This window comes from Mustela nigripes, chromosome 1, assembly GCF_022355385.1.
Source record: "Mustela nigripes isolate SB6536 chromosome 1, MUSNIG.SB6536, whole genome shotgun sequence".
Classification (NCBI taxonomy): domain Eukaryota; kingdom Metazoa; phylum Chordata; class Mammalia; order Carnivora; family Mustelidae; genus Mustela; species Mustela nigripes.
The window spans coordinates 11,177,861-11,249,166 of NC_081557.1; the positions used below are offsets into that span (position 1 = coordinate 11,177,861).

A 71,306-nucleotide genomic window follows, 5' to 3' on the forward strand; every position below is an offset into this window, starting at 1 on the left:
GTTATAGTAATTAAAATTCAGAAAGGTCAAGATACCCTGGAAAATTTGGACGGACTTGGAAATACCTTTTTATAGTCACTGGATTTCCTCACGGGACTAGATTGTCCTGGTTCAAATTGGAGTAATGACAATGCCACACCAATGTACTTATACTTTGTCCTGTGGAGGTAAATCAGATGCAGGAAGACATGTAATTGTAAAGAGAGAACTAAAGCAGGAAAACATGATCATCAAAGGTTTTTATATCAGAATAAGAACTCATGTTATCTATGGCAAGACTCACACAGGGCCATTAGTACAACTTTTCAAAGATCAGTTATGGCAATAGCTAGCCTGGAATGACACCACCACCAGATGCTGTATAAATCACTTTATAGTCATTCTTTCATTGAATGCTTACAACAACTTTGTGGGATAGATGTTGATATTATCTGCATTTTGAAGATGAGGAAGTGAAGTGCAGAGAGAGAAACTTTCCAAGGTCACACAGATGGTAAATAGCAGAGACAGGGGATGGTCCCAGGTCTTCTCAACTCCAGTCCTCAGATTCTTAACTCTGCTAGGCTTTCCTGCCAGTTCTGTGGACCAATCAGTATGACTGTGTTTTTAGGAACCAGGGACTTGATGCTTTTGGTGCCGGTAAACACTGCTTTGATTCTAAGATGATCTGACCTCCTTTGAAGCTAAGCCAAGTCTGATCAATTCACTTGAATTAGTAGTATTTTTCTAATTTCACTTGAATTAGTAGTATTTTTAGAGTAGCCCCAACTGTATAAGCCTTGTAGATTCATGGAATTAGCTAGAAATTCTGAATAGAAATCTCTTTATCTTTTCCTATAGCATCATTAAGAACATTCTTCTATAAACATTAAGAGCCTTACCCTGAGAAAAGCCATTTGCTGGCTTGTTCTGAGTTCCCTGGGAGTGTCAGCGACAAGATCATAGCTGGCTCATAGTCCTGCGACAAGAATCAAGCTAAGATTTAAGTAATCATTGATAAGTACAAGGAGATCTAAATGCTAATCTCTCTTCCACCTCTAAACCCCTGAATGATAATGGGTCAGTTAATCACCTTTTCTGTGCCTTAGTCTCAAGATGGAGGTCTTAATAGCTACCTTCCTACCTGCTGGATATTTTAAGGCAATCAAATGAGATAGTGGAACAGAAATACATTGAAAAAGCATAGAATAGTCTATAAGAAATTGTCCCTAAGTTGCTATAAGACATCTAGTCATTCAAGGTTTATATCCAGGTTATGTCACTTTTTCCTCCCCTATGCACAGTGCTCTAAAATGTTCCCCTTTTAAGGGTGCGTAGGTGGCTCAGTTAGTTAAGAGTCTGACTTTTGATCTCAGCTCAGGTCTTGATCTCAGAGTTGTGAATTCAAGCCCGGTGTTGGTCATCATACTGGCGGTAGAGCATACTTAAAAAAAAAAAAAAAAAAAGGCTTTAAATTAAAAAAAATTAAATGTTTCCTCTTTCCAGGTCCTGAAAGAGAAGTTGAGTTGATTCTGGCAAATAAAATCAGGTAAGGCGCTGTTGACAGGTAAAATGGCATTATAACTGACTCTCTTCATTTACACTCACACCCCCATGCATCTTAGCTCACATTTTCATTTTAGCTGGGTACATATTTCATTTTACCAGGAAAAAAAAATAATTTTATGAATGAGAGTCTTTACAACGCCTTTCAACTCCTATCCCTATGGTAAATGTCTAATCTTTCTACCTGGGGGGAGGGGGCTGACCCAGATCCAAGCAGTAATTAACAAAACCATGGGAGTTTGGATGACTTCCTATGGGATGACTATTGGGTAGAGGGTGTGTTTATGGGTGTGGCAGTAACTACAAAGAAGGTGAAACAAGGCCTCCCTGTTTTAAATCCTTTACCCTCCTTCTGAAAGTCTATTCTAGCCCAATCTACTGCCAGTAGTCTAGAGAAACTCTACATTTGGTGCTTGGTCCCCTTCGGTGGGGAGGCCCAGAGCAGGGCAAGGTCCAGACCAAAAATGTTCATCAGTCTAACCCTCAAACAGAGATTCAGGATTATCTAGAGATAATGGAGAGAGAGGATTATCTTCTATACATAGGAAAACAGTTTGAGATTTGAGCACTGAATTTATTTGAAGTCAAACTAGTAAGAACTAATAAGATGCACAAATTTTCAGTGATATTTTCTAATAAAGGAACTATGCTGCACCCAGCTTGTTAGAGGAGTGTTTTCTTTCCATGAACTCTTAAGTCATACTTTATAAGACTATGTGCTCTGCCTAAATGAAAATCTACCGAGGTTGTGAAAAACGTATTTATTTATTTATTCATTCTACAAATGTTTATTGGTCACCATAGTAGGCATTAGAGGGGGAGGAGTAAGATACAGTGCTTATCCTGCAGAAGTTCATATATCTATGATAAATAAGACATAACATACATAAAACAAATTATCACAAAAAATAGAATAAAAGAAAAAAATTAAAAGTTTGTTTTAGAAAGGTGTACAGGATATCATACTTGATACTTTCTCTACCATATGCAAGAATGTGGACATTGTCCAATTGTCATAATGGGAAGAATTTTCTAAATGTTTATATGGATGCTGTTTCTAAAACGGCTGTAACTTCTCTTGACTCTTGGTTAAAAACACAGGGAAAGTCTGTAAAAGGTATGGGGTGCTTATAGTTAAGGGCCAATGTACTAGAAGGCTCAGTTTTTTCTGCAATCACAAAGCAGTAATGGGGCCATCATGCTCAGTGCCGCTGCACTGGCCCGTTGACCTCTTTTTTTCTGTCTAGGAACCTAACCCTCAGAGAACAATGGAGCATCATTTATATGGGACAATATGATCCCAATGTATATTATAGGACTTGGACTCAGGATCATTACGAGTCCATATTTGATAGCCAGTATATTACTGCTAGGTAACACATGTGTTTAGAAGCTCAGGGGTTATTAGTTCAGCTGGTTCTTGCAAAACAAAAGTGAAGTCAAAGTCCTGAGCTCCATTGCCACATGGGGCAAATTAACTTGGCTCTTACTCAAAGTGACAGGCTTTCCAGTTAACCTGAGCCAACTCTCTTGAAAATGTGAGCTGGCAAACACAAGCAAGATTAGAGAGTGACATGCCCGGTATAAACTCGGCTTCGAGATTATTAAAGCTAGAGGTGCTAATACAGTATCATCACTTCATCCTAAAGCTCAAAGCACTTTCTTTCCAAACATAATTTTTCTTTTGTCCTAGAAAACCTGATGTGCCACTTTTATGGGGGATGAAAACCAAACCACAGACATCCAGTTCCACTTTCACCCATTTTCGCCCATCCTGGAGATACAAATACTTATTTTTGTGGCCTTCCTGCTGATGTATATCGGCAGTCTCCTTGGTAATGCCACAATCTTCCTCACTGTCTGGGCAGAGCGTTCACTCCACACTCCCATGTATTTCTTTCTGGCCAACTTGGCAGTTCTGGAGATCTTTTACTCTTCCACTGTGGCTCCTCTCGCTTTGGTCAACCTCCTGACCATGGGGAGAATACCCATCTCTTTCACTGGCTGTGGCACACAGATGTTCTTCTTTGTCTTTCTGGGCAGTGCTGATTGTATCCTCTTGGGGATCATGGCTTACGATCGGTTTGTAGCCATTCGGGATCCCCTGCGTTACACCCTCATCATGAGATGGCAGCTGTGTGCCCAGCTGGCAGCGGGAGCCCTGGTCCTTGGCTTCATTCTAGCCTTACAACTCACAGCTCTGATTTTCCACCTGCCATTTTGTGGCCACAACAGGATCACACACTTCTATTGTGACGTACTCCCGATCTTGCGGTTGGCCTGTGGAGATACTTGAATGCAAGAAGCCATGATCTTCATTGTCAGTGTTATCATCCTTACCATTCCCTTTTCCCTGATCTCCATCTCCTACATCTTCATTGTGGCTGCCATTTTGAAGATCCGCTCTGCAGAGGGGCGGCACAAGGCCTTCTCCACCTGCTCTTCTCATTTGACTGTGGTTCTCCTCCAATATGGCTGCTGTAGCCTCATCTATTTACGCCCCAGCTCTAGCTACAATCCAGAAATGGGTCGTGTGGTGTCTGTTGTCTACACCTTTGTCACCCCTGTCTTGAACCCCTTGATCTACAGCATGAGGAACAAGGAGCTGAAAGACGCACTAAATAAGGTAACGAAAAGACATTTGCTGTGCTAGAAAATGTGGACTCACATGAATGATAAACTCGGAAAATGATAAACTCAGGGGAACTAATTTACTACTTCCTCAGGCCCCAGTTCCTATTTCTAGCTCCTGAAAGTTAGATATTAACATTTAAAATAAGAGAAAGTAAATTCTTGATGGGCAGGTATTTTGTTTTGTTCTCTAAATCCATACCCAGTGCCTAAAAGAGCTAAAGCTGTCAATACCTGTTTATTGAATTGATGAATTCCTTCGAGTGATGTCAAAGGACATTCTATTTCTTTGTTATCTCCCCTTCAAGGTTATATACTGAGATTTGCTGCTGGCATTCCATAAATACTCACAGAGTAACTACAAGAGGTTCCCTTTAAGAGCACTAATAATTCTTCAAGTTTCTACTCATAAAGCTTTACTTTTCTCCTTTCCATTGACTGAGTCTTGGGAAATGTTTATTGGGAGATCTATTATTGTTGCAAAGTTATAAAAATAGTATCTGGAATGTGATAAATATCTGGAACGTATCATCATTTTGAAAGTGTAATTGGTGATGCTTTAAAATCATAAACAATATCTTCACCCCACTCAGAATGGGAAATTTCAAGAAGGGGTCAGGAACTAATGGTTATTTGGCAGAACCAGTATGAGAACTTCTTTCCTCTGTTCTTGCCAATCTGTCTTGCTATGGTTCTTCTTTTAAAATAACATTTTTCCTAGGTGCCTGGGTGGCTCAGTTGGCTAAGCAACTGCCTTCAGCTCAGGTCATGATCTTGAAGTCCCAGGTTTGAGTCCCACATCAGGCTCCCTGCTCAGCGTGGGGAGTCTGCTTCTCCCTCTGATCCTCCTCCCTCTGGTGCTCTCCCTCTTTCTCTCTGAAAATAAAATCTTCTTAAAAAAAATAAATAAATAAAATTTTTCCATTTTTAAGTATATTACATATCAATTTTAGAAAAATTGGGAAACATATAAAAGTAGGCAGGAGTTAAAAATCATTTCTAACCCCACCAATTAAAATAAACCTCAGATAATGTTTGGGTACTTTATACATTATGCATATTATATTTGGAGCTTTAGTACCCTGCTTCATTCTCTTAACTTATAAACACCTGCCTTGCTCAAGTAGCCTTTTAAAACATGGTTGTCATAACATTTCCATTTATTCTTATTGGCATTTAAACGGCTACCTATCTTTCACTATTACAAGTATCACTGTGGGTGATCTTTACATATGATTTTGTGTTAACTCTAATTACTTCCCCAGTGTTAAAATACTTTAAACCCCTATTTACACACACACATTGCCAGATTGCATTCCTGAGACTACAAATTTATACTCCCACCAACTATTTACAAAGGTATTTGTTTTATAAATTCAGTCAACACTGGGTCGGCTTCCTTCCATTCCTCCCTCCCTCACACTCCCCCTTCTTCCTTTTTTTTCTGTCCTTAGTTTTTTCTTATCTACCAATTTGATGGCTTCACAATGGCAACTGTTAATCTTGTCTACATTGACTAAATTGATCTTTTTATATATTCCATAGCTACTTAAAAATTTTTGTGGCCTTTACTAAGATGCTTAAAGAATTTTAAAATCTATTTTTAAGTTTTTGTACTTTATTCAACACTTTCCCTATGTGCTGAAAATATTTTGAAAGTTTATCTTATACATATACTACATCTTATATGTACTATTTACATATATTATATGTGTATATGTTATAAAATTCAGCGTTCAAATTTTTTTTTGTGATTTTCATTTTTATAGTAAATAAATTCTGAAAATTTATCCTGAAATCATACAAATATTCATCCATATTTTGTTCTTGCTGCTTTATGTTTAAAATTTACATGGAATGTATTTATCATTTTGGAATTTACTGTGTTGTATGCTGTGCTGTAAGGCTTTAACTTTTACTTCAAAATAAATTACCAATTGCTTCAATATAATTTTCAAATCGTATTTCTTTTATCCATTGAATTGAGGCATCATCTTTATCACATAGTAAATCCACATTTCTGTCAAGTTCTACTTCTTGGGTGCTTACTCTGCTCCATAAATCAGTCTGTATATTTCTGTACCAACACCACCTTATTTGTACCAGTGGTATTTTATGATCATCATCATATTAGAATCTATTTATCTCTCCAGAAATTTGTCCTAATTAAAAGGTTTGGAGTCTGCCTTCAAACAGGTTGTGGTGGTTTCAAAAACTCCTTTGATATCCCTCCCTTTACAGGGTTAAGCCTGATACCCCTCCCTTTGAGTGTGGGCTATACTTAGTTAACTTATTTCTAGCAAATAGTACGTGGCAGAACTGATATATGACTTCTCAGACTGGGTCATTAAAAATACTGTGGCTGCAGCCTCTCCCTTATTACTCTGGGAAGAAACTGCCACGTTCTGAGAACAGCCAAGAAGCTCCATGGAGAGGTCCATGTGGAGAGAAACTGAGGGGTCTTGCCAACAGCCATGTGAGTAAACCATCTTGGGCACACACCTGCCTTCAGATGACAGGGCCCTAGCTGACGTTTTTGACTGCCCTTCCTGAAACACTAGGAGCCAGAACCACCCTGCTGAGCTGCTCCTCCTAGAATCCTGACCCTCCAAAGCTTTGTAAGATGAGAAGTGATTTTAGTTTTCCGCTGCTACGTTTTAAAGTAATTTTTTGTGCAGCAATAGAGAACATAGCCCCCATTATTGGAATGAACTGACGAGCTGCATTTTAGGGGGGATCTGCATGCACATGGCCTACGTTCCACCACGGAAATCAGGGCATGTCCTTACCAAAGATTTTATAAGCTCCAAAACCGCAAAAATTTCCCAGATGTCCTTTGATTCTGTGCCAACCTCACACGCCATCCTATAAACCCAGGTAGTGGTGGTGGTGATGGCGACTTTTTAAAGAGAGAAAAATACCTACCTTGTAAGATTTGACTTTTGTTTCAAGAGATTTCTTGGCCTCTCTTAACCAAAAAGCCTTGTCTCCTAACCCTTAGCCCCCATTTTCCAAAACGACCACAATGACATATCCCTTCCCACATGTTCTCCTCCCACTGTGACACTGACTCTTTCCATCCAGAGGTGAGGTCCATCTTTCTTTGCCCTTGAATCTAGCAGCAGTGATGCTATGCCACTTTCGAGACTAGGTCATGACAGGGATATGCTTCCAACTGGCCCTTACAGAACACTTGTTCTTAGAACCCAGACACCAGGTGGTGAAGAAAGTAAGAAACCACGTAGAAAGTCCACATGTTAAGCACTGAAAACCCCTCTGAGGTCTCAGCTGCCAGGTAGTAAATGAAACTTCAGACGGTTCCACCAACCAACCAGAGTCATTCCCAGATGCAAGCAGTACAGTGTGATGCCACCTGGAGCAGAGATGAGCTGCTCCCCTTGTGTCCCCCTCAAACGGAGATTCATTGGCAAAATAAATCATTGTTGTTTTAACCACTGAATTCAGATGGTCCATTATGTGTATCAAATAACTACAACATTCCAAGTTAACCATCAAAGTCCAAAATATCACGGGTTTTACATTATAAGTTTCCTATCTCGCTAATGGGGGGCGGGGGGGGGGGGGGGAGAATACCAGAATCCAAGCATCTCTTCAATCAAAAGTGTCCTGACTTCAGTTGTTAGCGAATGGGTGAGGGAAACAAGTGTGCCTGAATTCTTAAACAACATTGTATATTTTACATCAGGCTTCTGTGTATGTAATAGAATGCCTCAAGACTGTTAATGGTGTTCATGGAACTTTGACTAATTTTCACACTTTGTTGAACAAAACTTTTTCTTTTGCAAGCTCTGCCCAAAGGAAGAGAGAGAGCCAAGTTCCCTCCAGTATAGCAGTCTCCACAGAGAGCCTGAAATCTCTCTCTTTCCCCAACTGTCTCAGGAAAAGGCCAGAAACGAGAAGCTTACCTGCCTCCTCTCATTTAGACACGGGGAAATACAGAAGACCAGCTAATGCCAGAAACAGATCACCACTGAGCCCATGGCACAGGGAACACCAAGGGAGTTAAGCTTTGGATGGGGAGTTAAGCTTTTCAGCTTTCACAGGATTTCCTCCCTTACTCCCTACTCTTCAGCTACCTTGCCCCCCATTTCCTTAGCACCAGCTGTTGCCAGTAAAACGGGCAAGGATGTATTCTGAATGGGATGCTGCCACCTGACCCTGTTCCAGTGATTCTATAGGAACTGTTAAGAAACCAAGGCAAAGAATCAAAAAATCGAAATCCTGCCACTTGCAACAACGTGAATGCAACTAGAGGGTATTATGCTAAGTGAAATAAGTCAATGAGAGAAAGACAATTATCAAGTAATCTCTCTGTTATGAGGAATTTGAGAGGCACGGTGGGGGTTGTGGGGGTTAGGGAGGGAGAAAATGAAACAAAATGGGACCGGGAAGGCAGACACACCATAAGAGACTCTTCATCTCTGGAAACATACTGAGGGTTGCTGAGGGGTGGAGGGGAGGGAAAGAGTGGCTGGATTATGGACATTGGGGAGGGTATGTGCTATGGTGTCTGCTGTGAAATGTGTAAGCCTGATGATTCACAGACCTGTACCCCTGAAACAAGCAATACATTATATGTTAACTAAAAATAATAAATAAATAAATAAATGAAATAGTCTCACAAGAAAATGGATTGTTTTACCTCAATTTTTAAAAAAAAAATTATAGAGCCTATAAATACCACAAGGGATTATTTGTAGCTTTTGGGGAAAGGACAGACAGCGTTAAAGAAAACTCAGTGGTTTTATCTAACCGATGTCCTCTTCCATCTATCAAAGCCTCTTCTACCTACCTGGCATGCAAGAGACTTTTCTTTCACCCACTCACTGGACACTCTCCAGAGACATCATACCTTATCTCTAAAGAATCACTTGTCAAAAAAAACTTGTATCCTCCCCAACTTAATAAAGGATTACATTACACAACTTTTTTTTAAAAATGCATTATTTTCTTTAGAAAACCCTCAATCTCCTTCATGAACAGGTATTAGGTGAGGAAAAAAAGGATAATTTTGTTAATCCAGTGACACCTTGACTTCTGCTGAATTACTGCTTATTCTTTCTTTCTTTCCCAAGTTCACCCATTTCACTTATATTCAGCTTTCCTATTTTCCTTTATAAACGTCTTTAGCTATATCCTGAATCTCTTGATATCTTTTATCACTCAGTTCTAAATAGTTTCTGCTTGCCATTGTATTTTCTTAAGTAGTCCATGACTTAAAGATGTGTTTCTTTTTAACATCTGATTTCTAACAGTGATGAGAAAACATGGTTTGTAAACATTTTCCATAAAGAGCCAGTGAGTAACTATTTTAGCCTTTGCTTGCAAAATGGTCTCCAGTCTAAGTACTCATCTCTGCCTTCCTTGCCCTAAAGCAAAGACAATTTATAAATAAATGAGAGTGACTGTATTCCAACAAAGCTTTACTTAAAAAGGCAGGCAACTTTGTCTGATTCAGCCAAGAGTCATAGTTTCCAACCCCTGGTCTATAGCACCAATGCTTTGGTCATTGTTAAGACTTGCTGTTACCTAATACTGTTTTGTAATGTTCAGTGCATGCCTGAAACCCAACAATCACCTTATTCTCCGGCTGCTACTCTTCTTCAAGGTTCAGGCCTGGCCCACGCAAGCACTTGCTTTTGTGAAAGGATCACAGTGCTTCAGATACTAGGTTTTGGAATGAGAGAGTCCCCAGCTGACAGCATTGCCACTTGCCATTGGGTGGTTTGGGGCAAATTACCTAACATCTCTAATCCTTTGGTTCCTCACGCACAAAAGAGAGAAAATAATAGTACCTACCTCGTGGGGTTGGCATAAGGAAGGATAGAATGACAGCACCTAGCAGAGTGCCAGGTTAGACCTCAATCGCCCTTATACCATTGAACCACTACTGTGAGGCAGGTACCATTAAACCCATTTCACAAAAAAATTAAGGCTCAGAGATGTTTTGGTAACTTGCCCAAATCTGATGGCCAGTGACAAAGCACGGATTCCCACCCAGAACTTCTATTTCCAAATCCAGAGTGTCCAGACTTGGGGTCTGATTAGTATGTGAGGAATTTACTGTATGCCATTCCTAGGCCAGGCAGCATTTTCAGACACGCGGAGAAAAGGAGTTGCGAAATGCACAGGAATTAATTCTTCGCGGTTGAAGTTTAGTCCTTAGGGGAAAAGAGAGAGTTCCATGAGCTCTAAGGGGCCGAAGGGGCCCGGGCGGTGCCCGCACGGAGGACGAACCACCAGAACCCAGACAAACTCTCTCCTGGGCTCGGTCCGCTCCGGAGGCGGTGTCCCCCAGCGGCGCAGCCGGGGTGGGGCTCGGCGGCCTCGCTGACCTTGCTGCCCACGGCCGCGCTGCCCTTTCTGGCTCCCCCGCGCCACGTGCCCGGAGCGCCTGGCGCCTAAAAATATCACCCCGGTTGAGCCTCCCGGAACGAGCCTCCGCTTTTTAAAAACCGGGCGCCGTCAGCACCTCGAGACACATAAATCACAGCCCCGACCTGCTGTGGACTCAGCGGGTGGCGTGCCGCTCTCAGCGGTGACTTCAGCCCCTCTCGAGGACCTGCACCCGTCGGGCTTTGCCCCCTCCACTCCGCGCACAGGGTGTCTCGCCAGGACCACCGAGCCCCCCGAAGACCGCGCTGGTCGCTGGAAAAACAGCCCAGGAACCTCCATTTCTCCGAGCCCAGGATCGGCCTGGGACTCTCTAAAGCCATACCCTGTGACAATCACAGGGGTTTTCTCCGCCCCGTCGGTGACGGAAAACTCGTGACTCGGACCTGAGCGCTGGGCGGGCGCAGAGAAGCCGGGGGCGGAGCCGCGAGTCGGGCTCGCGAGGAAGCCCCCGACGGGCGGCGCGTGCGCAGTCTCTCTCCACGGGACCTCCTTCCCGCCGCTGAGACTAGGAAGCGGGACGCCAAATCTGTCCCCGCGCAGCCGCCGCGCCGGGCGCCGAGCGGGGCGGCCGCCCTCCCCGAGGCGCGCCTGTGCACGTTCCCACGCACGCTCCGGCGTACGGCGGCGGCCAGGGGTCGCGAGCCGGTGGAGGACCCGCGCGCGGAGGAGCCGGGGAGTCAGCGCTTCTTCCCTCCCTCCCCCACTCCCCTCCCCGCTCCCTCCCCCCTCCCCAAGAATGTTCCGCTACGAGGTGAGCTCTTGCGACCGGAAGTGACCCCTCCCTCCCTCCCGCGCCCCCTTTCCTCTCTCACCCCCCGCGCGTCGGTCCCGCGCCCCTGGGGAAGGAGGGGGCTAGCGGCGGGACCCAGGGGACCGAGTAGAACGCTTGGGGCCTGGGGTCGCGGGTTTAATCCGTGGGCGCTGAGCCGGCTCCAGGGGGCGGGACTGTCCTATCAGTTGCCGCTGGGGAGAGTTGGCCTCTGTTTGGGGGTGGGGAGGGCCCGTTAAGTACTGTAACCAGGCCATCCCCCACCCACACCCCGGCAGGAGCCGCGGAGGGGAAAGCGGTGCCCCCATCCTTGAGGGAGAGTCTCCCGGGAAAGCCTAGAGACGCGTTTCCCGCCCTGGACCCGGAACCCCCCCCCCCCAATTACACACACACCCGTGCGCACGGGCACCCAGCGGGTCAGGGGGGCCTGGACTTGCCCTTTACTGGGGCCCGAGATGGTTTACCGAAGAGGGCTCCGAGTTGGGAGGGGGCGTGTCCCGTAGAAGTTCCGGGCGAGGGGAACGAGACCTGTGTTTGGTGACCATCCCGGGAATGTAGCAATAGTAGAGAGTCCTGCCCCTGCCACTAACTCGCTGTATGACCTTGAGCTGCTCCTAGTCTCTGGACAGAAAGTTTCTAGACTTGTAGACTGAAAGGGCTGCTCTGGGTGATCCCGAAGAGTCTTTCTAATTTAAAAAAGCAGTGATTTGGTTAAGTTGATCTGTGCTGTGGAAGCTGCTGCATGCCTGCCTCGTGGAAGTTTGGAAGGGTTTAAGACGGGTAGAATGGCCTTTTGGCCTAACCTTGCCTTTGGGAAAGTCTGTTTAAGGAGGTTGTCTGGCAAGGTGTATCACAGACCTGCTATTGATGTGTGGTATTGTGATTCTGAGTCTTTGAAAATTGGGGCCACAGGTTACTTATACTTGATAGGAATGGTTCAAGACCAAACTGACTTGATGTAAACGTGGGAGAGAGGATGAGGTGCGGTGGGCAGAGTGTCCAAAAGAAGAGAACTTGGAAAATAAATCAGTTGAAAACTGAAAAGGGGGGGTTGGTATTTAAAATAGAACTGAGCTTGGGCGCCTGGGTGGCTCAGTGGGTTAAGCCACTGCCTTCAGCTCAGGCTCAGGTCATGATCTCAGGGTCCTGGTATCGAGTCCCGCATCGGGCTCTCTGCTCAGCAGGGAGTCTGCTTCCTCCTCTCTCTCTCTCTCTCTGCCTGCCTCTCTGCCTACCTATGATCTCTCTCTGTCAAATAAATAAATAAAATCTTTAAAAAAAAATAAAATAAAATAGAACTGAGCTAAATTGTTGTGATAACTAGCATTGTTTAGCAAATTTACAATCTTTGCTTCATTTAATCCTTACAACCCTCTAAGGTATTGTCCTTTTGTTGCCACTCTGAGTAAATGTAGATAGAGCTGGAGACACACTAGGTACTTAGACGTGTTTAATGAGTTAACCAGAATATGACTTAGCCAAGTTTACACATACTTGTAAGAAGGGGACCACAACTTGAACTCACCATATCATAGCTTTTCCAGAGTTCACTTAATTGGGTTTGAGATTTTAGCTTTCTGTTTCATCAACAGATGAAAACAGAAGAGGGGAAATGAAGAGAAAGCTTTAAGAGGACATAATAGTTGAAATTTTGGCATGAAACTAAGGAACATGATACTTTTGTTGAAAGATACACATAAAACTCAAAGTAATGATAAAGTTTGCATTTTGAGTTGTCATTACTATTCTAACCAGTGATGTCAGGAAAGTTGGGGGCCTAATTTCTTGGTTGCATGAAGAGATAGTTATTAAATTCTTGATAGAGAAATGGAGTGTTTCGGAAAAGAGAAACTGAAAGAAGATACTGCCATTTTTCAATGTCAGGGAAATTGGAGGTAGAAAAAATGATGTGTTTACAAGAGATCATATTCTAAGCTATCCTGATGATTGGTAAGACAAAATGAACTTTTTTTTTTTTTTAAGATTTTATTTATTTGAGAGAGAGAGAGAGAATGAGAGAGAAAGAGAGCATGAGAGGGAAGAGGTAGAGGAAGAAGCAGACTCCTCGCCAAATAGGGAGCCGGATGTGGGACTTTATCTGGGGACTCCAGGATCGGGACCTGAGTGGAAGGCAGTCACTTAACCAACTGAGCCACTCAGGGGCCCCAAAATGGACATTTTTTAAATGAAGGTGTGAACTTCATCAATAGCTAATCTCTTTTCTCTTTTTTTAGTCTTTAGAGGATTGTCCTCTGGATGAAGATGAAGATGCATTTCAGGGCTTGGGAGAAGAAGATGAAGAGATTGATCAATTCAATGATGATACATTTGGGTCAGGTGCTGTTGGTAAGTGACATCTTTCTCTTTTAATGTCATCTAGGTCTCTTGTTCTTCCAGTGTTCTCTTTTGTAAGTGCTTTGTCTTAGTAGGAGTAACTACATTCACAAATTTAGCAAAATATTCTATTCTTGGTCTCAGAATAGTCTTCACTGGAAGCATCTACCTCAATGCCCTGGGCCCCTCTTTTGCCTCATTTATATATAAAACCAGATGCTTTCTGAGCCCTGTGCCTTCTGGCTATATTATCTATAGCTCTAGGTTGATGCTGTAAGGTATGCTAGTCATTAGACAAGTAGACATTGTTTAAAGATTTAATATAATCCTAGAAGAAGGAAATTTTTATTTTTGGAACATGTAAGTTTTGGAAAATTAGTAGAGTACAAGAAAACTTGGCCTTGGGTGTGTATGTTTTAAAACTCAGGTAACCATTGGTGTATTGCATGACCCCGCTATTGCCTTACATAGTATCTTCAATAAAATAAAAAACATTTTATTCTAAGAATTGTGGTGATGGGAAGTCTTCATAAGTTAGAAAAGTGCTCGCACAGATGAACGTTTCCCATCCCTAGATACAGATAAATATTTTAGGAGTTAGAAAGGGTAAACAATTAAAGGTTCAGGCTAAACTTAACATGGCTCAGAGTTATAGTAATCTAAAATGGGAAACTTAGGCAACAGATTTATATGATAAAGTTTGAGAATTAGAGATCCTTAACCAAATATACTAATAAAATGTATTTTAAAAAAGAAGTAGGTAAGAGTTAATGTAAATATTTTTGCTTTAACCATTGGTGTAGAAAAGTAGCAATAAGAATGTTTCTGTTGGGATGTGTAAATCTGTGTGATTTCTCTGAAATCAGCATTCTGTCTGTGCAACAAATATTCAAAGTTAAGTAGCAAGAGGATATTTCACAATAGTGACTGATCTTAAGATGTTTAATATAAAAAACAAAAGGTTTTAAAGGTGTGAAAGTGGCTCCTCGTTTTGGAGTGATGTGGCCCACTTGAATTTATTAAAACTTAGACCAAGTTGAATTAACTGGGAAAAATGAGAAAGCATAGTATTTTTAGTCAAAGTTTACAAAATTCGGTAGAGAGTAAAACTGCCACTCTCAGGAGCAGCAGGAGAACCACTTAAGGTAGAAGTGAGACTGATTACAGAAGGAAACCAAAGACCTTCTGGATCATAGCCATAGTTTAGGAGATGAGATCCTACAAGAGGATGACATGATCTAAGATGCTGTTCTCTCTCCATGGAGATCACTGGGGAAGAGATGTTGACTAGAATTGCAAATACAAGGAACTGATGTGAATTGCAAATTGTATTTGGAAGTTAGTTTAGTAATAACCTATAGGATACAATAGAGTTAACAGACATTGTGTGCATGTTTCTAGAACTTCTTTTAAAGTATTGTACTGAATGTTATTTTTTTAAGCAAATTCCTCAGGTTTAAATAAAGTTGGTGGGATTGATTTATAGATACTGTATTAAAATGAGACAGCATACTAAAATGTCCTCAGTTTTGAACCTGGACAGAAGAGTAATAGTTTCATCTCTTCTCATTGACTTCCAGCGTGCTGTGGACAGTCTTTTTCTGCTTCTGTGTTCCCCACAAGTTAGGGAAAATATTGTCTTAAAAGGACATTAGAGTGTACAGAATTCTATATGATATGATGGGAAAAAAGAAAAGTGCACACACATTGAAAAAGCCCCTAGGGTTATACTTTAAAAGAACAGGTAGCAAAAAGTAAAGGCAGTGAAATAGCATATGGTTAGCCCACTTTGTACCCCAGGGCATAAGTGATAAAGAAAGACTTTTCTTGGTCAACAAAGTTTGTAATGGGGAAAAGATGTCCAAATATGAATCTTTATAATATACACTAAAATACAAAGTTAAAATCTTAGGGAGAGAGAGAGCACATGTGTGCATATGAGTTGGGGGGGAGGGGCAGAGGGAGGGACAATCTTAAGTAGTCTCGGTGCTCAACAGGGACGCCAGTACAGGGCTCGATCTCAGGACCTGAGCCGAAATCAAGAGCTGGACACTTAACTGACTGAGCCTCCCACATGTCCCTCATGTTAAAATCTTAATTCTTCAGGGGGCACTGGGGTGGCTCAGTTGGTTGAGTGTCTGACTTTGGCACAGGTTGTGATCTCAGGGTCCTGGGACCAAGCCCTGTGGCTGGCTCCCTGCTCAGTGGAGAGTCTGCTTGGTCTACGTGTCCCTCTTCCTCTACCCCCAAACTCCCCCCACCCCCCGACACTCATGCTCTCACATGCTTGTGCATGCTCCCTCTCAAATAAAATCTTTTTTTTTTTAAACTAACTTCTTCATAATATCTTGATACAAATACCGTACAGATTTATTTATTTGTTTATTTTTAAAGATTTTATTTATTTATTTGACACACAGAGAGAGAAATCACAAGTAGGCAGAGGGGGGGTGGGGAAGCAGGCTCTCTGCTCAGCAGAGATGTGGGACTCAATCCCAGGACCCTGAGATCATGACCTGAGCCGAAGGCAGAGACTTAACCCACTGAGCCACCCAGGCGCCCCCAGATTTATTTATTGAAAAAATTGCTAAGTCAGCCTGTGATTTGTTTAATGCACCGTACAGGTAGATACATAGCTGGTGTGAAGAATTTAAATCAGGAGGTAAAATGTCCCACCTTGGACATAATGTTATGGTTTGATAGTTTTTAACTCAAAGAGTGAGTGTCTTGAATGATACTTGTTAGTTATTTGAAGTCACTGGCTGCTAATGCTCTGATGTCATCTTTCCTTAAGAAACTAGTCCTTGTCTTCTGCATGGAAAAATGTTTACATCATCTTTAGAGCAGTAAATAGCCACAGTAATCTCAGCTCATTCTCTAAAAATAAAGTTCCCACTTGCAGAGTGCTTATTATCTGCTAGGCACCATTATGAATGTTTTATATTTATTATTAATACTCACAAGAACCCTGCGAGGTAGGTACTGTTATTATCCTCATTTTAACAAATGAGATAGAAGACTATGAGAGAGGTGCAATCAGGGTAGACTACCAGTTATGCTTGAACAGTCCTTGGGGAATCTCTGGGACTCTCCTGCCTTTGCTTGGAAGAGCCCCCCATTGTTTCCACTTCCCTTCAACAGAAGCTGCTATGATCTTTAGGGACTAAGGCTGTCTTAAAATTAAATCACCTGTACTTTTCATGTGGTATTTATTCAGAATTATTCCTGAGATAGGCAGTGGGGGGCGGGATGGGGGGAGTTGGGTTGGGCGTTGCTAGCCGTGGGTGGATTCAGTAACCGGTCACATCAGGGTAGAGATTAATTAGTTGAAAACAAAAACTTCTTTTTCTTCATTTTTCTGGTATACCTTTGCCTACCCTTTATTATTTTGACCATTGTGGATCAGGGTCAAGCTTTGTTATATCTGAGTAACTTTATTTTTAGGTCATTTGAAAAAGATACGAGTGAAGTATCCTCTAAAAGTAGGGGCTTGTGATCTTTTGATATTGCTTCACATGAGTTTTCACAAGAGCAAGGAAAACCTAAAATGATAATGATGGGATTCTGTGGCTTAGATTCCTTTGCTTACATCGTTCAGACGGTAATAGTTAATTCGCAACAGAGCCCTTCTCGCAGAATAGGGCTATTTAACGAGTGTTTTTTTAAATTAAGGACAAACTGTTCATCTTTGGCAGCTCTAACAAACTCAGTAAGCGTGAGCATGGGAGGTAGTGAATGAAAACAACACAAGTTTAGGAATCCCGCATCAGAGTAATCCACTAACAAATTAACTTCTTTTTTTTTTAAGATTTTTTTTATTTATTTGACAGAAAGATCACAAGTAGGCAGAGAGGCAGGCAGAGAGAGAGGAGGAAGCAGGCTCCTTGCCAAGCAGAGAGCCCAATGCAGGACCCTGAGATCATGACCGGAGCTGAAGGCAGAGGCTCAACCCACTGAGCCACTCAGGCACCCACAAATTAACTTCTTAAATTGGGGAAATAAATGTTTTTAAAAAATCCCCTCATTCAGTATTATAGGGTCCCCATTTTTTGGCATCACTGAATTAGTAAAATTACAAAAAACAATCTGTCCTTTAAAACGTACTCAGCTTACTCTTCCTTAGCAAAGATGACACAAATATTAATGTCAGCAGTGATTTTTTTTTAAATTTACATTTAATTAGCCAACATAGAGTACATCATTAGTTTTTGATGTAATGGTCAGTGATTCATTAGTTGCATGTAATACCCAGTACAATTGATTTTTTTTTTTAAAGATTTTATTTATTTGACAGAGAGATCACAAGTAGGCAGAAAGGGAAGCAGAGAGAGAAGGAAGCAGACTCCCTGCTGAGCAGAGAGCCCGATGCAGGGCTCGATCCCACGACCCGGGGATCATGACCTGAGCCCAAGGCAGAAGCTTTAACCCATTGAGCCACCCAGGTGCCCCCACTTGATTTTTAATAATACTAATCTTTAAGAATATTTTTCCAGATAACTGATAATTTAAATTAATGTTGTAGTTTTCCTCTAAAGTGAATTTTTTTCTTTACCACGAGTGGTACATTGAAATATACCACAGTGCCCAAAGACTAGACAGTGATTCCGATCTTAAGCTACTTAATAAATATTTGCATAAGTTGTTAAGACATATTACAGTATTAATCATTACATTGAAAATTTGCAAATAATCCAAGTTTCCATCAGTAAGGGATAAGTTAAATTAGTATATCAAAAGATCAGAATCTTAAACAGCATTAAAAAGAATGAGGTAATGTTATCAGTAGTTACATGCAAGTGTATATACATGAAAAGTATCCAAGAAGTATTGCTTAAATAAAAAGAAACAAGTTGAACTTTATAGTTTGCATTTTGAAAAACTTAACATACCTGTAGAATTCTGGGGAACTTTCTAAGTTATATATTTGTGTGATGTTTAAATTTTTAATTAATAGGATTTTCTTTGTAAGCAGGAAAAAAGTTAATATTAACAAGTTGTACATGAGCCCCTCAGAAAATTGTCAATAAATCTAAAGAATCTCTCTCTCTTTTTTTTTTTTTTTTTTTTTGAGTGGCTACCATTTATTATAACCTTGTTGTATACCAGACATCTTTCTTTTTTCTTGTTATGGTGCCTCCAGTTCTTCTTTCCTCTTTTCTCTTTTAATGAGGTACATAGAAAAATTATATGAGAAGGATTGTCATTGAGGACACTTGCAGAAAGAATTCAGTGTTTTTATGTTAGTTATAAAGAGAATTATCAGGGCACCTGGGTGGCACAGTCGGTTAAGGGTCTGCCTTCGGCTCAGGTCATGATCTTGAGGTCCAAACCATCCAGTCCTGCCTTGGGCTCCTTGGTCAGTGGGAAGTCTCCTTCTCCCTCTGCCTCAGCCCCTGCTTATGCATGCTGCTTGAGCACTTGCTGTTTCTCTGACAAATAAAATCTTTAAAAAGAGAGAGAGAGAAAAAAAAAAATTTAAAAATTGAGAGAAGAATGATCTGTTACCATTTTCTGTTGAATTTTATAGGGCGTAAAGAACAAACTAAGAATAAAATATATACAGATACATTGGGTTTTTGTGGAGTTTGAAAGTCTTGCATGTTTAGATGAGGTGAAGGTAGCATTAAAATGAAAAGGCTATTTAGGGAATGTTTCCATGAGGAGGAAAAGGTATCTGAATTTGAATGCCAGAAGGGGAAAAACATGGAGTCAAACTTTGGCAGTGAAAGCAGAATGGAGGAATGAGATAGAGGAGCACTGGAATGATAGCGCAAGGGAAATAAGGTCTAGTTCTAGAGAAGCTGATGGAGGGTTGTGAAGATTTTTACCTGTGCTGTAGCAGGACTCCAAAATAATGCTGCGTTGGCATACAGAGTGAGAAAACAAGCTAGTGCTGGAGCTACAGACCGTCCAGGAGTGTGCAGGAATAGCAAGGGCATTGTCAACATGGAAAAGGACTGGACCCAGCTGCGGGTCGCCCCCCGCAGTAGCCCTGGTGTTGCTGCAGTAGCCACCCGGCAGGCCTCCATGCCTCCGGTGTTGCTTCTCCTTTTCCCGCCCACCCCTCACATCCAGAATCTGTTCTCAGTACAGCAGCCTGACTGTTTGTTTCAGAAAGGCCACATCAAAACCTCCAGCGGCCCCCCCATTTCAAGCAGTGTGACCCAAAAGGCCCAGAAGGAGCTCCCTCCTACTACCTACTTGGCCTCACGCTTTTTTCCTGCTCTTCCTCTTTGATCGTTCCAATCCAGACACAGTCCTACTTGACTCTCAAAATCATCCCTTGTCTTTAAGTCCTTTCTACGGACTGGCCCTCTATGTGGAACACTCTTCTCCCAGATAATCCACACGGCTAACTATCTTACCCTTGAATCTTTGCTCAGATGTCACCCTCGCAATGAGGTGTACCTCTCTCTGTCCCATTTAAAGTTTTCAACCTGCTTTTCCTCCATATATCTATATAGTATTTCATCTCATACAGTATCTAAGTTATTTGTTATATTTATTATCTATTTCTGTCTCTTCCCTGCTTGAAGGAAAGTTGCAAGAGACCAGGGATCTTTTTGTCTTTTGTACACTGATCTATCCCATGTGCCTAAAACATTAACATATAATAGGTGCTCAACAAATACTAATTGAATGAAATGAGTAGATTTGAGAGCTCATAAAGATGTCAGGCATAATCTAAAAGGATATGTATGCTAACGCAGTGGGTTTTAACTTCCCTTTTTTGCCTGATCTGTCATAGAATCTCAAAACTAGGGATGCCTAGGTGACTCATCAGTTAAGTGTTTGCCTTTGGTTCAAGTCATGGTCCCAGGGCCCTGGGATCAGAGTCCTTCCTTGCTTCCTTGCTCAGTGGGGAGTTTGCTTCTCCCTCTGCCTGCCACTCCCCCTGCTTGTGCACTCCCATGTGTGGGGTCTCTCTGATAAATAAATAAAAATCTTTAAAAAAAAAAAAAAAAAGAATCTCAAAACCAGTGAGTTGTGGACATACCTATCACTGGCTTAGAAACTGTTTTCAGAATACAGTTTGAATGCCGTTGGTAATGTATTAAGCAGTCCCTCTAAGTGCTTCAATTATATTCCTGGTAGGATGTTGTTTGTCCTTAATAGTGAAAAGCTCACTTTCCTATGACCCTTAGTTTAAATCTTACTTTGTTTCTCTCAAGTGGAAATATACTGTCTTCTGAAGTTAGAATTGTTCATCTGGTTAACAGAAGAATTTCATCCAACTTTTAGTCTCAGTATAAACTATGTTTCTTGTGATGTTCTTACAGATGATGACTGGCAAGAAGCGCATGAGCGCCTGGCTGAATTGGAAGAGAAGCTGCCGGTGGCAGTTAATGAACAAACAGGCAATGGAGAAAGGGATGAGATGGACTTGTTGGGTGACCATGAGGAGAATCTGGCAGAAAGGCTCAGTAAGATGGTGATTGAAAATGAGCTAGAAGATCCAGCTATCATGAGGGCAGTGCAGACCAGGCCAGTTCTGCAAGTGAGTAAGTTACTCTGATCTGAGAACTATAGCCGACTAGTAATTAAGGTGAAGTACTGAGCTTTGCTGTTTTGTTTCTTCTGCTACCCTAAGAAACATGCATATACCATAGAAAATTGTTGATATACTTCCTGATCGTAGCAGGTGAAGAGGGGAGTCAGGTGTCGTCTGGAGCACTGTAATTTCATCTTCTCAAGCAGTTGAGACTCTCTCGAAGCCTTGTTCACCGAAAGCAGTTAAAGCGTCCAGAAACCTCTCTCTACTCCAGACTTTGTGTATGTGTTTCCTTTTTTGTAGCCCCAACCAGGAAGTCTGAATTCCAGCATCTGGGATGGGTCTGAAGTTCTGAGGCGAATCCGAGGGCCACTGCTTGCTCAGGTATGAAACATTTTCTCCTTATACAAATTCCTAGTATCCGAAAACTCCTGTCTTGACCCTTTCCTTACTAAAGCAATGTGTTGATGTATGTCATTTGCTGTTATGTTGATTACTTAACCTCCTCATACCTGTACCTGTTGATTGTACAATTTATTTACTCAGCCTTCATGCAATGCTCATTTGTGCTTTATTTTGAAAGGTTGAAAGGGAGCCTTTAGAATTTGAATTTGTTAGCTTATAATTCAAATTGCTTAAGTCATTTCTAGGCAGAACCATAGGAATGAAGAACAGGTCAGTGTCTACCAATGGTTATAGGAGGGGTTGTCTGCTAAGGGACACTACAACAGGAGTTTGGGGAGTGACAGAACTGCTCTGTTCTTGATCGTGGCAGTAGATCCATGATATGTATTTATCAAAATTCAGAGGGCACCAAAGAGAGGGAATGTTACTGGATATGAAATAAAATTTAAAAATAATTTCTCAAGATGCTTTTGGCATCTGTACAGATTATTAAACATTTGTTACGGACTAATTTTCTTTCTTTCTTTCTTTCTTTCTTTCTTTCTTTCTTTCTTTCTTTTTTTTTTTTTAACTATTTCGTCAATTAGGAAATGCCTACAGTATCTGTATTAGAATATGCCCTGCCTCAGAGGCCCCCGCAGGGTCCAGAAGACGAGCGAGACCTTTCTGAGCGCGCATTACCACGGCGGTCAACGTCACCTATCATTGGGAGTCCTCCTGTTAGAGCCGTCCCCATAGGCACCCCACCTAAGCAGATGGCTGTACCCAGCTTCAACCAACAGGTACCTCTCATTAACAGGCACTCAGCCCAGGATATTGGGAATCTGGGCAAAATTATTTGGGAAGTTGGCGATGCTGGGAGGAGGGTGGAAGTTTTGGGTAGGCGTTAGATTAGAAAGAGAAATAGCCAATTAGAGGAGAAGTGAGTACAAATAAGAGACACATTCCCTAATGCCCTTTTCTGGTGCTGTTCCTGTTGCTGCTGCCTTTTAATTGGGGGAGAAAAAGGGTAGTTAACCACATTTAGTGTATATATCCTTTTCAAAGTGTTTTGCTGGCTGCCCACAACATTGGCAGAGAGGTAACTGAAAGCTGGGGGGAGTGGGAACACACAGCATTGTCCACATCCCTTTTTACCTTTAAGATATCCCTGCTTTCCCTAGAGCCTGTGCAGTCCTGTTCCATAGACTTTCCTCCACCTGAAACCAGCAGCTGAAAAGGAAGGCCAATTTGGAAGGTATGGGGGGAGGGTGGTGTTGGTATGGCCCTAGTTAGGCTCAGTATTCTATAAAACGGTGGAGTCCCGATGTATCACAAAAGAGCTGAGCATGGCGGCCATATCACAGGGGCTTCAGAATAGGACTTAGTTAATCCTCCAGCTTTCTTATCATTCCTTCTCCCTCGCTGCTACCAAAATAATATCCTCTTGCAGAGAATTTGCAAGTCAGAATATCTGTTGGTACCTCCCTCAGATAGCATGGAAGGGTGGGGATAACTGGAGAATTAGCTAAATCTTCTTCAGTTACAAGTGGCACATTGCTTGGTGTTTACGAGAGGAAGTGACCAAAGGTTCTTAGGTGAACCCATAGTCGTAGCAATTTGCTTAGAAGTAGGGCTTTGCATTGAGTTCTGTGTCTCTACCAGTACTCGAGGGGAGGGAGAGTAGGTGGAGGAAAAACTGACTTCATTGAGTGTAGTTGTGTATATGTTTGTCCTGATAGATCCTGTGTCCGAAGCCTGTCCATGTCCGGCCCCCGATGCCACCACGTTACCCTGCTCCCTATGGTGAGAGGATGTCTCCAAACCAGCTCTGCAGTGTCCCGGTATGTGTCTTCACGTCCTGATGAAAACGTGCTGCATATGGTTTCACCATTAGTATATAGAGGTCTCCTAAATTAGGTGCGCTTATTATAGTCTCCATACTTGAATTTCTGGATGTTATGGTCCCCAGGTCAGAAAACATGGTTCATCATGTTCAGTTGTTTCATACCTGAGCTTTTTTTTTTTTTTTTTTAATCTTTAATGGGGCACCTGGGTGGCTCAGTGGGTTAAGCCTCTGTCTTCAGCTCTTGTCGTGATCTCAGGGTCCTGGGATCGAGCCCTGCATGGGGCTCTCTGCTCAGCAGAGAGCCTATTTCCCCCCTCTCTCTGCCTACTTGTGATCTCTATCTCTCTGTCAAGTAAATAAATAAAATTAAAAAAAAAAAAAAGAAAAGAATTCACACCCTGCGTGGTCATCTGGTTTCCTGCTATTTCAGTCCCTTATCCTACTGCCTCCTTCTTCGGGTTACATGATCATAGTGCTTCCTGATGTCTAGCATTGCTCTCTTTCATATTCCTTCCATAGACAGCTTTTTTATATCCAAGATTTTTATATCCAAGTTTATTCTGCATTCCTACTAAATTCCTTTATATCAATTTACAAATTTCACAGAATGTGTGTAATTTTTTGTCTTTTTTTTTTTTTTTCCCTAGAATTCTTCCCTGCTTGGTCACCCTTTCCCTCCTAGTGTTCCTCCTGTTCTCAGCCCCCTCCAGAGAGCACAGCTTCTTGGAGGAGCACAGGTAAGCCTGTGATGAGCCCAACCCATGAAGAGCTCTCTTGCTTTCCTAACATTCATAGGTAATACCTCTCTTTGCTGTTAATCAATCTCTAATGCCTCTTATTTTATTCCTTCACTTTTTCAAACAAAGTTATTGATGGAAATAGTATTCACTTTTTTGTGGATAAAAGCAAGAGGCTTGCTGATTCACTAAATCTGAGATCTTGTCCCTCTTTCTAGCTACCGCCTGGACGGATGTCTCCCAGCCAGTTTGCACGGGTCCCTGGATTTGTTGGTAGTCCGCTTGCTGCCATGAATCCCAAGTTGCTGCAAGGGCGAGTAGGGCAGGTGCTTCCCCCAGCACCTGGCTTCCGTGCCTTCTTTAGTGCTGCGCCCCCTGCCGCTCCGCCGCCTCCGCAGCAGCACTCCCCTGGCCCAGGGCCTCACCTGCAAAACCTAAGGTGTGCAAACTAATGCCACTCTTTACTCATCAGTCGCCCAAGGCTCTTTATCAGTGAGGCTTCCATGTCTGCAAGGGATGTGTTTTGAGATGTTACTGGATCTTCTTCTTGTCAGACACAAAAGTGTTTGACAGTCTCCAGGCATTCTTATGAATTAACATTTTCCTAAAGTCACATGCTTCCTGTGTAATTTGCATATTGCTAATCACCCCTTTATTTCTTCTAACCTTTCTTAGGTCTCACTTTATATCCATTTTATAAACATCCGCATGCACAAAGTACTTATTATGTAACAAGAATTACCAAATGCTAAGGACCAGAGATGTAGATGCTGAGATGTCAGCTCATCTTGGTGGTAGCCAAGTTGCTCACTTCTAATCTGGTTTTATAATAGGGGTTCAAGTTTCTGCTTCTAGTGAGATTGTATTTTATTACATGTCATATAGTATCAGGATTCCTCAGAGAAACAGAACCAATGAAGTATTTGTATATATACACATGTACATATGTATATATGCACATACATTTTTCTTTATATAATGAAAAGATTTATTTTAAGAAATGGCTAAGGAAATCCATAAAGCAGGCCAGGAAAGTGCAAGTTCAGATAACAGTTGAACTTGCATTCTTGAGTCTGAAATTTGTAGGTTAGGTTGGCAGGTTGGAAGCTCAGGCAGCACTTCTGTGTTTCAGGCTTGAGACAGAATTGCTTTGTGTCTGGGAAATAGCAGGTTTTTGTTCTTAGTGCCTTCAACTGGTTGGGTGAGGCCCACCCACATTTTCAAAAGTCCTCTTTTTCCTTATTTCTTAATAACAATATTATTGTTAGACCGGTGTTTGACCAAACAACTGGGCACTACAGCCTATGGCCAAATTGACATAAAGTGACTATCACACATAGATTTTCAGTGTGATTCCCAAATAGTTGAAACTAAACACATTAAATCTTTTGAGACTTCTGTTTATAGTTAGGAGGAAGAAGAAAATAGTTACACTGCTTCCCTGCGAATTCACTCAAATTTTATGGTCCTCTTCTTAGGAGTTGTGAATTAGTCTTGGTAGAATACATGTAAAAGTACTACAGTCTTTTCCTTCTGAAAGATCTGAGGATAGACTTGTGTATTCCCTTCAGTGCGCTGTGTGAGGTTAGCCTGTATTGACAACATTCTCTAAAACTTCAGATCACAGAACAACAGAATTAAAAACTTTTCCCTTTTTTTTATTAGATCTCAGGCCCCAATGTTTAGACCAGACACAACTCACCTCCATCCACAGCACCGTCGGCTCTTGCATCAGAGACAGCAGCAGAGCAGAAAGTAAGGACTCATCCTGCTCCTTGGTGGTTTCTTAATTCAAATTTTCCTTTTTTACAGTGTAACAAGGTGCTACTTATTTAGTTTACTCTTTAAGTAAATTTAATTAGTACTAAGTTTATTTTACTGGTAAAGAAGATCTTATGTGCTGTCATTTTATGCTTTTGTTACACTAGCTTGCTTTATTTATTTATTTATTTATTTTCATTTTTGGTCGGGGGAGAAGAGAATCTTAAGCAGGATCCACACCCAGGACAGAGCCCCACAAAAAGCTCGCTCACAACTCTGAGATCATGACATGAGCCAAAATAAAGAGTCAGACGCTTAAACAGTTGAGCCACCCAAGTGCCTTGATACACTGGGTTTAAATGACAAGATTTTTTTATCAACTAATTTCTAAGATTCTATAAATCTGTTTATCGTACATCAGAAATATAATATAGATATGATTTTTTAAGTCATTTTTATACTCTTAACTACCTTTGTTTATCACCTCAGCTCAGAGGTGACCTTGAAATAAATGGCTAGGTTTGTATTTCGGTCTTACGTAAAGCCAGCAGTCACTCTGTTTTTGCCTGTAATCTAATGTTTATTTAACAGATGCAAATATGTACTTACGTGTGCAGCCCAGCTGCATATCGGGCACTGTGGTAGGTTTGGGGGACTGAAAGAAGAACGAGGTATGTCAAAGTCCTGCCTTCATGGGGTTGAGGTTCTATAATCGCTCATAAACCAAAAATAGAAAATTAAACGTAACTTTGAGGTTTCTTTAACCTTCAGTTTTATGGTTCTCTGTGTGTAATTCCTTCTCACTTTCGAAGAAGCTCTAGAATATTTTTTGCAGGGGAAGAACAACATAGGCTCTTAAAATAAGACACAAAAAGTGCTAACCGTAAAGGAAAAGATTAATACATTTGACTCTTTTAAAATATGAAACTTCTAGTGCCTGAAGTTAATAGTACAGTTTTATATATTTGAAAATTTCTGAAGAGGGGGGGTTCTCATTTATATAAAGTGTTATTACCACCAAAAAAACCAATGGGAGATACAGAAATTCTAGTGGGTGTTGAATATATCTATTATCTTATGTGTGGTGATGGTAAGGCAAGTGTTTGCATGTCCAGACTTACAAAATTGTACACATTAAATATGCACAGTTCTTTGTATGTCAGTTACACCTCAGTAAAGCTGATATGACTTTGCTTATATGTGGAATTTAAGAAGCAAAACAAAAGAACAAAGGAAAAAAGAGACAAAAACTCTTAACTATAGAGAACAAACAGATGGTGACCAGAGAGCAGGGTGGGTGGGGGATGGGTGAAATAGATGATGGGGATTAAGAGTACAATTATCATGGTAAGCACCAAGTAACATTTAAAACCATTGAACCATTATATTGTACACCTTAAACTCAGAGGAAAAAAAAATTTTAAGCTTGCTTATAATCAGGAAAATACAGATTAAAATTAGATAGCTATTTTACTTCATCAGACAAGTAAAATTTGAAATGTCTCAATACTCATTATTGGCAAGAATATTCGTTAGTCTCAGCCTCGTGTAAAGGAATTAGGCAGTAAATAATAAGGTTGAAAACATGGATACACCACATGCTGGCGGTTCTTTTTGGTGTATGCTTGGCTATGCTGTCAACACAGATAAATGTGAGGAGTGTAACATTGAATAAGAAGCAAGGGGCAGACTTAACATGTCCAGTAGCATTTATGTAAAAGTTAAAGGCACACAGAATAATACCGTATAATATTTAAAGATGGATACATGAGTCATGAGTCTTAAAAATATTGCAAGGAGGGGTGCCTGAGCGGCTCAGAGGGTTAAGCTTCTGACTCTTGGTTTTGGCTCAGGTCATGGTCCCCAATTGTGAGATCAAGCCCCACATCAGTATCCATACTCAGTGTGGAAACTGCTTGAGTTTCTCTCTCTCCCTCCCCCTCTTCCCCTCTTCGTGCTCCCTCCTATACACACATGGGCACAGAATGTCTCTCTTTCTCTCAAATAAATAAAATCTTTTTAGAAAAAAAAAACATTTCAGGGGGAGTTCATACAAAGTCAGGATAGTGGTTCCTCTGGGAAGGAAGGGAGGCGGGAACCCAGGATCCAGACAGGGTACAAAAGGGCCTTAACTAAATACAACAGTATGTTGCTTTAATACTGCTCTTTAAAACCCTGAGGCAAATTGGGGCAACTAAATTTTTTTCTTTTTTTTCCACTAAGTCTAGGTGGTGGATAAATGAATGTTTATTGTGGGCTTTTCTCTATATTTGAAGTACTTCATAATTTTTCTGCAAGTTAAAAAAAAATGTATAGACTGTGAGTCAATTGGCCTGCGTTCACATCTCTTTGGCCTCGGTTTGTTGTCTTCAGTGGAGAAAATCAAACCGCCTACCTCTTAGGGTTGTTGCAGGCCTAAACAGAAGTCCGTGGGTGAGAGTACGCAGCACAAGTGATGAGGCACTCAGGTCTCCGGGTTATTTCTTTCAGTGTGTATCGCATAGCTCTTTGTTCTCCGACACGATTAAGATTCAGTTCTTTTCACTTTGTTAACGAAAGCAAAGTGGAATCTTTTTTTAACCGGCGGGGCTTGTTCCTGTGTTGTTACAAGGCCTAATGAATACTGTGACTTGGAGTGAATGCGCCCCTGTGTTTGTTTTCAGTCAGCATCGCAGTCTCAATGGTGCTGGAGACAGAGGAAGTCACCGGAGCAGTCATCAAGACCATCTCCGAAAGGATCCCTATGCCAATCTCATGCTGCAGCGAGAGAAGGATTGGGTCTCTAAAATCCAGATGATGCAGCTGCAAAGCACTGATCCCTACCTGGACGATTTCTATTACCAGGTAGACAACCATTCAGTCCCTTACTCTGGGGAGGCGCTCAGAGAGATACTGGTAGACCTACATACTGACAGAATCTGCTTTTGATGTAGTTTTCAATTGGGTAAGAATTGACTAAGCAAATTCTGTCCTCTTCTGAAGCTGGAGAGCCTCTCAGTGTTCACTAGAAGGTTTCTATGTTTGCCTCTTATTCTTTACAGAGGCTCTCGGGCCAATGTTTTGAAATCTCTTTGGCATCAATAATCTGGTTTTCTCAGTTAAACATATTGGCAGTCTAACTTTAAAGGTATTTCCATTGATGTTGGGCTTTTCTGTAGGCTGGGATTTTTTGAGAAGTAAATATCTGGCAGTCTAGCAAAAATTAAAGATCGATGCATATGTAGAGTCCCAGTTGTTGCTGCCGCCAGTATAATCACGTATGATAAAGAACAGCGGTACTCTGGGCTTGTGTTGCAACTGAAATCATCTTCGTGTGGTAGAATTACTTTGAAAAACTGGAGAAACTGTCAGCTGCTGAAGAAGTACAAGGCGAAGGCCCGAAGAAGGAGCGCACCAAACTCATTACCCCGCAGGTGGCCAAACTGGAGCACGCGTATAAGCCAGGTGAGGTCCTTACCCCTAGGCCCACAATAAAAGAAATTCAACCTGCTGCCCATACGATAAATAGAAATAGCTGTGGAGACAACTGGATACAGACGTTCAAAGCTCATTCGTAAGGACCATTGTCCTTAAATGCAGAGGTCTGCCTTTATTGTGTGGAATGAGTGGTTTAGTAGATGGACTTGTAAATCCTTCACTGCTTGGAATTCCTTAACTTCTAATTTTTTTTTTTTTTTTAAGATTTTTATTTATTTATTTATTTGGCAGAGAGAGAGACACAGCGAGAGAGGGAACACAAGCAGGGGGAATGAGAGAGGGAGAAGCAGGCTCTGTGATCCCAGGACCCCAGGATCATGACCTGAGCAGAAGGCAGACGCTTAGCTACTGAGCCACCCAGGCGCCCTGAGATTCCTTAACTTTTTAAAATGTGTTATAATTTCTAGTATCCCTATAATAAAAGGGAAATACTTCAGATTTTTATTACCATTGCAACCAAAAAATGGGAAAAGATAGATTTGGGTAAGAGATCACATTAGATACATAGATTTCTGTACTGAACCATTAGACTGTGAGGAAAGAATATAGACCATAGAGGTCTTAGAAAGCTGCTTGCTTACACTGCTGAGTTACTTGTTGAAAATGCTTTGTCCTTACAGTGCAGTTTGAGGGCTCTTTGGGAAAGCTTACAGTCTCCAGTGTGAATAACCCCCGAAAAATGATCGATGCCGTTGTGACGTCTCGGAGTGAGGATGATGTAAGTGTCAGCATAGCCGTGTGTTCAAGAAACTCTGGGTTGTCCCTGGTGCCTAGGGGTCACCGTGGGAGGGAATCAGGCGCAATGGAGTTGTTTGTCGTGTGACTGGGAGCTTCCCCACCACATGTCCCGGCGTTCTGGTTTCCTGCAGGTGGGCTGAGGTGCTGACACATTCCTCAACAGCCAGGCTAGACTTGGGGCGGCAGGAGTCTTTTAACTGGGTAACCGGCTGCAAACAGCACTGGGCTATTCATTCCAGTTTCAAAAACTACCATTTTCTGTGTGTTTTAAGATTTTCCTGTGATAGTCTGCATCTTTACTACATTCTGTAATTACCTTGTGCCCACCTGTAAATTCAGTTTAATAGTCTGTGTGGGTTAATTCAGTCTGCTCTGTAACCTTCATCCAGTTAGTCTTGGTTTAGATTACTAACTTTCAAAGAGTTAAGATTTTTTTCACAGTATTGTCACAAGTGGAAGTACATATGCATACTTAGAAAGTTATTTTTAACAGAGGTTAAGAATTCACACTGAGTAGTCTTGTCTTTTTTTTTAGGAGACAAAAGAAAAACAGGTTCGGGACAAGAGACGAAAAACCCTTGTCATAATTGAGAAAGTAAGTTTAGAATTTGTTGCTGTAGTTAGTTTCAAATAAGGAACTGTCACATAGATGTGGTACTCAAGAAGTGGAAAAGTGAGCAGTCGGTGTTCTGTGATTTTAATTAGTGAATATGTTCTTCTTAGGTGTCTGTTATGTACCAGAGCACACTAGAAAAGAGTGTGCCGTGCCTCACCTCTGGCTTCATGGAAAGAACACTGCAGTTGCAGTGAGAAGTCTTGGGTCTTTGTCCAGGCTTGGTCAGTTAACCACTAAGTGTTTGGGAGCAGGTCACCTTTCTAAGAAAATGAGAATAAAAATTACATTGTTCCACCTGTAAATTAATTGAGTTAATTAGGTCAGTTCACAGGTATTTCCTGGATGCTGGACACTGTGCTGGGTGCGAAGAAAAATGTGGTACTCTGTAGGCAGTTCGTTTATAAAGTGTAAATACTATGTGTCTAGGCCATAGGCATGGTGAGGAAGAGCACCGAGTATGGAACCGGGCTGCAAATCACGTCTTCTGCATTTCTAGCTGAGTCTGCTTAACCTTTCTGTGCTGCCCTCATTTTCTTCGTCCTCAACAGTGGAGATGATAACGTCCTCTCTTTCTGACTGGGTTGTGGAGAGTGTCTTGTGAATGAGTATAAGCATAGTGCCTAGAACAGTGCCTGGCACCCAGGAGTAAAATTACTACTGTGTTTATAGATAGAAGGCATCACTTGAAGCAGCGATGCAGATCGTTTCTGTTATAATGCTGTTCTTGCTGCTGGAAGGTTTGCAAAGGGTGTAATCATTCACTGTCCTCACCTCCTGGGTTAGTGGTCAGGAGAGACAACAAAGAGAGAGGAATTCTTTAAGTTCTTTCATTATGTTTTTCTGGATTCAAAAGAGCACCTTTTTCCTCTGTCTTACTACAGTTCGTCTTCACTCTTTTGTCTTTACCTGGTGGTCTTAAACTGTGAAATTGTTTATCAAATACTCTGATCCTGACCCAGCATGCTGTGGCCTGCTTTGTGTCTCACTTAGACCTATAGTTTACTCCTGGATGTGGAGGATTATGAAAGGCGGTATCTCCTAAGTCTAGAAGAAGAGCGACCTGCCCTGGCGGATGAAAGAAAGCACAAAATTTGTAGCATGTATGACAACTTAAGGGGGAAATTGCCTGGACAAGAGAGGTAAGAATTGTACACTTGGAGGGGCACGTGAGACCAGCTGGACTCCTTACTTGGCTGACCTGAGCTTTCCACATTTCTGTCTTTTGGATATCTTCTTACCATGCGAGGAAGCTCAGAGTCTGTCCTTCTAGCCGAACTCAAATGCCACGTCATATAAAGCATTTCATAATCCTTCTCGGCCAGGAAAACAATCTCTTTATTCCGTATTCATTTATTTGGTACCTACCTATTCACTCTCTGAGAGGAACTATCCTGGGCATTGGACACATAGTGGGGAGCATGATTTGGTGTCTGCATTTGAGCCTATAGGTTGTACTTGCTTTGCGTTTTATTCCAGCCTGTTCAGTCTTTTAATCTTCATGTAGTCTCTTCTACTAAGTTGGAAAGTACAGACATTTATACTTTCTTGGAATTTCCATAGAATGCTTATACACTATCGTAGCCAATCAGTCTTCCAGTGGGGACTGAGCTCCTTAATGTATCCTTTTATCTGTATCTGGCATCTGTCCCACCCAGGATCTTGCAAACAGTAAATGTTCTATAAATCCCAAGTGTTTATTTGATGAATGTAAGAGGACTCTGTCCCGAAAACTCCCCTCTCCTTTGCCCATGCAAAAGAATTGGTGATTCTTCTAAGCCAGGACACACACAAACCAGAACATAAGAATAAACCCCTTCTTTTCAACACACCATTTCTGGAGTCAGGCGGACAGGCAACTGGTTGAATAAAGGTGGGCTTTCCTTAGCTGGGGATGTTATGGGGCCATCAAATCAACGTAGTTGAAGTGTATCTATTGAGATAGAAAATTGTCTTTAAGAAGTTGTCCAGTGAAGAAAGCCCAGTACAAAGCCATGTGAATTCTCTGGACTCTTTTTTGTTGGTTTTTTTGTTGTTGTTTTTGTTTTAATGAAAAAAATACACAGTCAGTGAGCACACAGATCTAACAACGTTTCTTAAAAATGGTAGCAATAGGGGCGCCTGGGTGACTCAGTTAGTTAAGTACCTGCCTTCGGCTCAGGTCACTTGGGATCGAGTCCTGCATCAGGCTCCCTGCTCCATAGGGAGCCTGCTTTTCCTCTCCCTCTGCCACTGTCCCTGCTTACGCTCTCTTGTGCTCTCTCTGTCATACAAGTAAATTTTTGAAAAATGTTAACAGTATAAAGTTAATTGTGAAATGATTGTTTTTATATTTTTTGCTTATGTATGTTTTCAGATTTTGTTGTATTAACCATGTTGTTTGTCTAGTTACATAGTATTTAAATGAACATCTGTAGTTTGAACAAGTCTATTTTATGTACGTTTGTGAAGATGATTTTCTACATTTGTGAAACTTGAAAAATGACTTACTGTTTGGTAGAGAGTTGAGGAAGTAATTCCCATTATTTTGTAGCACAGGTCATCATAGGGTGAAAATACGCACAGCATGTTCATTCAGTAACATGTAAGAGGAGAAAAAGGACCTGTTAAATAGTTCCTGCTGACCTAAGTGAGCATTTCCTTCCCCTGCAGGCCAAGTGATGACCACTTTGTACAGATCATGTGTATCCGAAAAGGGAAGAGAATGGTTGCCCGTATTCTTCCTTTCCTCTCCACAGAGCAAGCAGCTGACATTCTCATGACAACAGCCAGGAATCTCCCTTTTCTTATCAAGAAGGATGCACAAGATGAGGTGATCCCCCATGTGGGACTTCTTTCCTTTGGGTCTTCATAGTTGATAAGGTTTCTAGAATCCAAATTTCATTCCCTCCCCTCTTCCTGTTTCTGTTGTTTTGTCTAACCTTCAACAGTAGGATTTGACTGTTTAAAGCAAAACTCTACTCTAGGACTATACTTTTAATCCCATTTTTGCTCTAACAGACCAAGTTCCTAAACTGAGGAAAGCAGTAATCCCATCGTATTTGTCACAGTCATGAAGCTGTGTTGTGTATCAGAATTTCTTGGGAGGCAGATAATTCAGTCCTGCTCCAAACATTCTGAATCAGAATTTACAGAGGAAAGGTCAGGGCTTCTTTATCTGTAAGAGAATCCCCAGCTGAATCCGATGCTTACTAAAATTTAGAGATGTATGGTCTTGGTTACTTTGCTGGATGTAAAGTATTCACTGGGCTGTTGTCAGGAGCTTAACATTTAGCTGCATATTTAGTTGAATGGTATGCCACAGGAATCAAGTCAGTGCTTGTAAATAACATTTATCGAGATCTAAACTAGGCTGGACTTTGAAACATGATTTTCAAGTTTATAAGTAAACTCTTGGTAAGAACTGCTCTCTACTTACCCTTGTCCCAACACTTGAAAGATTAGCGCTATTTAGAATCATTCTAGAAGTTCAGAACAAGCAATTGAAAAGGGTAGTACAACAGGTAGTTACTACTCAGTGTGAGGTTCAGAATGTTGGAACTTACGAGAGTGAGCCTCTCACAACAGGTGATGCTTGATCAGTAACCAGCTGGTGATGATCCACAGAAAACGTGATTCCAGGATACCATGTAGGTAGTATGGCATGAAAGTTGGAAATTACTCCCTCTGAAATCATAGTGAGTTGAAAAAGTCCTTTGAAATTGTAACACCGGCAGAAGAAATTAATGCAAAGTTGAGGCCTCATGTGGAAAAGTGAAACGGGATGAGACAAATATGTTTCTTAAAGATCTTTAAGAAGGAAAAATGGGTTGGAAGAAAGTTTAAGGATTTGAGGTTTATCCTAGAAAATGGAGGCCAGACAAAAACCAGCAGCTTCCTTAGAGCATATAGATTATTGTGGGTCATGGGGTGAATGCTCGGTCCTAGAGGAACTCATCAGTGGAAATAAGTTTGGGAAAGCTTTATTCATTCAGTAAATATTTATTAAATATTTATTACATGTCTATGTACCAGGAGCTATTTTGGGTCTTAGAAATATAGCGTGTAGGGCTAGGAGCTTGGAATTCAAAGACGTCTGCCTTAGTGGAAGAGCCTGCTAGTGAGGAAAACTTGGTTAATTATAGGGGTGGAGTTTCTGTCTATGTGTGTTAAAGAGTAATAGACTACATCCCTGAATACCATTTCTTGAAGCAATAACTGGTTGCACGTCTGAGGCCTAAGATATACAAGGTAATCCTGGAATATCTTGTGCCAGAAAGTAAGGAAGCTAAAAGATTACTAGGGTTCCATGTGAAAGATGCACAGACAAAGCTGAAGGGACTCCTGTTGGCCAAAAGTGGGATCATTTGCTTCAGAAAGAAAAATTACAGCAGTGGATTGAAATATATCAAATATTTTGAACTTAATGATACCAAAAAATATTTAATCACCTTCAGAGATTGCTAGGCCATCAACTCATTATTCTAAAAATGGGTATATAGGGAAAAGACTCAAACATTTATCCTGCCTTTTCATTACAACTAAATATCATGGTAACCAGAAAGTTGATAATAGAAAGTTCTTCCTAGAAGAGTTTCAGCTAATAAATGCAAAAGAAATGATAAAATTAGAAAATCTCCAATTTACAATACCTAATGGAAAAGCAGTCAGTCAGTCTGGACAGCAGTCCTTACTGGTGCAAAAGGCATCAGGTTAAAGGTGAATAGGGAATCTTATGTTGGTTGGGGCAGCAAACAAATGATTACTGTCTAAGAAGGGGGACAGCCAGACACTGGGTGCTTCTTGACGTAATGCAGGAGTGAGCATACAGATCTATCCACGAAGTTTTCTTACCCTTGCCTTCCCCGATGAACTTAAACATTTTATTAAACCTCTGATTCTAACCATCAGTTTTTATTGAAAAGACAGAGGGTAGTAGAACCTGTTAAGTGACACCACAGAGCAAACTGTGGAATGTCAGCAACCAAATAGCATGAGAAAAGAAGATAGGCAGTGGGCAAGGGACCACCAGTTCACAGATGTTGAAAGCTTTACCAGCCAGATGGTATGTATGGGTCCTATTGGAATCATGATTAGAATAAATCAGTTGCTAAAAGATCTTTTTGAGACAACTGGAGAAAATGAATATGGAGGAGATATTAGGTGATATTGAGGAACGGCTGTTAATTTTGTTAAGTGAGAGAATTTGTTAGAAATACAAGCTGAAGTATTTATGAATGAAAGGATAGGATATATAGGAGGAACAGATTTAATTTTAATAAGATTGGTAGAATGTGGATGATTTAATTATCAAAGCTGGGTGATGGGTACACAGACTTCATTATACTCTTATGAGTGATTAAAACTGCTTTTGTTGTTAAAGCTTTGTTTCTTTAGAGTAGTAGATCACTAGAAGTCTACTCTCCATCTTTGAATGCCATCTGAAGTAAAAACCAGCTGTCACTTTTTATACCATGGGCACTGAGTGCTGGAAGCACTTGATTTCCTTTCCTGTGTTAGAGCCTAGTTAACACTGGTAGCACTGTGTTTTAACCTTTCAGTCTGGGCCTCGTGACAAAAAGGACTGAATGACTCGCAGGCCAGAATTCAACAGCCTTGGATTCTGGTTCTCACTGCTAGCTATGGAACTCTGAATGACGAGCATCTGCTCGCTTAGCTTGCCTAATAGCTGCAAAATCTATCATTTTCCACTTCCTCACTGAGCCTCTATAAAGATCAGACAAGAGCCAGTTAAGTCCAAAAGTATATCAGGGTAGTTCCACGGCGCTCAGGATTTACCGGTCTCAGAGTCCTTCTCACAGTGTGTTGAAATTGCCAGTTTACTCATGACTCCCCACTCAACTGTACATCCCTGCAGGCCTGGACTGTTTACCACTTCATTGTAGCCCACGATGCCTGGCACACTGTAGACATTGAAATATTTGTGGGATGAAGCCAAATACTGATGTTTTATCGTGAATCTTGCCATTTGAGAAGTGATTTTACAACCTTGATTCACACAAGTCATGTTTCCTGTGCAAATGGAATTTTAAAAGTTCTCAGTAGACACCTCAGAACCCACTGTGGAGACTCCGGTAGTAGTACCTGCTAGATTTGACAGCCCTTTTGTGTTAAATCTTGCCTGAGGCCATTTGAGGGTGCCCCTGGGCATCCTCCTGTCCGTGTCCGTTGATGCAGGCTAACTGAAGTCACAGTTGCCAGGACGTAATGCTTTTCTTCATTTTTTTGTAGGTGCTGCCATGCTTACTGAGTCCCTTCTCTCTGCTCCTGTATCACCTTCCGTCAGTGACTGTCACCAGCCTTCTGCAACAGCTCATGAACCTACCTCAAAGCGCAGCTGCACCAGCACCCTCCAACCCTCACCTCGCTGCTGTGCTCCAGAACAAGGTGCTCACACCCTCTTAGGTCCCTGAACTTGGCCAGCCTTCTAGATTTGAGTTACAGATACAGATACTGGCTGCTGTGGCAACTTGTAAAAAGGTTCCTTTCAGGAGTGCCTGGGTGGCTCAGTGGGCTAAGTGTCTGCTCTTGGTTTCAGCTCAAGGTTGTGAGATGGAGCCCTGTATCTGGCTCTGTGCTCAGTGCAGAATCTGCTTAAATCTCTTTGTCCCTCTGCCCCTTCTTCCCTTGTATGTGTGTGCCCACACAAGGCCTATCTCTCTGTCTCAGTCTCCAAAATAAATCATTCAGTCTTTTTTGGAAAAGGTGTCTCTCAGCCAGGAGTAGAGCCTCTGACAGAGGAGAGCCTCTGACACTAGGCATTAAATGCCTAGTGTCAGAGGCTAGAAATAAGTGGTTTCAACAAAATGGGATTTTTCTCTCACTTGGAATGGCTTTGGCATAGTGTCTGCGTGTCATCAGGGATATAGGCTTCTTTGGCTCGCCTTCTCCACAGCCTCAGCAGTGGCTGTCACCCTCATGACTTCGCTGGCTCCACTCTGCTTCAGGAAGAGAGGTGCCTGCAGAGGGGCCAAGTGTGTAAATTAGCTGTCTGCCTTGTTGGGATGTTTTCCAAGAGTTACAACCAACAACTTCTGCTTAATTTCAGTGGCCAGGTTTTCCTTACGTACCACACATAAGTGCAAAGAGGGCTGGAAAACATCTTTGCGTTCACACCACTGTAATCTCAGATAAAATGCAAGTACTGACGTGAGGAAGGAAACAGGTAGCCTGCACTCTGACTCTTAAGATCGTAAATAGGAGAACATCTTGTCCCATGTTTCATCTACGTCAGATTCATGATCCAGAGACTTGCTGGGGACGTGTAACGTAGAAGAGAGAACATGAGCTTTCAGAGCAGCTTTCCATTCCTTGCCTGCCAGTCTCCAGGTTTGTGACACTGAACACATTCTTTCACTTTGCTGAGCCAGTTTCCTGACTTGTAAGGGAAGGTGACAAGGGTGATTTCAGAGCTGTCCTTTTACTCAGATGAGCCTACTGCTGTGATAGTTCAGCGTAATGCCCTTGCTCAGTGGGCACTTGTGCGAGCACAGTGTGAAAGTCAAGGCCTCTTTCCCCCGACTCCTGAAAACCTGCCAAAGCAGGACTCAAGGGCAGTTGAGAGGTGATAGAGGTGGGGTTTCTGGAGTGACAGGCTGTGGGCCTTCTGCAATACTCGGGCTTGAGTTTAATGTTGATAAAAGCAATAGAAAGCCACAAGGTCAGACAAGTGATTGTATGTGTAGCCCAGTGTTGTTTTTCTGACAGTGACATGAGGGTTCTCCTCTGGGAGGTGAGCTCAGAAACGTGGGTTCCCTTCAGATCCACTGTTGCTGTGATTGATACATTTAATCTTGGGCTGCTTGTTGCTATTTGTGTTCCGTTCTGTGCCCCTTTAGACCACGTGTTTCCTGCCAGTACTGCCCATTGAATAAAACAAATCTTTAATTTCTAGAGCAGGTTGCTTAAATTTTAATAGTCCTACATATATGAATGTATCTGTGCATCCCTTCTCTGCTTTGAACGTCTTACCTAAAACTTTATCTGTCCGCTAGGGATGTGTTATGGAAATTTTGTTAAGGGAACTTTTTCAGGACATTCAAGGAAGTCTCTTCATAGCCTAATCGTTTCAGTCACTTCTCTTTTTCCCACCGGTCTTCACATCTTTTTTCTTAATTCAAATATCAACCTATTTAATGTTATTTCTTTCTCTGTGAACTTTAATATTCTGTATCAAAGTTTATCTTTGACTATTTTTAATCCATTTCTGTTTTAGTAAATGCAAGAAAAACTAAATCCCACATTATCTGTGGCAGGGAAAAAATTTCATCTCACTTTGGGATGGGGAAGCGGAGAGGATGCTTGGCCCTGGGATTTCCCCTTTTTGTTGGTAATGCTGTTGCTGCTCTGCCTGAAGTAAAGCCAGGAGAAGGACACGCCCTCCCAGCTCATGTCTGATGTTTGTGACGCCAGAGCACAGCAGCGGGGTCATTGTGGGCTAGTGCTGGGATCCCCTCAGTGCTGGTGGAGGATCAGGAGCTAAGTTGGATTCCCTCTCTCTCCTCTTGTAGTTTGGCCTGTCACTGCTCCTCGTCGTCCTGAGCCGTGGGGAAGACCTCCAGAGTTCAGACCCCGCTACCGAATCAAAACAGAACAACCAGTGGTCAGTCCGGGCTGTGTTTCTTCTTTCACATTCTTTTAGATCATTGTTTATTCTTTTTCTCATATTGTTCTTATGTGTCGTTAACGGTTTTTCTTTCAGGACAGAGGTGATGTTCATGGCAACCCGAGAACTTCTGCGGATTCCCCAAGCAGCCCTGGCCAAGCCAGTCTCTATACCCACAAACCTGGTGTCCCTCTTTTCTCGCTATGTTGACCGACAGAAACTGAACTTGCTGGAGACAAAGCTGCAGTAAGTCTGAAACAGGAGAGTTCCACATCTTACTAAAGTTGGCACTTTAGACATTATAATGAGGAGATCAGGGGCATAAAACTGAATTTAGTGGAAGACCTTAAAGAGTTCTATCAACTGCATGAGTATCTACTAGATACGAGATGCTGTACGGGGTACAGAAGCACCCTTGAGTTCAGTAAGGAAAGGTAGAGATACTGTAGGTGTTTTGTTGAGAGAATTCTAACAAGGATGTAACTTTAATGCTAAATATTGCCTTCTGTTTTAACTCATTTATACAAGTTTCCTTTCTCTCTTTCTTTATACCCATAGGCTAGTTCAGGGGATCCGATAAAAGATCTCCAAATGTGTCCTGTACCTCCTTTCGGCTGCCACCTGCACTGCCGCCTCACAATGGAGTGTTTTTAATGAGGGAGGGAAGGTAGCTTATTTCCCAGAACGTCTTGTGGGACCGATTCCTGTCACCAGGGGTCGGCTCCTAGTGCCAGATGTTTCCCCACTGCTCTGTGGAATTTGGCTGGGTGGTCCTTCGGCTGGTTCCTTCTGACCTTCTGTGTTACAGTTCTGCATGTCCTGCTTTTCCTCAATTCTTCTCAATTTTGCATTTTCTTTGCCCTAGAGACGCAAATATAATCTCTCCCCTTTCCCACCCCCAGTACTCCAGTTCAGAGTAGATCGTAGCCTGCCAAAGGATTCCTTCCCTCATCCTGTTAAAGTCTTCTTTCCATTGCCCCATATTAATACAACTATAGGAGAACCAATTAAGTAGAAACTGATATATATACACATACATATGTACATACATATGTATGCACACACACCCCCTACACACGTTCACGTGGTCTCCAGAGGATCCTTAAAGAACGAGTTTTAGATTGAGAAATACATAGTCGACATGTCCCTCCTCTGAAATCAAACCAGCTGATGTATTTTTAATCTGTTTCTAGTCCATCTTGTAATTAATTTGGTGGGTTCTACTTGTTTTAATATAAATACAGGGTATGCAGCACATGAATAAAATCAGAACTCGTAATTGGCTGATGCCCAGCTCTAGGCTGAGAAGTCCTGTATCTCCTCCCCGCCGTATTTCCTTTGTATCTGTCCGCCTCGGCGATACGGCACACGGTTAAGCCCTTTTCCTGCTACAACTACAGTGCACTTGAGCCTGTCCCCTCCAGGGCGTACAAGGTTGCCCCAGATGAGCCAGACTTAGAACCTGCTTCCACAGTGTAGCGTTTGCACACTCGCTCTGTCTTCCTGAGACAACGTCAATAAAGCCATGCTTTTACTTCCCGCTTCCCCATTTTTATTTGGTGTCCTGGGTAGCAACCTCCAGAGGTAACCACGGAAGCTCAGTTCGGCTTGCTTTGCTCTGCAGGCTCCTCCACGCCACAGGCAGAAGTGCTGCCCTTCCCCTTTGTCTCCAGGTCCCTCTCCCAGGCAGCCAGGGGGGCCTGGCTCTCAGTCCTGGCAGGGACAGCGCACTGTGGTCCTTTCCACCCCTCCCCCTCTTCTGCAGCAGCCAAGCAGGACAAGGGGTTTGATCTCCAGGGATTACAGCCCTCCGGAAAATTTAATCACAGTCAGTTTCACATGACTCTCCTGATGATAAACTTTTTGCTATTCTCACCTTTTCGAATGTTAGTGAGGGGACAGGTTATGATATTTAAAAAGAATCAACATTTTGCACAAACATGTCTCCTACAACAGTAAAGTCCTCCATTATAACCTGCTGTCCTTGCTCTCCATCTCTGCGTCTCCCCATTCTGGAGCCCCGGCCCCGCCAGCTGCTCCCGGTGACATGACCTAGCGTCCCTCTGCCCTTCCCTACTGACTGTTTCCACCATGCGCCTTTCCTCCCTTCCCCTCACAACTGATCAAGTGAATACTTGACTATTCTTTCTTCCTTTCTGTGCTTTATCTTTTTTGTTTGGTTCTAATTAATAAAAATTAAAGTTTCTAAATTTACATTTTTATAGGGTATTGTAAATAAAAACAAATTGTATACTTGAAGAACCGAGTGCCTGCATTTCTCTTTCTTGTTACTTCTTGGCTGAACGTGATTGCAAATGTGTCTCTAGCCTGTTTTGATGGGACTGATGGACATCTTGGTGTTGGGGACAGATGAGGATTTTACTTTTGTACTGTCGTAGGCGAGACAGATCAAAGACCTTATGTTCACATGGTGACCTTCCTTGAAAAACCTAGGTGCTTTCAGTTCTCCCCCGTTCCCCCCCAACTATAAAACCACATTGTGAAGTGTGGGGACACACCGTGCAGTCCATCTGCATCCGCTCCACCTCCCGGCACATGGGACTCGCGGAGGCTTCAGAGAGCGTGGCCAGCTCTGCCTCGCATCGCGCAGTTCGTCTCCTCATGGGATGGGGAAGCGTTGATAATTCTTCATAGTAAATTTGTGTTATTTCAGACGGGGTGTAGTTTTTACTCTCACATGCTCCAGATAAGAGACTACGCGCGCTCTCCCCTCACGCTGCCATCGTGGTGTGTGCACTTAACTCTTCCTCGCTGGGTCTTCTGGTGAGACTTTCAGGATCAAGCGATTTCTGGCCAGAAAACAGAAACAGAGTCATCCCATGTCTCAGTGGGTTCAAATGGAAGCTAGTACTAAAAGCTCCTTCCCAAGGGTGCCTGGTGGCGCAGTTGGTGGGACGGGCACTTTTGGTTTCCACTCCAGTTGTGATCTTCTGGTTGTGAGATAGAGCCCCACGGCAGCCTCCGTGCTCAGCAGGGAGCCTGCTTCAGAGTCTCTGTCTCCCTCTCCTGCTGCTCCTTCCTCCCCACCCCTGTTCACATTCCGTCTCCCTCTTTGCTCTCATAAATCTTTAAAAAAAAAAAAAAATAAAATCAGTGAATATAATCCTCTAAGAAATTGGAGACCGTAGAAAGTAGTAGCTAACAGAGCTGTGATTAATAATTTTTATAAAGATACAAGTGAGTAATATTGAGAACTTCACCCTCACCCATACATAGAAATAACAAATAAGATACTTGTTCAACCTATCAAATCAACAAAATCTTTAAAAATAATGCTAGTGAGAGTTTGAGACTGCCACTTATACTGGTAGGAGAAATTACATTTCTGGAAGTGCTTTGGTGAGGTGAAGACCTTCAGAAGTATTCACAGCCTCTGACTAATTAATTGGGTTTTAGAAAGATTCCAAAGGAATGATATATATATATAATGAGAAAACTACTTGATGAGGGGAGATTCTGTTCCTGTTGGTTACTGATGTATGTCTCCAGGTGATAGGAATACCAGAAGCTAATTTTTGCATTTCCGTGTTTTCCAAATTTTCCGTAGAGAAAACATATTGCTTATATTTTTGGGAGAAATATTTTTAGGAAAAATTGCATTTAAAGAGCTCAGTTAACATGGGAAAATACTAAAATACAATGTTAAGTGTAGGGTAGGTTCTGTATATGTATGTATGTGACTTAGTCTTACAGAGGAAAAAAGGTGACAAAGTAGCAGTGGTGACCTTTAAGGGAAAGGTGGCAGGGGATTTTGTCTGGGGGTGATTGTTCCTTTCTCCGTATTTTCCAGTGTGTTCAGTGACCATGTATTGCTACTATAACCAAAAGGGTGATTCCTCTGTAAGAACTAAAAATAGGAGTAGCCTTCTGCTTCTAGTGAGAAAATAAGTCACAGCAGGGCAGAAGCATCTGATCTAGTTGTGCTTGACTTCAGAGCCAAAGTGTTTGACTTTGCAGCCTATGAATATGCTGCATGAGAGCAAGGCAGTTACCTGAGAACTGTGGCCTGGTGTTCCGTACTCCATAATTGAGATGGCCTACCAACTGGGGGGTCGGAGAACCGCTTCAGTAAGCCCGGGCCGTAGCTCCCAGCAAGCTTCCCATTTCCTCTAAGCTGCATTTTTTTCCAAACTGACTTGAATCAGGAAGGATCCCAGCTCCATCTCCAGGAAGATTAAGTGTCAGCCAGCTGGCTTGCACCGAAGTTGTCCTGTCCGTCATTAGGAAGGCCAAGACACGACTTTGAATTTGATATAGAGAACTGGATGCCATATACCATCTGCTTTTGAAGGGCAGGGAAGTCCACTGTGTGAGAAGTGAAAGTAGGAAGTTGAAAGCAACTTCTGCTTTTCCTCTGTCCGGCCACGTTTTAAGTATATTATTGTTGTGACCTTTGAGAAACTGCCGTGAGGGTGTTTAGGAAGCAAGTCTTTAATCTGAGGAATCAGCATCTTAAAATCAGCTAATAGCATTGTTTTGACCTTTTTCCTTCTTCCTGCAGAAGCGCAGCTGTGAATCGTTCGCAGGTCTCCTGACAGCCTCTGCTTTCCTTTTGCTTGATGACTTGCACATAAGGCTGTTCTGTGACTCTGCCAGCTCCCACCTTAGCCAAGTTCATTTTCCGAGGCAGTATTACCCTCACTCAGACCTTAGGGTTGGGAAACTTCTAGAAGCGACCTAGGGAATCAGTGGTGTGTGTACTTGGCCAGTTATGAATACATTGTCTTAAATTACTTAGATGTTAAGTCAATCTAAAGAAGAGGAGAGAAATCCGCATATAACACAGGGAAAATGTCAAGATTTCACACACTTGGCCCCAAAAACATATTGATAGGGACACCTGGGTGGCTCAGTCGGTTAAGCATCTGCCTTTGGCTCAGGTCATGATCCCAGGGTCCTGGGATGGAGCTCCACGTCAGGCTCCCTGCTCAGCGGGGAGCCCACTTCCTCTGCCTGCTGCTGCCCCTGCTTGTGCTCTCTCGCTCTCTCTCTCCCCCTCTGACTAACAAACGAACAAAAACACACTGCAAGGACAAGTATATTGTCCTCCAAGTGATTTTTTTATGCATATACATATGTAATTAGTACTATAGATATTCTTACCTTTTTTTCCCATGATACATCATGGACATCTTTCTATGTCACTATATAAAAGCTCCCCCATTTTGTTTTTTTAAGATTTTACTTTTTTAAGTAACCTGTATACCCAACATGGGGCTCTAACTCATCCCCAAGACTGAGAGTCCCATGATCACCGACTGAGCCAGCCAGGTGCCCCGAGCCGCCCTTTTTAACAGTCGTGTGGTGTTCCACTGTGCGTCATTGCACTGTGACTTATTGAACTGCTCCCCTATTAATAGGATTCGATCTTCAGATACTTCTCGTCATTGTTCATCCATCAGTGCACAAAAGGGATCACCTTATAGCTCTTTCATGGTGTACAAAGAACACTCACACTCATCATCTTGCCAGTTCTCTCTATAACCTTTTTTTTTTTTTTTTTTTTTTTGTAAGAGAGAGAGAGTGAGAGCGAGCACAGGCAGACAGAGTGGAAGGCAGAGTCAGAGGGAGAAGCAGGCTCCCTGCGGAGCAAGGAGCCCGATGTGGGACTCGATCCCAGGACGCTGGGATCATGACCTGAGCCGAAGGCAGCCGCTTAACCCACTGAGCCACCCAGGCATCCCTCTATAACCTTTTGTAGTAGGATGGGCCGCTCTGCAGGTACACTGCCACAGCTGTGTGTGGCTCAGAAAACCGTCCAGCTGGTGAGGGCTGACACTGGGATGTTTTAGGCTGCATGTCTAGCGACCCGGCCACTAGAAGGCCCCTGTGCCTACTCCCTGCTTTATCCAAGAGCAGCGGGAAAGCTCCAGGCATTTAAGGACACATCTGCAAAGTCTTCTGATGGGATTTTAACTTCGTCATTCTCAGTAGGCAAATCAAGCAGTTGCCTCTCAGGAACATCAAAGAAGGGGGTGGTTGAGGGGGTCATTACTGGGGCCAACTGCATTATTGTAAAGATCAGAGTTACAGCTGTCCGGCATCCGTATGGTCCTTTACTGTAATAACTTGGTCTGCCTGTGCCATGCCTGTCAAACTGCATTTTCCCACACTCTATCATGACAACCCTGAGGTCAGGAACAGGCTGGTAAACTACGTCAGGCCCAGTGGTGATAACTACAAACGGAGGCCCCGCGCCACTGCAGCCTGAGGTCTCGGGAGGACACTCACAGGTAGTGACGGGCACTCGGAGAACAAAGGTCGAGGGAGTCGGGAGGTGGTAAGACAGGTACTCGAGACAGTGGTCAGGAAAGGCTGTGATGCGTAGGTGCACGAATGTGACAAGAGGACAGCGGTGCGAGGGGCTCAGAAGAGCATCCGAGGCAAAAGGAAGAAGACGGCCAAGACCCTGAGAGGAGAATGAGCTCAAGGCCCACAGGCGGCTGATGTTGCTGGAATGAAGCAGGGATAGAGGGGCCCACAGGGCCTTGAAGGGATTTGCTTTCATCTGCAGAGTGTTTGAGGAAAAAGCACAAAACAAGACGTGACCTGATTTGTGCTTGTGAAAATCACTGCAGCGTGAAGATGGCAACAGGCAAGAGAAGGGGCCACTTGAGAGAGGGCCTCATGACACTACTCCTCGTCTGCAGAAGACAGAGCCTTTAGCAGGCAAGGTGACCGAGAGAGAGTCATTTTTGAAAAATTAGGTCTAGGACAGTGCTTACCTTCGGGAGCATTTAAGGGAATGGGATTCAGATAAAGTTGTAGGAAACCGGCTGTTGGGTGGTGGATTGGTGGGTGTTCGCTTTACTAATGTGCTTCACAGCTTCTGTGTATCAGCATTCAGCGTCTGTTAGGGGCCAAATTGTGTCCCTCGAAACTCACATTGGAGTCCTGACCTCCAGGGCCTCAGAATGTGGCTGTATTTGGAGATGGCGTCTTCAAAGTGAAGAGGTTAAGTGAAAAATGAAGTCATTAGGGTGGGCTCGAATCCAGTATGGCTGTCCTTTTAAGAGGACATTGGGACATGGGCACAGAGAAAAGGACCATCTTAAAAAGTGAAAGGGAGATTTCAGAAGAAGCCAGTCCTGTCCATACCTGCACTTGATCTCAAACTTCTAGCCTCCGGAATTGTAAGAAAATAAATTTTCATTATTTAAGCCCCCAAGTCTGTGGTCCTTTGTTACAGTAGCCCTGGAAAACTAGTAAGTAGAGGTGTCAAATATTTCATCTTTAAGCATTTTTAATTATCGGGGCTCCTGGGTGGCTCAGTCATTAAGCATCTGCCTTTGGCTCAGGTCATGATCCCGGGGTCCTGGGATCAAGCCCTGCATCGGGCTCCCTGCTCAGCGGAAGACTGCTTCTCCCTCTCCTACCCCCCCTGCTTGTGTTCCCTCTCTCACCGTGTCTCTCTGTGTCAGTTAAATAAAATCTTCTAAAAAAATGTAAAAAATAAAGTAAAAAGTTTTAATTATTTTTTTAAAAATCCCATGGGGTAGTAGAAAAATATATATCAAAATGTTAAGAACAGTCATCTCTGAAAGGTGTGATTATGGGGAGTTTTCATTTTCTGTATTTATATTTCTGAACCTTTATTTTTTAATTCTTTTTTTTAATTAATTAATTTGACAGAGAGATCACAAGTAGGCAGAGAGGCAGGCAGAGAGAGAGAAGGAAGCAGGCTCCTTGCTGAGCAGAGAGCCCAATGCGGGACTCCATCCCAGGACCCTGGGATCATGACCTGAGCCAAAGGCAGAGGCTTTAACTCACTGAGCCACCCAGGCACCCCCCATTTCTGAACCTTTTATATCTTTCATGATGAATATAATAGGGGTTTGTATTTGAAAGAAAACAGAGCATGGATATGACTTGTCCAAGATGGCAGTGAATTGAGTAGCCGAGAAAGAAAACTTGAATCACATGTACAATCATTTCCCATTGCTTCTTCATTAACAGACAAGTAAGCAGACATATTGTGTGGGACATCCAAAAATTGCTCCTTGGAAGGGAACCCTTTTTTCCCTCCTTCCCTCTTCTTGCTGCCCAGAATGCAGTTGTGATGGCTGGAGCTTTGGCTGCCACCTTGAGGCAAAAGGTAATATCAACAGCAGAGGAGAAAGAGTCAGTCAGAGTGAGTCTCTGAAGACTTCTACCAATTCTGAGCTGCCTGCCTACCTCTGGATCTCTTTTATATGTGAGAATAAACTCTAATTGTTTAAGCCAACATAAATGAAGTCTTTCACTTGCAAATAAACCAAATCCTAATTACACAGTTTCTTTAGTCGTTTCATATTAGAGTTAAGTTAGTGAGGGGAGAAGCAGTATTGAATAATCTTTTAATAATTTATCATAAATTGGAGGGATGGCAAAAATGGTATCTTTCCTGGGAGTAACAGGCAGGACCAGGCTGATGATACTTTTTAAAAATAGAAGAAGCTATGTTTATTTTCTGTTATCAAAATGAAAACAAATGTCATGTCGTTTTGTTGATGACACCGGCTGTAACTGTTTGAGTTTTTTTATGTTATTAAGAAGAGAAGAGTTTTTATGGCACCTATGGTACAAAGGACAGCCTGCCTCAGCTGTGGGCCTTTGCCCTTACAAATTACCTACTTGTTCAAGTCTGTTTCTCCATCTGTAAAAGGGGGCATAAAGCAGCTGGGATTGTGACAAGGAATAAATTCAGTTATATTTGTGAGTGTGCTTAACAATCAGTAAAAGCTGTGGGGTACCCAGCGGGCTCAGTCAGTTAAGCATCTGCCTTTGACTCAGGTCATAGTCTTGGGGTCTCAGGATCCAGCCCCACGCCGGGCTCCCTGCTCAGCAGGAAATCTATTTCTTCTCCCTCTAACCCCTCCCCACCCCTGCTCGTGCTCTCTCTCTCTTTTAAATAAATGAATAAATAAATTTTTTAAAAATCATGTAAAAGCTTAAAAAAAAACTTCAATAAAGCTTCACTGTATTAACACACTCCTACATCGTATGAAGTCCCAGTATTTCTAGGCTTCTCTATGGCATGTCTAATATTCCCAAGGAAGTCTTGGGCCCCACTTGGGTTAGATCTGCTGTGCTTCAAAGATAGTCTTGAATAATTAATAATTACAGGTAGCATGGACTGATCATTTACTCTATGACAGATTTCATTCGTGCATTTTCATTTAATCCGTCCCTCAAAACCTTGAGAAATAAACGCTGTTCACATGGTCATTAGGAAACTGTTGAAAGGTTTAAGTAAATCCCCCCAAGATCGCATTCCCTTCGCACAAGCAGAACAGGGACCCCAGTGATCAGGGTCCCGAGGCAGAGTAACGCATCACTCTTACAAAGCCTCAGTGAGCCAATGCCACCTCCTGCTGGGGGGTTAGAGATTTTCCCAGATAGTAGGCAGGTCCCATTTTTTAAGTATACAATTATTCCCTGTGGGACTGTCTACCAAATAGATACACAATGTGGTCTTCCTTTCTAGGACCGACCGTTCCCCTTGGTCACCCCAGAGTAGAGGGCTGAATGACCTCCCGGGAAGTTCTGTTAAAGTCCTGTTCCGATATCCTGGCAGTTCCCGCCTCACTTTTGTGTCTTTCTACTTTCGGTGAATTTCATCAGCCTACTGCACTAACTGGACCTAAATTGGAAGAACAATTGGCTCAGACGAAGTACTTGCTCCGGGGAAAGTGAGACAGCCAGGCAGACCATTCCTTGGTAACCACAGAGAGAACCATTCATTCCTCTTTTCCACGCTCAGTGCAGCCCTGAAACTAGAAGGCTTTAAGCATTGTTTGGACAAAGCGTGCATGAGTGGCTCTGACCCCCGTGGCTCTATGGCAGTCCCAGTCCAGGCTTACCACCAAGGGCAGTATCTGTCAGGGGTCCAGCCTGCCTTGCCTTTCCTGTGGGTTGAGGGAACCACATAATGTAAGCCTGACCTATAAGGGGAATGGTTTCCTGTTGTGGGTGCCCTGGAAACGCCCTCTTTAGGAGCAGGTACTCAACCCAGCTGCTGACATCATCAGTGCCTCCTGGCTCTCCACTGAGCCTGTCTCCCTCTGGGAATCGCCCTCACCCCCAAGGAAATGCCTCAGGCTGGGCCACCTTCTTGGATGCAGCCTGGAAGCAACAATGGACTGTGCTGTGCTGCGAGTGCCCCCAGCCACCTTGCGTAAAGGGCGGAAGCCTGGGATGGGCTCTTCATAGCCAAGTGCCTCTCAGGCCCGCTTCTTCCTCAGATCTGGTTTCCTCCTCCTGCTCACAGTGAGCCTCTGGAACGTGTGCACCTACCGCCACATTCTTTTTTTTTTTTTTTTTTTTAAAGATTTTATTTATTTATTTGACAGAGAGAAATTACAAGTACACTGAGAGGCAGAGAGAGAGAGAGAAGGAAGCAGGCTCCCTGCTGAGCAGAGAGCCCGATGCGGGACTCGATCCCAGGACCCTGAGATCATGACCTGAGCCGAAGGCAGCGGCTTAACCCACTGAGCCACCCAGGCGCCCCGCCACATTCAATCCAGCCTCTGCATCTCTTGTAGAAAGCTGCACGTGGTCCCCAACTGCTGGTTCTTTTCCCCTCTTGTGACTCCAGTGACAATAACAAAAATTGGGGTCACTTTAACCCCTAATCACTCCGATTACACTTGGAATAGAACCCACACCACTCTGGAGGCCTGTGCCCCCGGCCCTTCATCCCTCCACCTCAGTCACCGCCTCTCCTCTCCTCCTCGGGCCTTCCCACCTAGTGACCATCCTTAGGGCCAGTCAGTGGCTCAGGGGAGGGGTGTGAGACTCTTGATCTCAGGGTTCTGAGTTCGAGACCTACACTGAGCGTAGAGATTACTTAAACAGAAAAGTCTTTTTTAAAAAAAATGACTATCCTGTGTGCCTGGATGGCTCATTTGGTTGATCGACTGCTTTCAGCTCAGGTCATGACCCTGAAGTCCTGGGATCAAGTCCTGCATCAGGCTCCCTGCTCAGGAGGAAGTCTGCTTCTCCCTCTGACCATCCCTGTCTCATGTTCTCTGTCTCGAATAATCTTTTTTTTTTTTTTAATTATTATCTCCATTCATTCTTTCCTTCTCTAATTCCTCCCCAGTCCCCAGATCTTAGAGAAAGTTCATCCCTGTTTGAAACGGGTGACACCTGTTAATTCTTTGATCGCACCTCACCTGCCCTCCACATTACTGTATGTATGTATAGGATTACATCTTTTCTCTATGAAAATACTATATATATTCAATACCTGGGTGTTCCCAAGATCCTCTATATTCCATGAGGAACGAGAACCTATTTGTACATTCACTATCCTGTCCCTAACACCTGGCTCAGGCCTGGAGATGTTCTAGCAGATGCTCAATAAACATTTGTTACATGTGAATAGGCCAGGCTGTGTGCTACCGGCATGCGGGAACTGCAGATGACAGACACAGATCTACAGGTCACATGTTGGAGGAACTCGCCCTGTCGCAGCTATCATATGTGAAGAACACAAATGACTTAAGGCGAGACAACAAATATCACCGCAAATCCTATGAGTCCTGTGGAGGGAGCATTACTTCAAGGCAAGGAAGGAAAGGAGATGCTGTGTAGGGGGATATTGTGCCGGGCGTTAAAAGAAGGGGAAGCATTCGCAGAGGCACCCACGTGGGAAAGCACAGGGCAAATGTGGAAACAGACGTTGGGACCAATTTAACGGGAGCATGGAATACATCAAGACATTAGAGCAAGAGACTGCCTGAAAAGAAGTCACTACAGATTGTCCTTATTTGCTAGGCTAAGAGATCTGGGCTGTATTCCGGAGGCAGCGGTGACCGACGATGACTCAACTCAGCCTTTGAAAACATTAAGAAAAATGCTCTTTTCAGATATACAAGTAGAAATAATAGTAGACACCCATATGCTTCTCACCAACATCCAATAGTTAACATGGGGCTCTATTAGGTTTGGGGTGCCTGGGTGGTTCAGTGGGTTAAAGCCTCTGCCTTCAGCTCAGGTCATGATCCCAGGGTCCTGGGATCAAGCCCCACACCAGGCTCTCTGCTCAGCGGGGAGCCTGCTTCCTCCTCTCTCTCTCTCTGCCTGCCTCTCTGCCTACTTGTGATCTCAGTCAAATAAATAAAATCAATTAAAAAAAAAAATGGGGGTGGCGCCTGAGTGGCTCAGTGGGTTAAGCTTCTGCCTTCAGCTCGGGTCATGATCCTAGGGTCCCTGGGAACGAGCCCCACATCTGGCTCTCTGCTCAGCGGGGGGCCTGCTCCCCTCTCCTCTCTCTGCCTGCCTCTCTGCCTACTTGTGATTTCTGTCAAATAAATAAATAAAATCTTAAAAAAAAAAACATGGGGGCTCTATTGCTTTATAGAGATATACAGATGCATGGAATAGATACACAGATATAAATGTGTGTGTGTGTGTATGTGTGTGTGCATTCCAGAGTATGTATTACTTTTTTCTTGGCTCATTCTTTCTTATTCTTTTAATCTTTCTTTCCTTTTCTGAGCCATTTCCAAGGAAATTACAAACACTATGACTCTTCATTCCCAATTATTTCTCCTAATATTAAAGGTGCTTTTCCTTCATAGCCATCATACCAATATCACATTGAACAAATGTAGTAACTGCCTAACATCATCTAATACCAATCCTTTTTCAAATTTCCCCAGTTATCCTCCAAATGTATAAAAAGCTGTTTTGTTTTGTTTTGTTTTTCAGAACCAGAATCTAATTAGGTATGAGGTTGTGTCTTTTAATTTGTGGGTTTTTTTTTTTTTTTAATTTAGGACCATCACCCCCTGGCCCTTTTTTATGACATCAATTTCCCTTAATCTTTAGGTCTTGTCTTCTAGAAAACCAGTTGTCTTTATAGAACGCCTCACATTCTTGATTTATCTGATGGTCTTCCTTCGGGGTGTTGTTTAACTGATTGCTCCAGCTCCTATAAACCAAAGGTTAGATTTGAAGGCTTGATTACATTCAGAATTCAGCATTTAGGTCAAGAAATTTTCATTAGCAGTGCTGTATACTTCATGCTGCAGCACACCAGGAACCTCATAAAAATATTGATTGTCCCAGGGTGAATGATGCTAAGTTGGATAGCTGACTTAAGGCAGGAACAGCCAGGTTTCCCTACTGTAAAAGTAGCTCATTATCCTTTGTGACTGACAAGTAATCTGAGGGATATGCCTGGCAGTCCAAGTCACATTTTTGTAGCTGTTTAGTTTTAGCAAACATTTCCAAGTGCATTTAATCACAACAGCATCCCAGTAAGGTTTGATACCCATTTAAGAGAAGTGAAAACTGAGGCTCAGGGGCCTCAGTGACTTTCCCGAAGTCACAAAACCAATAACTAGCAAAGGCAGGACACAAACATAAAGGGATTCACTTTAATTCAGTTTTATTTTTCTTTTTAAAAATATCACAATTAGGGTGCGGAGTGGCTCAGTTGGTTAAGCATCTGCCTTCAGCTCAGGTCACGATACTCGGGTCCTGGCATCGAGCCCTGCTTCAGGGTCCCTGCTCAGTGGGGAGTCCACTTCTCCCTTACCCACTCCCCCTGGTTGGGCTCTCTTTCTCTGTCAAATAAATAAATGAAATCTTAAAAAAATTACAAATCACAAATAATCTACATCTAACTGCAGGTTTTCAAAGTGTATCCTCTCTTCAGAATTCAATAACTATTTCTCTTTTATATCAACATTTTCTGAAAAAGAGTATTCTTCACTTTCTTTCTTTTAAGATTTTATTTATTTATTTGACAGAGAGAAATCACAAGTAGATGGAGAGGCAGGCAGAGAGAGAGAGAGAGAGAGGGAAGCAGGCTCCCTGCGGGACTTGATCCCAGGACCCTGAGATCATGACCTGAGCCGAAGGCAGCGGCTTAACCCACTGAGCCACCCAGGTGCCCCTATTCTTCACTTTCTTGATACCAGAGAGCACAATGCCATGGAAATGCAGTTTGTTTTAAAAGGTCAGAACGGCTATTTGTGTTGCGGATTTAAACTAGCAAAATGTAACAGGTGCCGGATTCCCCAAAGCTCAGTTTGTAACAAGAGTTCACAACATCCCCATGTTCAATGAGCTACTGACTCTGAGACTTTCACAAACCTGTGAACCAGGGCAATGATGCTAAAGCCAACCAGCGCCCTCAGGTCTGGAGGAGACACCCACCTGGAGAAGCACACAGAAAGGCAGGGCCTCTCGAGTTGATTTTCTCCTCCCAGCGGGGTCAGCAGCCCGTGGGACAGAATGAGGAGTGCTGCCAGGTGGACTGGGGAGACCCGGACGCTGAGGCCTCCCCCCAGCCCACCCCAAGGATGTCCCTGGAGGCTCTCGGTCTCCTCACCAGAAAGAATTCAAGAAGAGACCAGACACCCCGGGTGAGCGGTGCGAGCCAGGGAAGTTTGAGTTCCAGTACCCTCTGCAGACATGAGAGCCCTGGCACACTGGCAGTTGCGTTTCTACCTCTCCCTGACAGCTGTACAGGGAGGAATGTTACTGGAGGCAGAGGTTTCCTGGAAGCCGGATTTCATACTTTTTCTTTCTTATTTGGCCAGGGGTTTCCGGCCTTCTTGGTTAGCCAGCTTGGTTTCATCTGGTTTCTTATGGCTTTGGGACAGGGGCCAGGACAGGCCTCTGACCTTCTGATGACAGAACTGCCCACGAATTCCCCTTTTCTGGTCTCTGGGTATTCTGTTAGAACCTGACTAGCTGCTGCTTCTAACATTTCTCCCTTCAAGCACTCTGGGCCCTTAGAATCTGGGAAGGGAAAATTCCCTTCATGCTGGTCTGGGACGTTCACCTTGCCTGAGGGTTCCAGAAGCCCTTGCTCTCTAAGTTTCAGGATACCTGGATGGACGGTGGGGAGCAGAAAGAAGTCACAGGCTTGGGGCAGAGGGTGTTAATAGGTTTCATCTTCATGGGGGATGGGTTGGAATCCCTGGTGCGCCATCATTTGTTAATGAAATGGTGGGGACTCTGGAAGAGACAATTTGATAAGAAAATTAAACAAACAAGGTCCAGAAGGCAAAAGCAACAATATAGCCACTAGTAGTCCTGAAAAGGTCAAGGATGGGGTTACAGGAGGGAAGCTCTTACGTCCAGCATTCCAAATATTAATAGCAGGATCAGCCCCTTTGGCCATTGGATGTAGCCATTAGACTGGGACTTCTAATTCTGGGATGTTTTCTTCCACCTGGCCAGTGGTGTTGATGTAGGTGCAACACATTCTGTTAATGACAGCACATACTCCATCTTGTTCAGCCAAAAATTAAATGTAAGGCCAGCCTGTTGTCTGTAATTACATTGGCCAAAGACAAGTATGACTTGGTAGAGATCTGAGAAATGCGATACAATGGGGAACCCTGGTTCATCCAAGGCTGCTGTCAGATTTCGCAGGGTGGAGCCACGATATGCAAATCCCCAAGGAGCTAATGCACTGCCAGCCAACAGAAGGCCTATGGCCCTTCTGGTTCTGGAGTGGGGTGGGCAGATATACAGGGATTCCAGGGTGCAACTGCGCCAACTGACCCAATGTTTGAGGTTATCAGTGCGCTGAAATCCTAGGGCCAATACGGGCTGAGTAAAGATGGGTCCCTGTGGATTGTGAGAAGGATGTACACAGATAAGGAGACAGTTGGCAGAGGTACATAAGGTCATGGGATAACCTGCTGTTCCTAGCTCCTGGAGCTGTTGGACCTGCAGGTAAGAGTTATTGTGTGTGCATTTGGGGAATCAGGGCCTGCCCCCCCCATATCCTAGGGAATTGGAAAGTGGTGGTGAAGGGAGAAATTAAACAGTAATGCTGAATGGTGTCCAGTGAGGCCATGATCCAAAACATGGATGTACTGAGGTTTTACTTGAAAGGATGGGATTGGCACATACCGAATGGGTGGCATTGTAACCCGTGTCAGTTATATTTTCTAAGCAGGCATGCCACATTCCATGCCTGGAATACTGAATTAAGACATCAGAAAATCATCTGATGGTCCAGGGGTCACTGGCAAAGTGAAGTCCAGAGGCTGCCCCTGGAGGTGATGCTATTTGGCAGCTGACTGATCTTTCAGGGTCTGTTTTTATGGGTTGAATTATTGGAGTTATCTGCAAGTGGAGCTTAGGAAATAAGCAGGGTCCACTACCTGAAGTATCGGGGTGCAAGGAAGGGATAGGTCAACACAGACCCAATTAGGGCTGATAAGAATCCCTTCTAGGGAAGGGGCACTCAGCCTGGTAGTATTTTTGATGGAGTTATTTTAGGAGAATGAGCAGGATGAAAGAGGGGGTAAGAAAGATCTTTCTGGGGATGTAAGTGACAAATCCAGCAGTTGGAAGAGTTATTTCCCTTGCAGATAATGTTGGACTCCTTCATGGATCTCCGTAGGTTAGAGCAGTAATGAGAGTGAGAAAAAATGACTTCTAGAGCCATGTCTGAAGGTTAGACCCAATAGGAAAGATGTTTTTTGTTTTGTTTTGTTTTGTTTTGTTTGAAGGAGGGGGGTGGCTTAAGGATAACAAGAAAAACAACTCAGAGGCTCAAGTAGACAAAGCATAAGAAAATCCAGAACTCCGAACGTTATAGCTTTTACACACACAAAAAAATACCATAAAGCTAAAACAAATGTATATATTAAATACAAGGGGAAAAAAAATACAAAACCAATAAATTCAAATTTACATTTAAAAAAAAAATCCAGGCAATAGCTAAACGTATGAAGCAAATACTCATCATAAGGTATCAATCACTTTTTTTTTTTTTTAAAGAAGTAGCGTAGATTTTCCACTGGCTCACGGGAAAGGGATGGAATGTCACAGTTTTTGACTGTGGGCAGCCTGGACCCACGAGTTTATTTCTAGACAAATGAACCCAGCTCATTATACCTTAGAGCTTAGCTGCTGTTGGGTGCTAAGAAAAACCTGGTAGGGTCTCTACCATTTGGGGTTTAATTGATCTGAAGGTAAACCCTCCTTCCAGATCTTTAATAAAACCATGTCTCCTGGCTTGATCCAAGAGACAGGCTCTTTCTTGGACAGAAAATCTTGCCGTAGTCAAGGATACCTGCTGTACCTGTCTTAGGCTGATTAAATGTTTTATAAATTTGTGAGCTTCTGAATCAAACAGCAGATCTGCTATTAAGAAAGGCCTCATATAGCATTCCACAGGGGCTGAGTCTGAGGTTCCTTTTGGGGGCCATTCTCATTCTTAAGAGAGCTATGGGCAGGAGTTTCATCCAGGATTCTGAGGTTTCCTGACAAAGTTTGGCCAAGATTTGATTAACCCTCTTGACCTTTCCCAAGGATTGGGGCCTCCAGGCAGTGTGAAGGTGATAATGAATTCCCAGGGCAGAAGGCACTTGCTGAGTCACTGTTACAATAAAGGATGGGCTATTACCACTCTGCCGAGACTTTGGAGGCCCAAAATGCAGGATAACTTCCTTTAGTAGAGCTTCTGCTACCTCTTGAGCTTTTTCTGTTCTAGCAGGAAGAGCCTCTATCCAACCAGTGAAAGTGTCCACAAAGACCAGGAGGTATTTACATCCCTGAGATGGGGGCATCTGAGTGAAGTCTATCTGCCAGTCCTCTCCAGGTTATGTGCCTTGTCTTTGGATGGGCTAGAGAAGGGGAGGTGTTCTTGTGACATAGGTTACAGGTCCTGGTGACTTCTTTGATCACCCATGACAGGGTAATTCCTGACTTTAAGACTCTAAGGAGGTTAACACGTCTCTTCCCAAATGAGAAAAGTCATGTAGTCCCTTGATGATTCTCCACCAGGATGCCTAGGGAAGCGTCACCTTTTGATGTCCACTGTCCCTTGGGATGGAGCTGGTAGTCTTTCTGCTGAGTCCAGTTTATTTTATTTACTTATTTTATTTATATTATTGGTAGTCTTTCTGCTGAGTCCAGTTTACTTCCCTCTTTGTATAATGGGACCTTTGCTGGAGGGTTGGTCCATGAAAGAGTAAAGCTGTATTGGGAGTTTGGGGCCTTAAAGCCATCTTTTGGAGCTTTCTACAAATATCTGGACTGCCCTGGCTTAAAAAATGAGTTCCTAGGACCAACATTCCCTCTAGGGTATCTGGATTGACACTGGTGAACTTTTGTGGTCCTTCTACTGGACGGGGTAGAAAAGAGCAGGATTGTCATTGGGTCCTTGGGTGATCTCCCTCAGATTATCATAGTTTACTAGCTTGATACATCTTCTCTCGCTCTCCAGGAGGCACAGTACCATGTGGTCCCTGAGGTCTAGTCCCTGCTGCCCAGGCTGATAATTCCAATTAGGGTCTATCTGAGGTATGACAGTCATTCCAACTGGGGTATCTGTTAGGCTGGGTAGCATGAAGTTCTCCTCTTCTGCCTGCGTACAGAATTGCTCCTCTGGATGGTAGTGATGGAACAGAATGACCAGAAGGTCCTTCCAGGTTGGATCAAAAGAATGGAGTCAGGCTCCTGAATTCCTCAGTAAATTTGTTAGGATCCTCAGAAAACCAGCTTAGCACTCATGGCACTGCCTGAAATCTAACATCAAAAAGGTGGTCCCCTAAGTTCCACCCACCACATCCTGGAGGGGGCAGAGGAACTTTTTCTTTTGGTCTGAGTCTGGCCAAAGAGGGTAGACTGGTTGCTAGGGTGAGGGACTGGTTGCTTAGGCTGGAGCCAATGGTGCTGAGGTATTTCCGAGGGGAGCTACTACAAGAATTCCTTTCTTGGGGCCAAGATCTAATGACCCCACCTCCCACTGTGCATGTTTTATATTTGTCAGGGGCATCCCTGAGGGCCATAAAGGCCTGGATGGAAAGGAATCTCTACTCTTTTCTTGCATTGTATGGAAGACATCAACTTACAATATGGTTTTATAGTTAAGACTATCATTTTCTGACCAGATCTCCCCTCTAGCTTATATGGTGGCCAAGCAATGTTACAAAAGAAAATAAGAATTTTCCTATTTAGGCTTTCAAATAGAAGCTGATCCCAGTGTCTCAAAATACACCCCAGGGGGCGTCTTTGGGGATAGAGGTGGAATTTCCCATTGCCTTCAGGGAGAGAGCTGACGCCTGTAACAAGAAAAGGAGCAACTAAACCAGGTTCCCATTACCAGAAGCCTGGAGTCCTATTTCCCTGAGGAGAGTTAGCTCTCTCTCTGAAACCTGAGAGGATCTCAAGTGGTTACTCTTCTAGAAAGTTCCAATGGCGAGTGGACTGTGGATGATCCCAGCCTACTGTCCATCCACCCCTGAAATCACGGCTATGGCCAGCATGCCGTGTGATGACCCAGCAGCCCTGACACCCCAGGGCCCTCGCCTTTTTCCAGCACCTGCTCTCCCAGAAGTGATGGCCTCCCTGAAGACCCAACAGAAATGATGCCTGATAATTAACCCTGATGTCCCAGGATGGATCCTTTCAAAACGGGCATTATCATGATTTCAAGATCTCTGAATATCCCACCTCCCTTGCTCTGATACGCCTCTTAACAGCTGATGGCAAACAATAGCTACCAAACAGGAATCTCTTGGGTGATCTAAACATTTCTTGTCTGGCCTGTTGATCTCTCCCTCACTTTGTGGGCAGTTCTGGTGAAACTAACCTCTATTTTCCAGTTCTCTTTGCATCCCTGAATTATTTGGGTTGAGTCACATAAGTGGTGGATAAGGCATACCCACAGGGAGAGATCTCAAAAACTGGGGTCCTTTGCCAGGGAGTAAAATGGTTTATAGCTATTTTATGGTGATCACAGTCTGAGCTGGCAGTCATGCAGGACCTCTGCGATTCTGGAAAGGACATCTCACAGGTCTTTATGCCCCACCACCAACAGAGGAGAGTGCAGAAGAAGGTAGGAGAGGAAACAGTTGAAGGCAGACAAAGTGGGTCAGTGTCCCATGACCAAGAGGCAGAGTCCTATAGACAGAGTCACCTTGGGACCAGTGAAGAGGATCTCAGTGTGCTGCTGTGTCACCTGCACGAGTGAATGAGTGACCATGGAGCACTCTCTTACACGTCTCAGTTTCTCCCACCAGAAGTCTAAGACAACCAGAGTGGTTCAGAGCACTGGAGGATCAGTCCTTGTGTGTACATACAGAGATGAGCCAAAGTCTTAATTACTAGTGAGATGCAAAACCCCATGGGACTCTTGCACATCCTGAGAAATAATCTCCGACACTTCCATAAAACTTTTAGTCACCGAAGAGTGACTGTTGGCTGGAAGGAGCAAGTGTCCCTTGATTCTTTGGAGCTGAAAATTAATCTCTCGTAAATGCCACCGGACCATCCGGTTCCCTGGTAGACCAGAGAGGACAGCAAAGGAGGAGTGGTGAGTTGACTAAGCAACTCTCCAGCACTTAGGCGAGAGCTGGAGGCTCACCAGGGTGGAGAGGGTCCCTCAATGCGCTGTTCCTTCCTTCTGGCTGGCTTGCCAAAACGGTGCCGCCGGTAGGCTGGGGAGACCCTGGCCCCTGTGGCCTCCGCCCAGCCCATTCCAAGGATGTCCCCGGACGCTGCTGGTCTCACTGCAAGAAGGAATTCAAGCACAGACCAGACACAGCGGATGAGCGGTGCAAGCAGGAAAGTTCATCGAAGTGCAAGCAGGCTCCGCAGGCGCGAGCGGGCCGGCTCGAGCGCTGCACGCCGGGGGCTCGGGTTTCCATCCTTTACGGACAGGTGTTAACCAGGGCTGCAGTATCTATTACCTGCGGCGGGGAATTCTCGAAAGCAGGGCTTCCCGCCATTTCTTCCTTATTCCGTCGGGGTTTCCAGCCTTCTTTGTCAGCCGGGGGGGCCAGTCCGGTTTGGTCCAAGTTTCCCGCGGCTGTTTGGGGAGGGCCGCCAGGTCGGGCCTCCGACTTTCTGACCGCGCCGGCCGCGATGCCCCCTGCTCTGGCCTCCTGAAGCCTAACGAGCTGCCTGCTCCAACAGGGGCAGACGACCGCCCGGAATCAGGAGCTAAGGGCCGTGGTGCGAGGAGGAGCAAAGCGGGGAAGGGAACTGGGAGGATCTTGGACGCGCGAAGGAACTGGGGAAGCGGTCTGTGGACGCCGCAGCAGCCCGGGCCTCCCGCTCAGAGCCAGCTGCGAGGACGACGCCCTCAAAGAGGGCTTCCCACAGGCAGTGGCAAACGACGGAGAGTCGCTCCTCCCAACAGGAAACGACGGATGTCTTTGACTCAGGAAGAGAGACTCCAACCCCGCACCTATGCGAAAAAACGCTTCCGGCAAGAGGACTCCGCTCGCCGACCCCGAAGAGCCGGCAGCAAGCAGACACGCCCCCAGGCGGGCTTCCCGGATCTTATTGGTTGTCTCCAGGCAGCCCCTCTCTCAATTGGTCAGCACTGCCCAGCGTCAGCTGTCACAGACACTATCCAGAACCAATCATCTCTAATCCCCACTCTGGCTCTCTTCCAACATGTGAGTGACCTTTAGACGAACCAATAAGATAGGGAAAGTGAGGATGTGAAAACGAGACTCCTTCCCTTTTTCTTCCTCTCGTTCAGCAAATGGTAGCTAAGGCTGAGCAGCTGACACCAACCACCAATCCGTAAGGGCGGAACTGGGGCGCACAGAAGAGTGATGGCAGGGGGTGACGTGGCAGTGACGGGATCATAAACTGAAATGAGTGGCGGAAACCCTGGCCAATCCGTGACCGAATTGGCCGGGCACTCTGCATTCTCGGGTCCTCCCGGAGCGCCGGAGACTCCGGGAAAGCACCAATGGGCTTGTACGTGAGTCTGATTGGCCTTCAGCTGAACCAATCAGCGGCGTGCCTGCGGGACGCGTCCCACCCCGGGCTCTCACTGGGCGGTGTGAGATGACAGGCCCGAGAGAAATGCCAATGTCCTAGGGGTCCTCCGCAAGTGACGCTCAGGAGCACCAATCGACTGTCTCCTTCCCGGCGGCCGAGCCCTCCTCCCGCGGCGGGCCTGGCGGGGCGGGGACGCTGCGCGGCCGCTGCTGATGCGCTAGCCGTGTGGGGCTCTCCGGGCGGCGACGGCGGCTCTCGTAGGCGGTTCCGGTCCTGTATCTCGGGGCGGCGGCGGCTCATGGCGGCGACGGAGCTGAGAGGGGTGGTGGGGCCAGGGCCGGCGGCCATCGCAGCTCCGGGCGGCGGCGGCACCGGTCCCCCCGTGGTGGGAGGCGGCGGCGGCCGCGGAGACTCGGGGCCGGGCTCCGGGGCCGCGCTGGGCACGGTGGCCGCGGCGGCGGCGGGCGGCCCGGGCCCCGGCGCTGGGGGAGTGGCGGCTGCGGGCCCGACCCCTGCGCCTCCGGCGGGGGGCTCCGGCGGCTCGGGCGCCGGGGGTTCGGGCTCGGCTCGAGAGGGCTGGCTCTTCAAATGGACCAATTATATCAAAGGCTACCAGCGGCGGTGGTTCGTGCTGAGCAACGGGCTCCTGAGCTACTACAGGTAACTGCTTCCGGGGCGCCGTCCCCCACGGCAGCCCACGGTCCCCGCGCCGTCACCCTCTCGAGCCGGCACCGCAGCCAAGGTCGCCCCAGGCCCCTTTTCGTCACCTGCGCGCATTGACAGCCCGCGACGCGAGCCCACCGCCACGAAAGTGAACGCCCCGGCTCTAAGCCCTCCCCCCGGGTTACCCGCCCTTAGTGCAATACCTTCCCCTCCGTCCCTGGCCTTTCCAATCGTTTGGAGAGCATCTACTCTTCCATTGTGTTTCCACCAGCACAGGGGTGCAGTGATGAATTCTGCAAGGCAGGCGCTGTTGTGGGTGCTAAGGGACGCATGTAGGAGAGCAGAGCCTGGGCATGGCTCTCCAGGAACTTGCTGTGAAAGTCCCAAGTCTTAGCTGTCTGTGCCCAGTCTCCAGAATTCAAGGTTATTAGCAGCCCGACGTTGTTCTCTCCACTTTCAGGCACAAGGACGCCAGGCACAGGGTGGCCTTGGTATCTACCCCCTGTTTTCCTTATCTCTCCCAGACTTGGCATATGCCTTCACCTTCTGGACAGCCCGGAGTGGAGATGTGCACTCCAGTGCTGCTTTTATTCACACTCATCCACCTGCCCGTTACGGGAATGGTTTAAGTGGTTTATCTAGTATTTCTGGGGTCTCTTTGGTTGGTTCGGTTTAAGTTTTATTAAAAGAAGAATCCATGTCTTTGGTATGATTACTTTTCTGTTCCACAGTGTTTGTTTTGGAGTGTTTAATATATATTTATGGTGACTCACAGTCTTGCCATAAACTGCAGCCTGCTTTTGGCTACTTGAGTTACTAGACATATGATAGTGGATTTGGGAAGAAACATAGACATTTTCCGAGTGCTGGACAGTTTGGATAGTTTCGTTGACTCCTGACACTAGCTGTGGGAGTTAGGAGATATTCCCATCTTACTGATGAGGAAACTGAGACCTAGCTGGACAATTTTTCCAAGGTCTTAAGGAATCAGGATTTGAAACTAGTTCTCTTCACACCAACATAACCTAAAACTCGGGTTAGTGTTACATGAATCAGTCAGATAATAGAGATCGTTGCTTGCCTATAGCAAATGCGTTTCTAGGTCACCGTTACTATATGTCCTTTATACAGAATATAATTAGTCTGTTTAGGGGAGACTTTGCTTAATAAAATGGCACTTCTAATTGAAATTTTTTTATAAAGACCATCCTGTTTGAGACCCCAAACTCTGTGAAGAACAGCTCACTCTTTTTCTCTTCCTCTGCAAGTAGTCATTCTGCCACCAGGAGAGTTAGAGTGAATGAATCTCTTGCATCAGCTCTTAGAGAATTTTGAGGGGAAATTGAAGGTGGGAGTTGGAGGTTGTTGAAGTTAAGAACACATTCTTATCTAGTCTCTAACAGTGGAAAATGCCTTAGCACATCCTCACTGCTTCAGCTACGTTGTGAATAGCTGTGTGTGTCATTTGCATTATTATATGTTCAGAATTGATTTTAATTTTAACCTAAGTAGTCATCCAGGATGATCAGTGGAGGGTTAGATCTGACATTTTAGTGTGTTCCAAAACTTTCCCTCTACTCAAGTCCTGCTTTCCTGTTAGACTGACCGTCATTCTAATGTTCAGTTGATTCGTATCCTAACTTAGCTTGTAAGTCACTGTTAACATTGATTCCTCGTCTTCAGAAGTTGTGTCACAGTGCAGGCCTTACTGTGTGGCCATTTTTCCTCATCCAAGTTCTTACCAGTTCCACTTTCCAGGCCAGTTGATTCTTTGATCAGTTACAGCCTTAAACAATGTTGATATTGGCTGGACATTAAGAACTTAAATGTTGCGGTCTCTTCAGGTATTTGCAATCACTTTTAACTTGGCTCCTTCAAGAGCTAGTGGCACCTGTCTGACAACAGATCAAACTCCTTCCAAAGCATACCAAATCACATATTGGGAAATGTGCATACGCCTGTCTTTGCCAGCTAAGATGGTCCCACCCACAGACCAACCAAGCAACAGGAGCCAGGGTTATCAAATCTGTGCACTGCTTCAAAATCACACTGAAGTACTTCCTACCAACTACACTCGTAGTTTATTCTTAAGCGGGTTCTTTGGGTTCCCATCTCCTTAGAGTTATTTAGCTAAATTGTCATTCCTCCCACTTTTTGTGCCTCTGTAACCTGTCATCTCCTCTATATGCCTTTTATAAAATGCTGTTTTCTTTTTACCTGAGGTCATGTATTTCTTAGACCCACCCTGTGATGAACCATCCCAATGGCCTTTAGCGGGCCTCTTCCCTCATTTTACCCATCCTGTTCTTCTTTACATGGATGTTCCATTACTTAAAACCATATGTAGAATCCCAGCTTTCCCAGACACATGGTGACAGGGCCATGTAGCATTAGTTTTCCTGACTAGCTTCCAGAGATTGACTTACTGTTTTGGCTGGCCTTTTTAGGGAACTTTCTAGACAGAAAGTACCACCTAATTGATACATAGTGACTGAAGAACATATCTTGCACTCTGAAAATCATATATTTCCAGCCTCTGTACTAATCATCTGTAAACATACATGTATCTGCCCGAACCCAAGAGCTCCTGAGTTAAGCCTGCCTTACTCCTAGGGTTCCTTGGTAGTTCTAAAACTGCTGTAGACTTTATGGGATGTGAGAAACTCCTTAAGTTCGTGAAGATGACCCAGGCAGAAGACATTCATGTGTCTGGTGAAAAGTACCAACAGATAGTGGGGAAAGTGGTACAAAGTCCAAGTAGCTCCCTTGGAGTAGAAAGCAAGGGTGAGTTGGCCTGTCAGCTGTGGGTCTGAAATTCGGCCTGCATTATTCATAATGTAACTGAAGCTTGGGGGTGGGGGAGGTGGGGGAGGGGAGGTAAGAATAGAAAAAAACAGGGATTCACGTTACAGTGTAGCAGGTGCAGGAGGTAGAAAATGGCCTAGTCCATTGAGACCCCCCTGGTCATCCCATACTGCTCATTTGTGTGTTTGAGGAAGAAAAACCAGTTTCATGTGACACACTGAACAATAGCAAATCTGTCTTCCTAAGCACAGTAAACAGACTTTCTCAAACATACCAAGTCTTAGTTTCTGGAGATGGGGTGTGTGTCATTTCTGGCATGCAGGAATTCTGGATGTGCCAGGTGTGTGGGGCTGCTTGGCGCCAGTGAAAGGGAAATGGCTCTGCTGCGCACGGTGGCAGTTGGCAAAAAGGACTTTGACCTCTGTATGTTCCAAGTTGGTCAGGGAAAACTGTGGTCTCAACATGCAGGTCTCTGGGCATAACCCAGCGAGTGGCGGGGAAATTAGCTCAGTCTGCAAGGTCTATGCAGTTGTGCTAGCAGCTTGGTATTTTCTGTGAAGTAGCTTGTCACCAAGTGGTGATGTAAAGTTCAAAAGTTAGGCTATTAATAGAACTGTCAATAGAGATGGGGAAAATTTTTACACCCAATCCTCTGAGAACAGATTTGCTGAATCTTTCCTAGCTATTAATAGGATGGCTTAGGAGTTCCTACCAATAGAGGTCAGTGGATCTTTGGAAAGAGCATATTCCCAAATAATTATACTACCTAGTGATTCTTTTATGATTATTATTATTCTTTCTTTACTCCTACAGAGAGCTAGTTATTCCTTTCATATCATTTGAGCTGTAGTCAATACTTAATACCTAAGCATCTCAGTGCACCTTGCACTGATCCAGTAGAATTCTAAGCGTAGTGTGACAACTCTCATTTGGACTGAGTTGAGCTTAGGGAGGGGGGTTGTTCAGTATAGGTGAAATGGAGCTATTCTTTCTCGGAGGGAGTGAGATTGTTGAAAGAAATTTTGTTATGTGAATTTATGAATCACTATTTTTTAAAAAATTTGATATATTCATTTGAGAGAGAGACAGAGAGAGCACAAGCAGGGGGAGGGGCAGAAGGAGACTCCCTGCTGACCTGGGAGCCTGATATGGGGCTCGATCCCAGGAACTGGAGATCATCTCCTGAGCTGAAGGCAGATGCTTAACCATCTGAGCCACCCAGGTGCCCCATAAATCACTATTTTAAACTTAGAACTTGCTAAGTAAGAAGTAATTCCTGACTACAAAAAGGTAATGAGGGAACTTTTTTTGGTGTGATGGGAATGTTCTACATCTTGATTGTGAAGGTGGTTACACAGTTGTGTACATTTGTCAAAACTCACTGCATTATACACTTAAAATTGCTGAATTGACATAGCCTTCCATGAAGGCTCTTTCTGAAAAGCCGAGGGTGAGAGGAACAGCAGAGCAATACAGTCTGACTCTGAAACACCACTTAATGGCTGTGAAAGGAAACCCCTGCTGATTGTTTCTGGAATTTTAGGGAGCCATGTGAGGGAAATAGTAGAACTTGCTGTTTCCTAAGGCTGCTGCATTTTCAAAAGGCTTAGAGCTACAAGAAGACAAGAAGGTGGTGAAGGATAAACCACCCATCCGCTTTCTACTTAAGCTGGTCTTTGTCTCATTATTGCAGGTCAAAGGCTGAAATGAGACACACCTGCCGTGGGACCATCAACCTCGCCACGGCCAACATCACCGTGGAGGACTCCTGCAACTTCATCATCTCCAACGGCGGCGCTCAGACCTACCATCTGAAGGCGAGCTCAGAGGTGGAGCGGCAGCGCTGGGTGACGGCCCTGGAACTGGCCAAGGCGAAGGCCGTGAAGATGCTGGCAGAATCGGGTAGGGAGCAGAGAACACCACGTGTGGGGAGCTTCTTGTTTGCGCCTCCTCGGCCATACCTTATTTTATCCCTCACTCTCAGTCCGTTATCACCCATCTGACTGACTCAGGCTTGTCATCATCGTGTGGCATTTCTCCCGGAGTGGTGGCTTTCACCTGTCCGCAGTTCTGCCCTGCGCGGTGTCTGGAGATGTTTCTGTGGTCGTAGCTGAGGGTTGCTGCTCCTGCAGGCATCCGGTGACTAGAGGCTGGGGAGGCCGCACGGGACAGCCCTCACAACGAAGAGTGAACTGGGCCCAAACGTCAGTAGTATCGAGGCTGAGAAGCTCTGTCGTAGAGGTGCAGTGAGTGTCCTTTTGGCTTTTAATGCCATTTGGCTACCTCAAAATTTGGGGGAAGGATTATTTTATTGCTAGGTCCATCTCAAGATCATTACAGGTCACAGTTCGATTCTGTTGTTACTTTTTTTCTTTTTCTCCTGACATTTTTTTACCTAAGTATCTTCTGAGTTGAAACAATCTTTATAGGTTGCCAGAAACCTTATAGGGGATACTGCCCATGAAAAATCTTTAGTTTGCCTTAGTTTCACCAGAAAGAGTGGTGTACACATGTTGTGATATTTCTTCAAGGAAAATGGTCCCCACTTGTTAATAGTTTAAGCACCCTGAGCTTGTCCACTCAGAGCTGACCGGGATGGTCACCTCCTGGCTTTTGTTCACCTCTTGTTTTTCTTATCCATGGTCATTTCCCACACTGTATTTAAAACCTGGTAAACAGTGAAAGGAATATTTACTACATTGTTAGTTTTTTTGGTAACACGTTATATTTTGGATTTAGTCCTGCCTCTCGAGCTAGCAGATAGGGGAGGTCTTTCCTTATTTCTTTTGTTTTGATTTTAGTGCTGATGTTCCAAAGGAAGTGACACTGCTAGGAGAGCATTTTACAGTTGCAGGACTGATAGCGAGAGGTGCAGCATGGCCCTCTGTTTGACCTGCTTCTGGAGGGTTGCTTAATAGAATACCTTACATTGCTTTCAGCGCAGGGGTGGCTTTAGTGTCAGATGAGTTCATCACAAAGTTCCTGAGCTCTCCTTTGGAAAAGGTAAATTAATGAGTCTTTTGGTGATGTGGACATTGCTTACAAAGAGCCAGACTGCATTTCACAACCTATTGCATACAGGGCTCACCTGTCACCCACAGGATGGTGGGTTTGTAGTAATGATCAGCTTGGACTGGATTGGAACCCTCAAGCTTGAGTTACAAGGCTCTATAATTCATTCCCAATCCCAGGAGCCATTTAGCTTCTCCATCCTGTCTTCCAGGGATCATTAGTTCTAAGACTTCAGTGCGCATCAGAATGGCCTGGGCAGCTTATTCAAAATGAAGGTTCAATTTCTGGGGTGGGGCCAGAATGTTGGCACCTTTAATAAGCCCAGTGTTGGGAGGGTGGGGAAATTGAATGTAGATGGACAAAAGGTACAGATTTATATTATAAGATAAATAAATACTGGGGGTGTAACATACGACATGATGACTATAGGTTTTTTTTTTTTTTTTTTAAGAATTTATTTATTTATTTGACAGAGAGCATGAGCACAAGCAGGGGGAGTGGCAGGCAGAGAGAGAGGAAAGCCCCTGCTCCATAGGGAGCCCGATGTGGGGCTCAGACCCAGAACCCTGGGATCATGACCTGAGTAGAAGACAGATGCTTCACTGACTGAGCCACCCAGGTGCCCCCACACGATGACTATAGTTAACGCTGTATGGTATATTTGATAATTGCTGAGAGATTACATCCTAGAAGTTCCCATACAAGGAAGAAAACATTTTTGAGATGATGGAGGCTAACTAAATTTATTGTGGTGATCATTTGTCAGTATATATAAGTCAAATCATTATGCTTTGACAGTGCTGTATGTCAGTGATGACTCAATAAAACTAGAAGGAAAAAGAAAAGCAGGAGCAGAATAAATGTGTCCCAGTGGGAAAAAAAGGAAGAACCAGCCCGGGTGTTTGTGGTACAGGTGGGCTGTGGACCGCATCAGCGCCTAGTCGTCTGGTAGCAGCAAGCTCTCAGTTGGTCCCAACGCCCAGCATGAGGCATGCTGATTTAGTTGGGGACAGAGTTGGTGGGCTTCTGACTCATAGCTCTGGAGTCACGTAACTGGCGTCCCGTGATTCCCCTTTTGGCTGTACAGATGAGTCCGGAGATGAAGAGGCTGTGTCACAGACTGACAAGACGGAGCTGCAGAATACCCTGCGGACGCTGTCCAGCAAAGTGGAGGACCTGAGCACGTGCAATGACCTCATAGCCAAGCACGGCACGGCGCTGCAGCGCTCCCTCAGCGAGCTCGAGTCCCTGCGGCTGCCCGCCGAGAGCAACGAGAAGATCAAGCAGGTCAACGAGCGGGCCACGCTCTTTAGGATAACATCCAATGCCATGATCAATGTGAGTGCTGAGTGCAGCTGGCGCCTGGGTCGCCTTTTTGTTCTTTCCCCCAGAATGTAGTTCTCCCCGTGCGCCGTGCTGGGGAACATTGGAAATGAGAAAGCAGGGAACTGCTCAGGGGACTTAAGTTACATTGTTTGTTTCATGAACGAGACCAGGCTGCACAGTTGGAATGACTTTCCTGCTCTGATCACACAGTCCATGCCAACCTGGGAATTCGTTAGGAGGCCAGGGGCCCAGTCTTCCTTCTGTAGCCAGCAGGACATCTGATGGTGATGTTAGTTGAATTCCTTAACTTCTCTGGGTGGCGGTTTTTGTTTGTTTTTATCTAACCTGATCCGCTGGATCTGAGAGGTCTCCGTGGGTCCTTTCTGTCGTGTGTGAGCTTCAAGTTGGGAGTCTTACCATCCTTTGCTAGTGCGTTCTGGCCTACAGTGTGGTAAGTGGGGGCCGGCCAGGTACTAGTGAGAACTTGATAATACTAGTTAGTCCCATCTGTAGTCCTTGATCCCAGGGGTAATTCTGGGTGATAAGACAGAATATTCAAATTTTGCTTTCAAAAAGAAGGGACCAGTGCTTCTGTTTTATTGTGACTCCAGCCTCAGGTGGCTGTGTGGACTACGTCAGCTGCCTGGATACAGGGCTCCAGGTAAACTTAGAGCATGGCGGGCGTTGGGATGTATTTCAGAAACTGGGTGATAGGTGTGAAATGAATACATGGTTTAAGTAGCGCAGTTTCTCCTCTCCTGGTGACTGATTCTCACCTGGCGGGTTTTTCAGTTAACTTACCAGAGGAACACCAGGGGTTATGTCGTAAGGCAAGTGGAATGGGTATTCTGAGAAAGGGGTTACACTGGTTTTGCCCCTGTCCAATTAAATGGATGAAATTACTCTACGAGGGCCAGATTTTCCCTTGTTCAGGGAGCGATAGTAAGATATCTGCTTAGAACTAGTTTAGTTCACATGACTTCTAGAGATCAAAGGTCTTTTCTTGTGACCAGGGGAACATTTAGTTTTTCTCATTTAAAACCCCTTTGTTACTCAATAGGAAGTTGTGATACCCTTGATTTTCATATCATTTTCTGAAATCTTGAACATTTTCCTTGGTGCTCCGATTCACATACCAGTTGGAAGAGGCTAATTATTTTTGTCCACTTCAGGACTGCAGAAAGGTCAGCTGTCTCCCAGGACCATCCTGCCCATCAGCACGAGTGCTTGTGTTTGTTTCTAATGGCTAATCGTGTGCTCTTGTTCCAAACTGTCTACTTCTTAGTGACGGCATGCCTGTTTTTCAGGTCCTCTTGTGATCAGGAAAATCTCATAAATCGTACAGGTCAATTCACCAGTAGTAAATAAATACACTTTTTAAATGGATCAGGCCACAATAGTCCCCTGACAGTGCGTGTTGCCTCTTATCCCTGTTCCATGCAGGTTTTCTTCCCTTCTGATGTGAAAAATTAGCTAAATCAAACACCTCTTGGGGTGCCTGGGTGGCTCAGTGGGTTAAAGCCTCTGCCTTCAGCTCAGATCATGATCTCAGGGTCTTGGGATCGAGCCCTGCATCGGGCTCTCTGCTCAGCAGGGAGCCTGCTTCCCACCACCCCCCACTTTGCCTGCCTGCCTTTCTGCCTACTTGTGATCTCTGTCTGTCAATTAAATAAATCTTTAAAAAAAAAAAAAAAAAACCTCTTGATAAAAAAAATTCTCATAAAATTGAAACTCAGTTTGGATTTTTCTTTTGAAAAAAAAATGCTCATCTTCATTCCTTGGGGGCAGTTCTTCCTCCCCAAGTTGTAAATGTTCAGAGTTTGGTGTCAAAGGGAATGATCCTTTGGCAATTAGAGGTAAGTTGTGTTTTCATTCTGTTCTCCGCAGTGTACTGCCTATGCCTCCTTCATAGCTGGGTGTTGCTTGAAATGGGTTTTTTATCCTTGTGTTTTTTCCTTGGTATCTTTTCGGTGCTAAGGGCAAGGCCTTAAAATTAACCTGCTAACTTCACATCCCCAAACAGGCAAAGTTTTATCAAAGGAAGAGTACATTTCACTCAATTTCTTGATATGCTTAGGGCATAGCTATTCTTACCACCAAAGTGAATCTAACCTGAGAAATATATTTGATACTATTAGTGTGTCCACTTGCTTATCCAGGAAACATCCGTGAGCACCATCTGTTTTCTAGGCACTGTGCTATGGGATATAAAACAAATGTGGATACGGTCCCTGCCCTCAGGGAGATCATTCTTTAGTGAAAGGACAGAGAAGTGACGGATCATTAGAGTGTGCTAGGCATCATGATAGAAAGGAGCGCAGGCTGCTGTGGTGTATATAAGATATTGGAGGTGTTCAGCTCAGACCAGGAAGATTACAAGATAGAGAAGGTAACTCCTCAACTAAGTTCTGAAAGACCAGAG

The 71,306-nt window shown here is 44.0% G+C and overlaps 3 protein-coding genes across 3 annotated transcripts in view; all 3 read left to right on the top strand.

Moving 5' to 3' along the window:
- Positions 1 to 3,259: 3,259 nt before the first annotated feature.
- On the top strand, positions 3,260 to 4,198 carry LOC132012568 (olfactory receptor 10V1-like). The gene is given in 1 exon segment (XM_059392764.1): positions 3,260 to 4,198. A coding segment is annotated over 1 exon segment (939 nt).
- A 7,013-nt stretch (positions 4,199 to 11,211) lies between these two features.
- On the top strand, positions 11,212 to 41,608 carry PATL1 (PAT1 homolog 1, processing body mRNA decay factor). The gene is made up of 19 exons (XM_059404889.1): positions 11,212 to 11,344; positions 13,597 to 13,708; positions 20,977 to 21,194; positions 21,492 to 21,572; positions 22,181 to 22,375; positions 23,315 to 23,416; positions 24,069 to 24,158; positions 24,377 to 24,597; positions 25,824 to 25,913; positions 28,583 to 28,763; positions 29,240 to 29,363; positions 30,017 to 30,114; positions 30,670 to 30,729; positions 31,741 to 31,889; positions 33,400 to 33,559; positions 36,979 to 37,134; positions 39,258 to 39,349; positions 39,449 to 39,598; positions 39,911 to 41,608. Exons 1-19 carry the CDS (start codon positions 11,330 to 11,332, stop codon positions 39,930 to 39,932), a joined length of 2,316 nt encoding a protein of 771 aa, XP_059260872.1. The 5' UTR covers positions 11,212 to 11,329; the 3' UTR covers positions 39,933 to 41,608.
- Positions 41,609 to 61,181: 19,573 nt separating this feature from the next.
- Positions 61,182 to 71,306, top strand: part of OSBP (oxysterol binding protein) — a 34,133-nt gene continuing 24,008 nt past the window's right edge. The window contains exons 1-3 of the mRNA XM_059404899.1: positions 61,182 to 61,738; positions 66,240 to 66,448; positions 68,646 to 68,896. Coding sequence (XP_059260882.1) covers positions 61,377 to 61,738; positions 66,240 to 66,448; positions 68,646 to 68,896 — 822 coding nt within the window. The 5' untranslated portion in view covers positions 61,182 to 61,376. The remainder of the gene's footprint in view (positions 61,739 to 66,239; positions 66,449 to 68,645; positions 68,897 to 71,306) is intronic.

Coding starts and splice junctions, on each gene's coding strand:
- PATL1 (XM_059404889.1), top strand. Junction 33,560..36,978: donor AGAAGGATGCACAAGATGAG/GTGATCCCCCAT, acceptor ATTTTTTTGTAG/GTGCTGCCATGCTTACTGAG. Junction 39,599..39,910: donor TTGCTGGAGACAAAGCTGCA/GTAAGTCTGAAA, acceptor TTATACCCATAG/GCTAGTTCAGGGGATCCGAT.